Source organism: Tachypleus tridentatus, unplaced genomic scaffold, assembly GCF_004210375.1.
Source record: "Tachypleus tridentatus isolate NWPU-2018 unplaced genomic scaffold, ASM421037v1 Hic_cluster_2, whole genome shotgun sequence".
Classification (NCBI taxonomy): domain Eukaryota; kingdom Metazoa; phylum Arthropoda; class Merostomata; order Xiphosura; family Limulidae; genus Tachypleus; species Tachypleus tridentatus.
The window spans coordinates 22,666,565-22,738,653 of NW_027467782.1; the positions used below are offsets into that span (position 1 = coordinate 22,666,565).

A 72,089-nucleotide genomic window follows, 5' to 3' on the forward strand; every position below is an offset into this window, starting at 1 on the left:
TCATGTTTTATTTTCTCAATCATTAAATAACTTTTCGTAACTATTTCTGTATTTAATTAATTGAACCACCAGAAATTTAAACAAAGTTCATAAAAAGACTGACGTAAAACAACTTACCATGAAAACATAAAGAGGAATGTATGTCTTTGGCATTTTGTAAACTCTCATTATACGTTATAAGTATTAGTGCTGACAGTTAAATTGAACTAAAAAAGATATGTATTGTGTACTATCTGTTGTCTTGATTTCTGTGATAAAAAGATTTACCTACAAAGCAACTTTTACTTTGCGTGTAACACTCTTGAGTAATACAAAAACTAAATTTGATAAAATAGCAGAAATATATTAAACCTATAGTTTGGAAGCGTGTGTCTACGACATTTGAGAACATTGATCAAGCTCCTTCAAACTATGAAATCTACACTCTTGTCTAGAAAGCATGAACAATGCATTCCCAATGCGTAATCGCACAGTTAAGTGCCCCAAATCAAAATTACATTTTGCCTCGAGGGCAGTTCAGGGTGTAAGTTCGGCCTTTCCTTTTGATATAGGTTAGCAAAATTAGGAAGAAGACTGTCTCGTGGTTTATGACGCTTCCATATATGTCACTGCATAAAGATTTTGGTCAGCAGTGTAATATTGAAGATGTATATTTTTGGTAAATCCAATATCAAGAATTAATTTGGTGATATTTTCTGATCTTACTATTTATTTTAAGCACATGGAGTGCATATCTGTATCTATGTGTCCGAAATAATAAATACATTGTGTCACTACCTATTTATTGGCACAAACAAAAATCTATAAAAAAAAATTCCCACTTTGGTATCCTAAATTCAGACAATTATAAAAATAACTACGATACGTACGACAAACATTTGTTTATCAAAGAACAGAATTTTGAAGTACTGTCTTTGTTGCAAGAACTCGACTTTCACTGGTACTAAATCTGAACGTTTGATGAAATCTTTATTGATGTAATAAGTATATTATTTAAGTATATTTATAAAATATACTTTTGAGGAATGCAGTTAAAAAATCTGTTGATTTTTAAATAAACGGTACCATACTTAATAGATCAAAAATAGTATTTGTGTTATCACAATCAGAGCAGTTTTCCTCTCCATTAATTACCGTAAAAAAGAATATTTTTCTCTTGGAAAATAGTGCCTTTTCCTATTTTTTAGTACAACGCTTTTTAAAACGGTAGTTAGTTTACAGTAACTGCCTCGCCTCTCACAGGTTGCAGAGTAAAGTGAATATTTCTTTCTAGTTGTCTGACTTTTTTTCTTCTCATTTAAAGAACTTAATTCATTTTTATAAAATGACCTTATGTGAATATACAATTAAAATATTTAAACAAAACTTTATACCTACAAATTGGACTAGTCGAAATACCCGTGAAATGCGAGGTGAGTAATTATTTGCTGTCACATTTTGTTCTTTCTTCTCAAAGTTCGGCCGCTTAATTTAATATCTCGTCTCTATAGTTACTATGTACAAATATTCAGTAATATTATGGTTCCATTTTATTGTTGTCTTTCTTCACATTGGTTGGAGTGTAACAATACTCTTGACTAAATTGTTGTAATGAAATAAGGCCCAGCATGGGCAAGCGTGTTAAGGCGTGCGACTCGTAATCTGAGGGTCGCGGGTTCGCATCCCCGTCGCGCCAAACATGCTCGCCCTTTCAGCCGTGGGGGCGTTATAATGTAACGATCAATCCCACTTTTCGTTGGTAAAAGAGTAGCGCAAGAGTTGGCGGTGGGTGGTAATGACTAGCTGCCTTCCGTCTAGTCTTGCACTCCTAAATTAGGGACGGCTAGCACAGATAGCCCTAGAGTAGCTTTGTGCGAAATTCCAAAAAAAACAAACAAACATCAACAGTGGTGTCACTGGTTGCTTGTAGATATAGCACCTTCTCAAGATCGTATAGATAGCTTAGTAATTTTCGTATGAACCATCGGTAAAACCCTGGGTAGTGATGACAAGTGTCTTTTAAAAGCCAGATCTGGATAAGCGGCTAAATCTCGAAGAAAATGAAACAAAATGAAGCATGACGTCATAGCTGAAACTGTTCCAAATTTGAAACTTTGTGATGCAATTAGATGCAGTATCAGTTGTTTCAATTTCAATGTATGTTTATATGAAGTATAATTATATTCGTAACAATTGGTAATTGTTATGTTAGGTTAGATTTGTTGTAGTTTAATAAGATAAGCATGGTACCAATGAGCTATGTGACATCATACAAGTGTATGACGTCATGTTTTATTTCGTTCAAGAGTTAGACGCAGATATAATAATTGTGTTAACCGTAACGGAGGATACATTTTAAGTAGTTTAAATATTAATGAGGCAGTTTTCAAAATAAGATATTGTATTTGTAACTGTATACGTTATTTTTTTATTTTTTAGTCATCAGCTGTACATCACTGGTTAGAATGTGCTCTCTTGAAGGCGTGGAAGTGAAAGATGGTACAGAAAATGTTTGGTATGCTTTTCAATAGGCAGTCAGTGCTGTAGGCCTCTATGTTACCCAAAGTGATATCATCTGGGAAGTGTACAAGGAGTTTGATGATACCTTTCTTGGTACTCTACAAGTAAGTGTATAAATTTTGTACACAAAAGATCTAGTATTATAAAGAGTTTATTACAATCATTATTGCTTGCTTAAATGCTACAAAGCTGTCCAGGATGGTAAGAAAAACAATATCACATTGGGTTAACATTGCCATAACTTCTTGCCAGTTGAGATGTGTAATAATTAATTATGAATTTTACACACAACTTTGCAGAATATGTTGACTTCTGACAGTGTTAATTTCTGAGTTGTAAATATGTTCTTATAAACAGTTTTATGTTTGTATAATTACAGTTGTATCATTCTTTAGTTTCTTTAATATTTGAAATTATTCATTCTAATTTTTATTTTAGGTAAGCTTTATAGTTATGCAATGAACCCACATGTGTGTATAGTCTTTATTTACATTAGAAAATGAAAAGTAATTTATTATGTAACATTAACAATTATTTAAACAAGTATTCAAACATCTCAATATCTCTATACCATAGTTGTATCTGTAGGGCTGTCAAATGATAACTTTTTGTGAACAGTATTGTCAGTGGATATTTATACTAACTATTAATTGTAATGGGATATGAATAATGAGTAAAATTTTTGTGAAAACTGTAATCAGGGTTTTTAAATGATTAGGTTTTATTCCATTGATACTATATAGATATGAAAGTAAGACAGTTTTATGTGCCTGTTAATCAAACACAGTGTAAAATACACTGAATACATCATAAAAATATATCAATAAATAACTTTATTAAATTCATTCAGAAATAGATTTTAGATTAATCAATTCAACACACTTGGTACTTATTTTCAGCTAACACTGATTACATAGTTTAGTGTACAGGAAGAATTAAAAAAATAGATAGTACAAGTAATTACAGTAGAACTATAACATAATATTATCATGATTCATTGTAACTGTTCTGTGTTTTAAGAAAAGTATCTGAAACTTAAAGATTTAGTTGTAAATAGTAATAATATATATACATGTGTAATGTATTAGAATTGAATGTGATTGTATTATATACAAAATACTGGTCCTCTAGAACACAAGAAAAATAGTTGCACTTATTAAAAGTCAGTTATATACTATTTTATATCAGCTGTGGTTGTACAATATGCACTGATTTGTGTATTAAAAATTACTGCACTGTAACATAGGCAACACTTTGGATGTTTAACTAAGTTGGAAACTTATAATCCGTTAAACTACTCAACACTTTGTGTTATATTACTTTCATTGTTTAATTTACCTGTAACTACACTGCTAGTAACTTTAATAACAAAATGAATTAAATCGGCTACAGAATTCTTACGAGTAGATCGTATGAGTTATGATCAAGTGATTTCAAAGACTGTCCTTATTACTAGTAAGGTGATTTATATAAAAAATAACAGTTAATGATAAACATTTAAAATTTTGTAATTAAAATTCTCTGTTACATATGTATACATATATATATCTTATCTGTGGTAATAGAGGGTAAAAGGGATCCTGGATAATACAAAACAAAGAAAACTTGTATATCTGTGTATTTCTTAGCAAGATGAAAGTACTAGAAATGTAGTTTGACCTGATATTCAGTCTGACAGATTTCACAATATTCATTTAAATTATCCTTTTGTTTTATTTGAGTTTTTTGAATGGTAGAACACAGAATGTAAAAACTAGTTCTGAAGTTTTGTATAACAACTTGTGAGATTCTCAGGATTCTTTTAAAAGATAAACTGGATAATTTGTCCATGGATGACTGAGTTAACTATAGCTTCTTGTAAAAAGATAATACTTAACCATATTGAAATCTCTTTTTTTTCTTGTTTGTCTGTAGGACACCCAGTTGAAAATCCCTTCCATTTCTTTCTCTACTCATGAACAAGTTATCTGAAACTGTCTGTGGTCTGTCATCTTGTGGATCAACTATATTTTAGCCTTAGAACAGTGGAAACAACCTTATTGTAAGGTCAAAGGTCAGTATATATATATATATATATAAAAGTTATAAGCTAATAAGTTTTACATGAAAAAGTAGAATAAATGTTGTAAGATTCAGCAAAAAATTAAAAAATGTACCTTATATAATTTTCTATGGATAATAACATCATATGTTTTATATGTGTCAGAATACAGTGTATCTTGGAATGTTTTTAATGTATTACTCTTCCCTGGAAATGCATCACTCATTGTGTCTTCATATTTGATAACTTAATGTTCTGGTAATCTTTACTTTTTTGTGGTTTACCTTTAATTGCATGACAGAGTTAAATATTGCTGGTATTGATTAAAATAAACTGAGTTAGCTACTATAATGCTTAAAACTCTGTGATGTTGAGAAAACCCACTTGTTGAGAAATATATATGCAAAAACAGCTCATTTGGGTTGAGAAAATATTTTATGTAGAAGAGCGAACAACCTTTCGACCTTCTACGTAAGATATTTTCGCAACCCAAACAAGCCGTTTTTGCATATATAATGCCTAAAACTGTACACTTTATTTATGAAAGACTCATGTATGTTAACAAATGATGTATCATATACAGTTTATAACACAAAATATACCAGAAAGTAATTGAGCCTTTCAGGCTGGTTTCATCTAAGAAGAGGAGTTCAGATAGCTGTGTCTTACTCTGGATTATTTATGGAGAAGGTTAGACTAGAATAATAGTAAGTGTATAAAAAGTTTTTATATACTGTACTTCTGATTATACTTTCCTGTTTGTTTGAGGTGATGTGATATCCTTTGGTATAAATATTGTTAGTTTTGTGAGATATACAGAAACTTTTTTGAACAAATAAATGACTGTAATATTGTCTGCTAGAATGAACAAGCACTAGAACATTGTTCAAAATGTATATAAACAAACATAATGTTACAAATTAACTTCAGAGTTTACTATCACTTAATAATTTAAAAAAGCAATTATTTAGTATACATATCATTTTTATATTATTTATAAAAAAGCTGATTGCTACTTTTATTGTTCATTCTTAGTTTGGCCTTGTTTAATTATATATCCTTGCAATAATTGGGTAATGAGGTTTGTCACATTGACATGTAATTTGTTTTGTAAACGTCAATGATTTATGTTGATTTAAATGTTGTTTGATAAAACAGTAGTTAAAAAAGGAAGTTTAAAACAATAAAGTGTTGAAATTACATCTTCAGATCCCACATGTCTACTGACTGATACAGGTATCATGATAGTCATGTCAGTTTTTATAACTCAACAATAAAAATTTACTTATCACACAGTTTGTTATTAAGGCTCTTTTTAACTGCATTTGTATCAGGTCATCTCATAAGTACTGTCCGAAAATTTAATGCAGAAAGTGCATCATCATTTCTGTCTCTGTAGGATGCTTTAATGACTGAGATTATGTAGTAGGACATGTATAAAATTCTTCAGACAAATAAAAGAAATTAATTTAACTCTACTTTTTCAGAGCATTAATCAAATAAACCTTCATGAAGATGGATGTGTCTGAGGAGCACATTAGGCATATAATACTTTATGAGTTTAAAAAATCAATAGTGCAGCAGAAACTACATGGAAACATTCAAGGTGTTTATGGTGTGGAGTCTCTCAATGAAAGAAAATGTCGAAGGTGGTTTCAGAAGTTCATATCGGGTGACTAAAGTGATGGTCCATGTTCAAGTCATCCTGTTGAGTTTAATGGTGACTTGCTGCTGGCAGCAACTTATGAAGATTGTGCTGTAACAGTTGAAGAACTAGAACAGAAGCTTAATTCAAACCATTTGACAGTTCACCATCATCTGTAACAGCTTGGAACGGTGTCAAAACTTGGAAAATGGGTTCCACATGATTTGACAGTAGCCAACCTTGGAGCAAGAGTGGACATTTGCACTTCTCTCCATGAACATACCTTGCTTTTTTTTGGACAGTTTAGTAACTGGAGATGAAAAATGTACATGTTATAAAAATGTTAAGTGTCTCAGACAATGGCTCAGTGTAGGTAAACTGGCTAAAGCACAGCCCATAATGGACCTCCACCTTAGGAAAGCCTTGTTAAGCATTTGGTAGGATATCTTTGGTGTGATCCACTTTGAGTTGCTGCCACTCAATCTAAAGATTACATCAGACTTCTGTTGTCAACAGTTAGAGCATTTGAATGTTGCACTGAAAAGAAAGAGGCCTGCTTTGGTCAGTCGTATATGTATTGTGTTACACCAGGATAATGCATGGCCCCATACAGCAAGGATCACATTTATAAAGATTGAAGAGATAGACTGGGAGAAACTTCCACATCCTCCTTATTTTCCAGTCCTTGCACCATCTGATTATCATCTGTACTGGATTAGTATGAGCTGAGAATTTGTCTCCAGTATATAAAATGGAACTTGTTGGTTTAAATAATAAGGAAGTTTTCATTGTTACTTAACACTGTGATGTGTGTGTTATTTTTGCTTATTTTAATCTTATATGGAAATACTTTTTGCCAGCAATCAGAACATAGAAACAAAACTGACAAGGAATAGTAGAGCCTTAGCAATATATGTAAACATCTGTAATGAATGTTTTGAACTACACATATTTCATCTTCAACAAAAATCAATAAAATTAATTAATTAAACAATCTTTAGTATAAATATTAATATAATAATACAATGAACAGTGTTATACATATTAATATAAACATACAGTGTTTAGGAAGTTATAAAACTTTCAATTTACAAAGAAACAAATGTATGTGGGAGTGGGTTTGAATATCTACTGAGGTTTCAACTTTCATTTATAATATATATACTTTCTTTTATTATCAGTTTGTTATCATTACATCCATAAGTTATTACTAAAAAAATTTTATTAAGAAATGGGATATGATGATGACGTTTAATTGTAGAATATATAGGAAAGTTAAGTGTAGTTAGAATATTAACTACAGTTCTGTTAGAAACTTTCATGTGTTTCAAGGTATGTATTAATAAGTGATGGGAAGTTTTGTCTACGTAGGGAATCTTACAGTTACCATCTTAGTTGTTTATGATAAATAGGATTTTAGTGAATCAAGCAATAAAATACATTGTTTGTATAACCTTATTGTTACTGACTAATCATACAAATCACAGGCAGTTGAGAACCGCGAGTGATTTAGTAATTAATTTTATGTTACTGCAGAATATTTCAACTTGTATCATCTTTATGGTAACAGATACCCTGTTACCTTAAAGTTCAAAACACGACAAAATAAACGTTTAGTGGAATTAAAATATTTATAAAAATATAAGGTTTTATATAGAAAGTTTAATAACTTATACATTTTGTTTTAAAAATGGCAGACATTTATAATAGTTTTGTAAAATTTAGTTTTGTGAAAATAAAATAGTGTTTTCTTGGAACTGATATACAAATATATAATAAACACGTACACACAAACACTTGCTAGCACGCTGTTTGGCAACCTTTATCTCTAGACATCAATGTTTATATAGTAGTGGACATAGTAACAATAGAACAAACTTTTATATGAAAAATAAAAATAGCAAGTTAAAAAATGAATTTTAAATTCTGGAAAACTTATTTCACTTTAACAAAACTGGGAAGTCAGTTCATAGAATTTCTTATATCCTGAGACTGGTTATTTCCAGTTAGTATATTAACATTTAGATACTTTTCATGTTATGGTAATTATAAGAACGCATAACTGAAAGCAAAGGAGAATATGTTATATGTTAGGCACATTACATATGTCATCTCAGGCGTTGAAGAGGCCTCTCGTCAAACACTAGCAATATAGTTAATACCTCAAAAGGTTTCTGATGTATTAACCAGTCAGTGATACCCCAGCGGTATATCTACGGACTCACACCACTAAACGCAAACTATAACATCATACTTTAGACGAAACTTTGTATAAATCCAACCAAATATAAAAGAGAAACAAAAACGGAAGAGATAAATAAAACCAAATCACAAACCGCAGACGATATCCTGAGGAATTCCGATGTTTGTTTCATCGAGTTCTCTAAATGTATTAACAACTTTCTCAGTTAGCGAATAAACAGTTAAACTGTTTCGATATATTTCACTGTAATTGTTTGTTTTGAATTTCGCGCAAAGTTACATGAGGGCTATCTGCACTAGCCGCCCCTAATTTAGCAGCGTAATTTGATAATGTAGGCCCGTAAACGTTTAGTTAAACCACCAAGGAACAAAGAGTGTAGTGTTCACTTATAGGAATAAAATAATCAGCCTTATCTTTCTCTACTTATGTGCTATACCTATTGTTGAGACAGTGTAATATTATTTTATATGTATCTACAAAACTAGTTTAGAATTAACGAACTTTCTTCTACAAGTACTAAATAAACTTTTATTTTACAATTGAAGAAAACATCATTTTTGGGAAAGTACAAGACCTCTAGCAATAGAAAAGATAGATTGGCCTAAAACAACGAATTAAATACCTACTAATGCATTTTATTTTAAACTGAAGTCCATGTTTAAGAGAGTTGTCGTTATTTAAAACTTTTAAATATAATTTTTACAATTTTGCGAAAAGTAAAACTTATTAATATATTTTAATTTCAAATGTTACGTATAAATAAATCCCTTTTGCAAAAGAAAGCTGTACCAGATACACCCACTCAAGTAGGTTCATGAGGCACTAGACACTACTCTTACCTGAGGGGCTGATGATAATGTGGAAGCTGTGTCAGATCCACCCACTCAAGTAGGTTCGTAAGGTACTACACACTTAACGTGCACGATATCTTTTTTTCACTGTAAGCTCGACGAGGATGTCGAAAGTTTTGTAGATGTATTAAATGAAGTTGTTAGAATATCTGGTTGGACGGACGCACAGAAATCAGACATTTTGAGACTAAGAACAGCAGGAAAAGCAAAACGTTTCATTGAGGCATTGCGTGAAACTGTAGATTTTAAGTTTGTAACACGTATGCTGACAGAGGAATATGGTAAACGAGAAAGGCCAAGCACAATCATGGCACAATTACGAAATATGAATCAAGAAAAAGGTGAGTCTGTTCGAGTGTTTGGACATAAGCTACAAGAGCAAGGTAATAGATTACGTAGAACTTAGATTAGATGATGATCCAAGATACACTAAAGTCTGAGTATGAGCGAAGGTCGCTTAGCGATAGAACTCTGAATGATGTTAATGAATCCAATACCCCACGAGCAACCTTATTAGATTAATCAAGGAAACAAGAGAGCAACAGATATACAGGCACAAGCAGTCTGTAATAAGTATGATAAGTAAGAGTACAAATGAAACAGTAAACTGGCGAGACGGACAAAATAAGTGCGATGAATTGTAGTGTTTTAAATGGGGTAAGGTTGGCCACATAACAAAAAAATTGTTTTATAAAACAAAATAAAAATGAGCCTGTAAGTTGTTTTGCGTGTTGTATTTTACGTTTAGTGAGGATTTTACAGGAAGGATTAATTCAGAAGTATAAGATTTTAGTTAGACGATATCTTGTTGAGATAGAAGATTTGTTATTAGGATTAAAGGATATTAAAGATAGCGTTTAGATTTCAGATCTGACTCAACAGAAACGTGAGCCAGGTGGAAATGTCCTGAAAGTTTTGTTATGAACTGCAACCACAGATGATTTACGTGAATTAAACAAGAAAGTATGACATCAAAGACAAGTATCCAGAGAAATGATTCATTTAATAGGTGAACAGATGACTATAATGAATTCATTAAACCAGACACTTTAATTACATGAACAGGAAATTAAAAGCGTATCTATATAGAGCAGGGATTCCCAACCTTTTGGCACTCGCGACCCCTTACCTAAAAGTTTGAAACCCATGTGACCCCCCTACTTAGGGCTTACTATCAGCAGCTTAATTTTTCTTTTATTTTCTGTGAAGGAGAGGGAAAGAAACATCTAAAAAAATATTTTAAAATTCTGTAATTATTTATTAGCAAATTAAATCTCATTGGTCCAACCTGAATTCACAAAAAGAACATATATTTCTTAAAATAATATTAACATAGGTTTGAACAGCTATCCAACCCAGCTAGTGAGATGCCTGATGTTGCATTTCAGCAGCAAGCTTTGAAATTCGTGGCCGAGCGTTTCTTAGAGCCAGTCTCATGTCATCTCCAACATCCAATCTGTTCCTATTGTTTGTTTTTTATATTGACAAGAGTGGAAAATCCTGTCTCACACAAGTAGGTAGAAGCAAATGGAACAAGGACACGTAAAGCTATCATGCTGACTTTGGAGTATGACTGATACATAGCGCACCAGAACTGAGTCACGGATTTCACCTTGAAGAGATCACGAGCTGAAGAGTCGTTCTTTAGATTCAGAAATTTATCTTGGATATCATCTGGGATGCTGGATACATCAAGTTCAGTACAAAGTGGGTTCCTTACCAGGGCCTCCTGTTCCTGTGATAGCTCAGGGAAGTAACGCTCGACTTCCTTTTCTAGAGACTGAAGATGTTCGGTTATCTCATCCTTGAGGAACTGATCCAGTTGGATCTGAGACTCATCCGTCACTCCACAAAGTTTTTCAAACATAGCAATATTTCCAAGATTGGTTTTCCGACACAAGTTCTACAGTTTGGAAACAAAGGCCTGAAGACTATCTTGAAAAAGGAGAACATGTGTTTCCCTTCCTTGAAGCTTCAAATTGAGCTTGCTCACCTGGTCAAAAATGTCGGCTAGTTACGCAACCCTTTTGTTCCATGCTTCATCTTCGAAGTGAGCTACAAGATCTTTCCTTTCTTGAGTCTCCAGGAATAGCTTTATTTCATCTTTCATTTCAAAGACACGATTAATAACGTTTCCTTTCGACAACCAATGTACTGCTGTGTAGAAGAGAAGGACTTCGTGGTCAGCATTCATGTCTTTGCATAGTTCTTTGAATAGGCGAGTGTTGAGTGCTTGAGTCTTCACATAATTTACAATTTTGATTACAGATTCAAGCACTTCCTGCAGAGAGGCAGGGAGAGTCTTAATGGCGAGAGCATATCGGTGAATCATGCAGTGGATGCCCTTTGCTTGAGGTGCTAGCTTCTTCACTCTAGACTGGAATCCTGATTTCGATCCCAGCATAGCCGGTGCCCCATCCGTACAAACCCCACACACGTTTTCCTATTGAAGATCTTCGTCTTGAAAAAAAAAGTTGAAACTTTTCCATGACATCATCAGCTTTTGTTGTTGTTTCAAGTGCACTGCAGAATAAGAATTCGTCTTTGATGTCACCTGAATTAATGTATCTCACGAAGACAAGCAACTGAGAACATGAACTTACATCTGTTGACTCGTTGAGCTGAAAATAGAACAAAGGGGAACCCTTGATTTCAGTCAAAACCTGTTCCTTCACATCCATAGACATTTTAGAAATGCGCCTCTGTATAGTATTATTTGACAGAGATACTTGCTGCATCTTCTTTGCACTGGCTTCTCCAAGAATAATATTTACTGCTTTCATCATGCAGGGTTTAAGAAGTGTTTCTCCAATCGTGTGAGGCTTTTTTTGTTTAGCAATTTCGAATGCAATCTCATATGAAGCTTCCACTACGGCTGCACTCTGCTGCTGAAACGACCCACTTCTATCGATTCTTTGGCTTTTAAGACACCGTTCACGCCGTTTGAAGAAATCCAAACCTTTCTTTGCGTGTTCTGGATGTTTCATCTCGAGATGACGCTTGAGTTTTGATGGTTTCATTGACTCTGCACTCAGGACAGCATGGCACAAAACACACTGTGGTTTCTCGATGCCGTCGTTGGCGAGCACAGTGGTGAAGCCAATGTTGAGGTAGCATTCTGAGTATCTGCGCCGTTTAGCCATGGACACAACTCACATCTACTGCTTACTTATCTCCTTGTTAAAATAAAATAAAAGTGTTGAATAATGAACGCTTTGGCAACTGTAGATCTTACACTGACTACTTGTGGGGGGGTGGAGGTAGAGTAGTGATGGGGTAAGTATTGGGAGGGAAGGGAGCGTGGCCAGTCGCGCGATTCGTCATCCACCAATCAGCAACGGACATGTGACTCACGTGTCGACAGCGAGTACACACACACTTAATCACAGCTAAACAGACACACAAGCATACGTACATGCGCGTACACTCACATACTCGCTACTCACTAGTACACACATACATACAGTTGCAGACACATACACATTCACTCACAGGCACGCATACATACACCCATAATATCACCTTATGACATTGAACTAACGTAGCATACGTTTTGCTTTGCACCGAAACAAAAAAAAATGTAAGAGCATGAAAATGTTATTGATGAAATAAAATTAATGTTATCCCAAGCTACTTCTAACAAGGCTACGCGACTCCCCTGCCAAAGCTTCGCGAACCCCCTGGGGGTTCGCGACCCACCGGTTGGGAAGCCCTGATATAGAGCATTAGTAAATATTACTAACAGTTTGATACATACTAGAATAAGACAAACTGAGTTTCATAAGGCAGGAATTAAAATGTTAGTTTTCAATTGTAGAATTCATACTGATTTACAACAATTATCATTTACAGTTGGAAATAGTGGAACTAAGTTAGCTAAGTCAGTACAAGCATTGTATGCAGCTGCAGACAGAAAGTTGAGTAAATACTTTATCGCTCCAAGTTAATTAGAAAAAAGTATTAGACGGTATTGAAAGTGAGTTACCTCCGTACTTACAATCTGTAATTCCTACACATAGAAAAGAAATTTACATGTATTATAGATAGGCTGATGTAAAAACAGCCGCAGTAAAGGATACGCAAAGAATGTTCATAGAGATACCTTTGAAATCAAACGATAGAATGTTTAAATTATATAAAATCATACCCTAATCATTAGCATTAAGCCATTCATTATCTATAAGTATAGAAATTAACAACCAATATCTTGCAGTGTCAAGTGATCAACGTACTTATGTGGAAATAACAGAATATATGCTAAACTGTTTAGAAGGGCCCATTAGAGTATGTGACCCAATTTCAGTAATTTATTCAGTACTCATTATGACTTGAAGTTATGCAATATTAACTAGACTTTCCAAGGATGGAGGTTCATTTTGGGTTGTGCTTTAGCCAGTTTACCTGACCTGAGTCATTGTGTACGGCTCTTAACATTTTTATAATATATCTATTTTTCATCTCCAGCCACTAACCTGTCCAAAAAAGGTGAGTTACGTTCACAAGAGTGCAGAGAAGTGCAAATGTTCATTCATGCTCTGAGGTTGGCTTTCGAGTTGTTGCGGATGACAGTGAACTGTTGAGTTAAGCTTCTGTGCTAGTTCTTCAAATGCAACAGCACAGTCTTCATCAAGTGTAGCCAGCAGCAAGTCATTATTAAACTTAAGCTGTAGTCACCTGATATAAACTTCTGAAACTACGTTCGACGTTTACTTTCATTGAGAGAATTCGCACCATAAACACCTTGAATGTTTTTTTGTGGTTTCTGCTGTACTATTGCCTTTTTAAACTCATAAAGCATTATATGCCTAATGTGCTCTTCAGACACATTCATCTTCATAATGGTTTATTTGATAAATGATCTGAAAAAGTGGAGTTGTGATAGTTTATTTTATTTGTCTGAAGATTTTTATACACGTCCTACTACATATTTTAGTCATTAAAGCCTTCTACAAAGACAGAAATGATGATGCACTTTCTGTATTGAAATTTCGAACATCACTTATGGGATGACCTGATAAATTATGAAAAAATTTAGTTCGTAATAAATAACAAACAATATTTAAATCATGTAGGATTACTTTAAATCAAAGATTTAGCTGACTGCATACAAGATAAAAAGTTCTTCCGTTAGATAAAAAGAGTCCACTGTGAACAAAATCAAACAAATAATTATTAAAACGATACAAAACACTGTTGTTCTGTATAGTGAAACAATCATTAAGAAACTCTTACTTTACTTGACTTAACATATATAAATATATGGACACATAACCTGTTAGTTGATTTGTTATCACGAGATACTGATATATATATGCATTTGGCATTCAATTGAAACTTCAAAGTATAAACAAGTGTGATGTAGTGTGTGGTTCAGTTCTTTATTTATTCAATAAAGTTTATTCCTGAAGTTGATATGTATATCATTATACATACTTTAATACGAAATTTATGTTGTTGCTACAGAGTTATGTATTAATGCACAGTTGGTACAATGTGTACAAGGAGGTTGACATCTCAAAAGAGACGCCCATTCGTCTACAGTTCCTGTTATTAAAACTTCCACAGTGCAGAATGAAAAACAAAAACTGACCAATATGAGTACACATGTTGTCATAACATACAGATTAAAGTAACTTAATAACATAGTTAGACAGACCTATATAAATTTTATATGTACACTGCTGGCCAAAATCTTGAGGCCAATGAACAAAAAGAGAAAATATGTATTTTGCGTTGTTAGACTCAACCACTTATTTGGGTAGAGCTTCGAAAAATGAAAATGAGAAAATGGAAAATAAAAAAGAACTTTTTGGGCATTTAATAGGGAAAATAAGAACACTATGAAATTAGCCTAAATACTAGCTGGTGAAAGGTTTAAGACCATACTAAAACGAAGCGTTAATCGGTAAACACGTAATGAAATTTAGTCATTTGTGTTCAAGCATTAGCATTGTCAACATTTCCCACTCACATCTCCTGTGTCACACATTGGGTACCAAACATGGCAAAGGTGAAAAAGTTGGCAGAGTCTGAACGTGGCAGCATTGTCGAGCTGCAAAATTAAGGTATCTCTCAACATGCCATCGCTGGTGAGACTGGGCGCAGTAAAACTGCTGTTGCAAGTTTCTTAAAAGATCCTGAGGGATACGGAACGAGAATTTTGAGTAGTCAGCCCAAGAACATTTCGCCGGCGTTGAGCAGGAGGATTCGATGGGTTGTCCGGCAAGACAATAGCCGATCGTCGAACCAGATTAAGATCCTTACGGACAGAGAATGCAGCTCAAGAACAATAAGACGGCATCTACGAGAGAAAGGCTTTAAAAATCGTAAACGTCTTCAAAGGCCACGCCTCCTTCCACACCACGAAACAGCTCGGTTACACTTTGCTGAAAAGCACCAAACACGAGACGTAGAAAAGTGGAAGAATGGTTTGTTTTTCTATGAGAAAAAAGTTAACCTGGATGGTCCAGATGGCTTCCAACGTTACTGGCACGATAAGGATATCACACCAGAGAAATTTTCTACACGACACAGTGGAGGAGGTTCCATCATGATCTGAGGTGCTTTCTTCTTCCATGGAACAATAGAGCTTCAGGTTATACAGGGGCGTCTAACAGCAGCTGGCTACATTGGCATGTTGGAGAGAGCATCCTTATTGACTGAAGGCCCCCGGTTGTGTGGAAATAACTGGGTCTTTCAGCAGAACAATGCTGCAATCCACAATGCCCGTGATTTTTTGGGACCATCCAGCGTGCTTGCCCGAACTGAATTCAAATTGAAAATGTTTGGGGGTAGATGACAAGGAAAATCTATAGAAATAGACGTCAATTTCAAACAGTGCATGATATTCGTAAAGCCATCTTCACCACTTGGAATAATATACCAGCCAGCTTTCTGCGAAATCTTATATCGACCATGCCAAAGCGAATGTTTGCAGTTATTCGCAATGATGGCCGTACAACTCACTAATGAGATCTCTTATTGGGCATTTCCTACCCTGTTTAGGACTTCTTTTTGGTATGGTCTTAAACTTTTGACCAGCTAGTATTTAGGTTAATTTCATAGTGTGTTCACATTTTCCCTATTAAATGCTAAAAGTTTTTATTTTAATTTCCCTTTTCTTATTTTCATCTTTTGTAGCTCTACTCAAATAAGTGGTTGAGTCTAAGAACGCAAAATGCATATTTTCTCCTGATGTTAATTGGCCTTAAGATTTTGGCCAGCAGTGTATATATATTTAGTGAATTAATGTTTTGTATAATAAAGTTTCAAACACACGTGTTATTATTTAGTTTGATAACGTAATACTTCATCTTGCGTGAGAGGACGTTTTAAGTTATAAGTTTCTGTGTGTTACACGCACACCAGGGAATAATATATGGGAGTCATGGAGTAAAACAGTTCGTAGCTTCTACCGTTAGCTCCTGTTACTACTCAGGTGTCAGTGCAATTAATGACAATGATATCCTTTCATTTCATCAACTACAAGTTTTACAAATTTCACGTACTAGCCTTACGTTCATTGAGGGATTGGCAGAATTTCTAAATCCCAAAAAAACAGTCGCAACTTGCTAATTGTTTTCCCCATACCTATCGGTTCTCTCGAAAATCTCTTGTTCTTCGTTGAAATGTGTAATTGGGTAAAATGTAACGGACGTACTAAATAACACCCGCACGTTAACATTACTCACGTTTTTATACTGCTGAAATTGTTTATTTCACTTCCAAGGAGATTCCATACGTTGAGCCACGCACAAGACGTTAAAACTCCCACCAAGCAAACGATAAGAGAAACGTATAAATTTGAAACAAAAACGAAAGACAGTGTTTAGTCTCTGAATATTTCACAATGTTGACGTACATTAACACACATCAACACATTATATGCTCACCTGGCTATCAAATAACACACATCAACATATTATATGCTCACCTGGCTATCAAATAACACACATCAACGTATTATATGCTCACCTGGCTATCAAATAACACACATCAACATATTATCTGCTCACCTGGCTATCAAATAACACACATCAACATATTATCTGCTCACCTGGCTGATAATTCCAAGAATTAACAGCATGAGGAAGGACACAATTGACCATAAAGGGGGAGGTGGCAACTGTAGAACAACCTCTGGATAAACAAGGAAAGCTAACGCTGGACCTGAAGAAAATACACCATGTTAGATTATATTTGAACAAAGACCGTGTTTGTACTCTGTAAAAAACACAGGAGGTCACTGTCTGATAATACTTAGTGTATATTAAGATGTTGATACACTGTAACTTACCAATAGACGTTTCATTTTAAATGTTTTAGAACCAAGATTCAAGAAAATATTAATAAAGTTTATTCTGAAATATTCTGTTACACGTTGATTTTGTACAGAAACAGAACTTTTACTGTTTATATAAACAACTGAAGCACAAGAAGACTGAATTATCTTACCGGACTTCACAACGTCAGCAACTTCAGTCCCGTCGCCTTTCATGTAGACCATGTTACCGAGGACGGAAAATATCACAGTACCAGCAAATATGCTGGTAGCAGGGTTAACAATATATAGAATATTTCCGTCTCTAAAAATAAAGATATAGAAACAATAATGAATGTGTTCAAAGTGTACAATAATATCCATGGAAACAGAAACACTGAAAGAATAACGAACACAGAGTAGAGTGAATTATTACATTGAACATTTTTGTGCGAATTATTGTTAAATAATCAAATCGAAAAAAAAATTCTTAAGTTTTTTTTGTTACCGGAAGAAGTTGTGGCTAAACTTGTTGTAGCTTCCAAGAGTTACGACGGAACCGAAACCAATACCAAAGGTGAAAAACACTTGTGTTCCTGCTGTCACCCAGACCTAATAACATTAATATAATAAATTAATACTGATTTCACAGAGTTCACTTCTAAGAAAATTTAAATTTAACACTAATTTAGTTTCGTTGCGTTTTGATTAAAGAATTATTAACTAGTATTAAAACTTGATAGCAAATAAACGAAAAAAAAAGTCGCTTGACAGTTACTGATTAACAATGACACTGTTTTCACTAAAGACGTAAACTACAGTTACATTAGATGGGAAGTTTTATTTGTTGCCCAGCATGGTTGTTAGTGTTTGTCTTCAGCGTCAGGGCATTAAAATGTACGGTTAATCCCACTATTCGTTGGTAAAAGAATATGCGATGGGTTCTGTCCAACAACCTTTAACATCTAACATTAATATTTACTAGTGTTTATATCGTATATGAATGTAATAATAATAACATTAGTATATTAATATAATAACAATAACATTTATATATCAATGTAATAACAATAACACATATATGAATATAATAACAAATACATTTATATATGAATGTAATAGCAATAACATTTATATATGAATATAATAACAATAATATTACTATATGCATGTAATAACAATAACATAAACGAATCTTGGGATCCAAAAGTTTGTTAAATTTTGGAGTAATGTAAAAAAGTAGTTCGTCTCCAGCGCCCTCTAACGTCACTCCACGAATAAGAAGAATGATTTGAATGACGTATGGAGTGACTGCTGACACCTTAATAATCTGTAAACAATAAACAAATAATGAAGTAAAACAGTCCAAAGAAATGAAATAATTAATGCTAGAAACATTAAAGATTATTGGATTAAATAAACGGTGATGTTTTCTTATGATTATTGTAATGGTGTTTTATGTCATTAGGTGATGTTTCCTTATGATTACTGTAATGGTGTTTTATGTCATTAGGTGATGTTTCCTTATGATTACTGTAATGGTGTTTTATGTCATTAGGTGATGTTTCCTTATGATTACTGTAATGGTGTTTTATGTCATTAGGTGATGTTTTCTTATGATTACTGTAATGGTGTTTTATGTCATTAGGTGATGTTTTCTTATGATTACTGTAATGGTGTTTTATGTCATCAGGTGATGTTTTCTTATGATTACTGTAATGGTGTTTTATGTCATTAGATGATGTTTTCTTATGATAACTGTAATGGTGTTTTATGTCATTAGGTGATGTTTTAACTGTAATGGTGTTTTATGTCATTAGGTGATGTTTTCTTATGATTACTGTAATGGTGTTTTATGTCATTAGGTGATGTTTTCTTATGATTACTGTAATGGTGTTTTATGTCATTAGGTGATGTTTTCTTATGATTACTGTAATGGTGTTTTATGTCATTAGGTGATGTTTTCTTATGATTACTGTAATGGTGTTTTATGTCATTAGGTGATGTTTTCTTATGATTACTGTAATGGTGTTTTATGTCATTAGGTGATGTTTTCTTATGATAACTGTAATGGTGTTTTATGTCATTAGGTGATGTTTTCTTATGATAACTGTAATGGTGTTTTATGTCATTAGGTGATGTTTTCTTATGATTACTGTAATGGTGTTTTATGTCATTAGGTGATGTTTTCTTATGATAACTGTAATGGTGTTTTATGTCATTAGGTGATGTTTTCTTATGATTACTGAAAGGGTATTTTTATGTCATTAGGTTATCTTTCCTTGTGATTATTGTAACACTGTTTTATACAATCCTTCCTTTTTCTTTTGTTTCCAAGTTTTATTTTAGTTTAAATCTCACCTTGCCACTACTCTGTAGTCCTTTCAAGATGACCAAATAAACCAGAAACCAGGCAAGTAACAAACACAAACTCAGTTCCATGTTCACACCTCCCAAGTCATGTATTCCTGAAGTAACTTGTAATGTTCAACACCTTCAAAAGAGTAATAAATATTGTATTATTGAAATATACTATTTAACCAACTTCAGTTAGGGTTTCATAATTTTTAATTTTTGAGTATTAAATGATAAAACTGTCTACTATGGTATTATAAGTACCTTTCAAGCCAATAAGAGAAACAAAGAAGGTTATTTAAAAACCAATTATACTTAGAAATATATGTCCTAAATTTTATCTTACTAGATTAACAATAACAAGTTTAACTGGGTAAAATTCTCACAAGGTACATGGTGCATCATAAACTGGCACATGAGGTGTCCATTATTATTACAGTCATTGTTAGTTAAGCCTATTCCTAGATGTAGCTACAGTAAGCATCATCTGTTTTGAACAGAATTCTACACACTGACACATACTGTACTGAAATCACTAATCTCATATTGTGAAAAGGAAGAGAAACAAAGGCAATGGTAGTTTGTGAGAATAGTGACTCACATGCAACATAATTTTGAAACACTATTTCTAAACTTCCCTAATTAAAACATGTGTACCTCTGGAGGAAGTGTGCTTCCTCTGGAACAATTACCTTTTTACGTATAATGACTTTGAATGATGTACTTGTATTTTTAACCAACTTCCACAAAATATATATATAACAAACATTATAACAGAATTAAAATTAAACAGTTATTTTGAATTATTAATCTTATTTCTCAACCATGAATCACAACAAATAATGTAAGTGGTCATTACATTATGTTATCAGATAAAATCCAGACACTGATGTCAGACTAGTCAGCAGGTATGTAAAATCATTTAAGGGTTAGAATTTGAGTGCTTACAAACGTAATATCTCAACTCCTACTGCCTTTCATACGGCTGCAGCCAATTGTGAGAAGGCAGTTATGCTTAATATTCAGATACAACCTCCACATGCAAAATAATCGTAGAAATAAAAGCATCCTAAAAATTCTAAAAGTTAAAATTTCCAACCTCCACTCTTTTATTTAAAAAATGATATTAAACAAAATTTAACATTAAACTTTTAATAGAAAGATGTTTAAATTCAAAATTTAACAATTATTTTACAAATATTTAAATTTTCTATCATTTATATAAAAAAAACTTCTATTATTATTAATTTTAGCTGTTAACATATCTGCTAAAAGAAGTATCTTACATTCTCATACAAATTATCTAAAGTAATCAATTTTTTTATATTTTTACCTTTAACTTTGTCATTGTTAAGCACAAAGATACACATTGAGATATCTGTTTCTTGCATTATCAGTCTGCGAACAAACCGTTATGCCACTAGGAAGCCACCTTTACTTCTTTTTTTTTTACTATTACAAGTATTTATTTCAATTGAAATTCTAATACAAATAATTTTATTTAAAGATTCAGCAGTTTTGTTTTGAAAATCATTGTATAATTCATAAGAATAAGGAGTTTTTTCTTCAAAATATTTTCCTCTTTTTATTAGTAGATTTATGTTGTATGATTTTCCAAGATAGTTATTTTGACATCAGTAAATGAATGTTTGTAAATGGGATCAATTTCAATACAATTGGGAAGATTTTTATTACACTGAGATCTTCCTAGATTGAAACTTAAATGTAAAGGATTAGTTATTTGTTCTACACACTTAAACCACATATATTATAAGTTAGTAAATAAATTATATTATCATTTTACATCGTGGTATATCTTAAAATAAATGTTGAAAATCCACTGTGGCTGGACAAGTTAAACATTTTGGACTATCGACAATATATTTTTCATAAATTAAAGTAGAAAAATATAAATTACTGGTAAACAGTTAACTGGACTAAAAAACCAGTGTACAAATGTGGAAAATGAATAAATAATAACATTATGTTGATAGAAAATAGTTATTTAATTGTACTCCCATTGTAATATATATATGTGTATATATACATAGAAAACAATATTTTGAGAACACTAGATCCAAATACGACTCATATCTATTGATCGAAAATAATAAATTCATCTGAAAAATAAAAAAATTAAACCTACTCCCAGAATTCGGTTACAGGTGATTTTGCTTCGGTGGCTGTAATATTGAGATTCGTGATGTTGATTCCCTCTTTCATACAGTATTTTGTGTTCCACCAATTACCACACGATTCCCAAGGCAGTGGTGACGTCATTGAGAACACGAAGTAGAATAAAGTCCAAGCTATTATCACCACGTGGTAGATATTATAAAGACAAACGATGGCCATTGAAGCAAAGCCAATTCCTAGTGAAAGTATAGATTACATAATATAAGAACTGTTAACATATTTGAGACACAAGTATGAGTTATATTTATCCGGAAAAGGTGAAAATACTAAGGCACTAGAAGTAAACAACAATAGCTACCTTTAAAGATAGGAACTAAATTCCAGACCCCGATACCACCAACGCTGAGGTACTGACCAATGGCCACTTCCAGGAAGAATAGAGGAGCAGCACACAAGACTAAACAGATGATGTAGGGAAACAAAAATGCCCCTAAATAACAAACAACAACATATAATCTATTAGAACCATCGATTTAACATTTAGTAAGGTAAAGGTTTCATGTATATTATGTTGGATTAAACCACAAGACACATACCTCCACCATTTTCATAACACAAGTATGGAAATCGCCATACGTTTCCAAGACCGACAGCGTAGTTTATAGAACTTAAAACAAAGTCCAGTTTTCCTTCCCATTCTCCACGTTCTGGTTCTTTCTCCTTATCTGGATTTGTTACCGACTGGTTCATTTCATCAGGTATTGTAATCATTTCCACTCCATTTTCTACACTGACGATTTCTGATGTTTCATTTTCAGAAGATACTTTATTCATGGACATAACTTTAACACAAACAAATGCTGTAGAAAACAAAATACACTGTCAAGACATATATGTATATATATATAGTTGAAAAAGCATACAGTTATATACATGTACAGTTGAAGCGATGAAGAAATAAACACACCTCAGAAAACCAGTAAAATAAATTTGTTTAAATGTTCTGTTTCATTTAATCCATTAGACACAACTTCTATGTGCACCCACACCCTAAATTGTTTCATTTAAAACCATTTTCATGTGCACATATACACAATAATTCATCTAGGGAGACATTAATTCCGTACAATCAAATACATTATGTAACTGTATGTTCCAAGAGATGTTACTTATGTATATTTACGTTTTATTCAAGTAGATCAATTTTTAAGTTTCGTTTGTTAAAATTTTATATTTTAAACTGCCACAATTTCTTCTTTGTTTATATAGTTTTCTAAATTTCTTAAACAAACTTTCAAGCATAAAATCTAGAAATGAAATTCAGAAAGATAATATTAAATCTGACAATATGTTTAACAAAATAATTCCAACATTGCAAAGTCGTTCTTATTCTTATGTACATTTATTAAAGCCAGGGTTGGTCAGAAATTAGGATTTTTCTTCGTTCTGCACTTTATTGGTTGATTTTGTTCACCCTTTGATTTAATAAAATTATGCTAGAGGCGCTTCCTACTGAATGGTTGATTGTTGACTTGCTGCCTCAAGCAGTAAGTAAAAACCATGAACAATAGAGTAGAAAGGTGTTTTCTGTTGTTTGTTGTTCGGTTGCTGTGTGAAGTTCATGTCCCGTGCTTCAAACGTCCACTCTTTTCCTAAGTTAGTTAATACAGTAGTCCTAATATATCCTTAAGTGAGTTTTGCCCCGTAGAAATTTTTATTTCCTTGACGTCATGACAGATCTGTTAAAGAAAAGTTCGAATATCAAAAACCTGAAGGTCGCTTTGTCGGTCAGTTCTGTTTGTGTCTCAATAAAACGTACATCACAAATCTCACTCCAGTTTCCTTATTTATATAAACATCAGTCACTTAAAAACCTCTTGGTGTTAAATGAAAAAATTAGTTACTTACGATGCGGTGGTGACTTCCTCATTTTAAAATGACAATATACAGTCGCCTAAGATGTAATGTTCACCTCCAACTGTTATAACAACAACAAAAAACATTTACTTATGATTCGATAGTACCTTCTATATGTTAGGATATCAATAGACAGTCGCTTAAGGTGTAGTGTTCACTTCTAACCGTTATAACAACAACAACAAAAGAACATTTACTTATGATTTGATTGTACCTTCCATATGTTAGAATATCAATAGGCAGTCGCTTAAGGTGTAATGTTGGCCTCCAGTTGTTTAGAGAACAAAAAACAGTAACCTGAGAAGTGATATTGGCTATGTGTAGAGATAAAATATTCATTCAGTGTTGAGTTTATCAACAAGTGCGAATAATGAATGACGTGTAGTGATTTGTTTATAAAAAATGCGACGATTTGTCCTGATTCCTTTGAGTATTACAATTTGAACAATTGTTAGTCAAGTCTTGCACTACGACACTTGCAAATGTGTTTACAGTTATGAAACTTGAAATAGTGGTTATAAAATAAATTGAAACACTTAAAGTAAGTACATGTACCTCTTTTACTGTTCTGTATGTTTTAGGTTAAGGTTAAAACATAGCCGGCTTCCTTTCGATACTAAATGTGAATCGTATTTGATTAACAGAGATATATAAAATAAACACGTCTTTCGCTTCATAACAAAACCTGTCAGGTCATCTAACACATGGCCTCAAATGAAAATCTGGTGGACAAAAAGAATGGTGTGTCTTACTGTTAGACATACATTAATACTAAAATGTCACTTTTTTCCAGCTGATGTAATTAATACCATTTCCTTTAGTTTTTAAAAAAAAGAACGACTCACTGAGCTATTTTCCAACTAAACAAAAAGCTGATTCATTAAATTTATTCCTATATAATGTAGAGAATAAACTTCGAAAATGTTAAACGACAAGATATCTAGAAAACAAAATTTGTCACAAGCAGGAAGGAAATGTTTGTTTATAGTTAACTTTGAAGGTACGTATCAGGTTAGCGGTTTCAGGCGTTTTAAGTCCCCAGCCATACCTATGAAGCCATAACTAGGAAGCCAAACGAAAGGCCTGACACTTCTTAACGCAAATCAAATATCTGTATCGATATTTGTTTATTTCAAATAAAATTACATAACGTTTCCACTTCCAACTTAAGTTGTATAATAGCATTTAAGGTAAGAATTAAAGAGAGACTTCACAGTAAGATGTAAATGGAAAGACTGGTTGTGAAGAGACAAACGAAATACAGCTTGATTTGTTTGTTTTGAATTTCTCGCAAAGCTATATGAGGGCTATCTGAGCTAGCCGCACTAATTTAGCAGTGTAACACTAGAGGGAAAACAGTTAATCATAACCACCCACCACCAACTCTTTAGGCTACTGTTTTACCAACAAATAGCGGGATTGACCGTAACTTTATTTCTCTCCCACGGCTAAAAGGGCATGTTTGGTGCGACGGGGATTCGAATCAGCGACGTTCAGATTACCAGTCCAGCGCCTTAACCACCTGGCCAATAGTAGAGAACACAGTGTTAACACTTGCATATCGTGTATAATAGTATAGAACACCGATATAACACTCGTGTGCTGTTTATAAATAGAAAATAAATATTTAAATTGTGTGTGTTGTGTGTAACACAAGACAACACGGGCTTAATACTTGTGTGTTATATAATATTCTAAAGGATGCTGACTGAACATTGTTTATTTCTTAAGTTATTAATATTGAATTGTATATCTATTTGATATTATTTCGTGATTTATATTTTTCTATATTATACTGCTATTAATTGATAATAAAACCTGAAAACTGATCTTTTAATTGAAGTAATTATTTATACTATTTACTCCGAAGGCCTTTGTAGATCACTGGACAATCTGTATTTTATTCTGATATTGTTGTCAATACTGACAGTTATTTATTATATTTACTCTGAAGGCCTCCTTGGTTCACTCGACAATCTATGTTCTAATATAATATTGTTGTTATTACTGATAGTTATTGATAATATTTACTCTGAAGGTTTCCTTGGTTCACTCGACAATCTATGTTTTAATACAGTATTGTTCTACTATACTACTGGTAGTTTTTAGTATAGGAACTGATTTCTGTTTGTGACAGAAGAAAATCAGACTGTGTTCACCGTGGGAAATCAAAACCCGAATTTTAGCTCCATAAGTTCGTAGACTTACCGCAGAACCTCCGGAGGACACTGGACCAGAAATCTACATTAAAGACTCATCGTAAGATTAGATTTATTGTGATTATTACCTGCACGTGTACGAAGTCAAATCACTCACCGTCAATTTCATCTGTATATGGAATCTGCATGGTAGTCTTTGCATTACATATACGGAGGATGAAATACACAAACACACAGTAGCTACAAATATTAATTTAGAAATAAACCATTCCATTGTTTATTAATATGCATAGAAGTATGCTCAGAAATATGAGGTTAGTACTTTCATATTTTGTGTTAGGGAACTACATTCTTGAATTGTAAATAAAACATAACATCTTTTATTACACATCTCGGCTTTTAAACGTAAATAAACTATTTATTTATTGTCCGTGTAAGGGTAAATTGCAATATCAGAAAATTATTAAATTTATCAAAGATCTTCATAAACGTGAAGTGTTCAGTAATTTAATATAATAAAGGGAAAATAATTGTATTTACATACTATTTATAAGGTTTGAAAATGTAAAAACAATATTCACTGAACACTAAATTACAAGTGTATGTTGATAACAAACATATTTACACAAAACAAATCGTGTTATTTCCGATATTTCAATATTTTCTTTTCTAATTATCACCTAACGTCTTAATTAAACTCAAAGTACAGAACCATTTGTTCAAAATATACAATCAAGTACATTGGAGTGTGAAATTAATATGACGAATAAATTATTTACTACATTTTGAAGGGAGTTTCAAATAATTCACTTTTATTTTACCTACTTTAATTGTTGGTTTTACTTGTAAACTAACTATCAATCATAACGACATAATATTTACAAATGTGCTAGAAAAAGGGTAAAATGATATACGTTACATCTGTTGTTGTTTATGGTAAACTAGAAACAAAACAAAACTGAACATAAACAATTGGATGCAGCTTGAGTAAGGCTTAATACACCTATGGCCAAAGGTATTGTATCATAACTATCATCTAGTTCATCTTTACGTGGTGTGAGTGAATTAGAGTCTCGTTTCCTCTATAATATAATATAAAACTTGCTTTTCTGATTTCATTGTCACCAATATCAAGTGCACAATAAAAACAGTTTTGGTGAGGTTTATACAGAAGTTTGATCATTTCAGTTTATGAGAGCTAAATATAATTAGTTTTATAATTTAACTCTTTTTTTTTTCTTTGGCTTGCATCACGAATTGTTATCAGATTTCTTAAAGTAACTTGGCATTGGCTCTTTATGAATATATATATACATCAGAATCAGAGTGTTCCGAGGACTAGAGTACATAGAAAAATTGAGAAAAGTAAGCTCCTGAAACATATTTAGATCCACAAGAAGATTTTGACTGTTGTTTAACTGAATTAGAAAGCCAGATGCAAGACAACAATAGAAGAACTTCTATGATCAGACGATTTTCTTCACTAATAAGAGACAGTGGAACTTGATTTATGTTTTCTTGTCCCGAATTTTCACAAACTTTACATAGATTTTATTTTAATTTTTTTATCGATGTGAAGTTTGTGAAAATTCGGGACAAGAAAACATAAATCGAGTTCCACTGTCTCTATCGCGTTAAAAAATCCATGTTTGTTTCAAAGAAAATGATTATTTATTACAGAAGCTTTATAAATTATAACTTCACTGTAGACACATAAGTTGGGGAAAGAATGATTTCAAATTGGTAATTAATATTTTTTGGATATACAAAACTGTTTAGTTTAAGAGTTATTATTCAATTTATTTGGTGAGTTAATATTTACTGATTTAAAAAACTCATAGCAAGAGTGTTGAAAGTTATTATTTAAGTTTGGTTGTATAACGTGGTAGGTTTGTTTGTTTGCCACGTTATACAACCAAACTTAAATAATCACTTTCAACACTCTTGCTATGATTTTTGATTGCCCTCAAGTAGCTTTGTGCTAGCCGTCCCTAATTTAGTAGTGTAAAACTAGAGGGAAGGCAGCTAGTTATCACCACCCACCGCCAACTCTTGGGCTACTCTTTTACCAACGAATAGTTGGATTGACCGTCACATTATAACACCCCCACGGCTGAAAGGCGAGCATGTTTGGCGCGACCTGGATGCGAAGCTGCGACACTCAGATTACGAGTCGCACGCCTTAACCCACCTGGCCATGTCGGGCCTGGACAATACAAATTGCAGCCATGCCGGGCCACATTATTTGGTTAATATCTTCACATTAATGTTTGTTTTAAATCATTAGTACGTTAGAAACAAACAAACTCTCCTGTGAATAACTTTGATTATATTAATACACTAAAGGTCAGTTTCTCAAATATCAGACGTTAAGAGAAGTTAACATTTTTTCTCACGTGTCTGCTCTTGATATATCAACGTGTTAGTGCTTGGTAGTTCTTTCATCGTACATTTTATAATGCGAATACCTTTAATTTCCTCTCGTTTACGCTTGATAATGTCAAACCTTTAATGCCTTCTTTCTTTGTAAAGAACATTAATAATATAAGCACATTAACGCCTGTTTACTATGCACTATGCTTTCGCAACGTCAGCGATTAGGTGTCTGTTTTATAAAATATTAACGATGACATGAGAGAGAATGACTGGAGGTTTTGTTTGATGAAACGTTACATTTGTAACCCACACTTGTACTGACTTACAGAAAACGTCAAACCTATTATTATCAGTTAATACGAGTTCTGAACTTGTATAGAGTCACTAGTTAGAATGGGGCCCTTAAGTAATGAACACAGTACGTTCACTCTTAGCTTTACTACATGTATTCTTAAGCCTAGTGTACAAACAATATTCATGCACTGTCTAATATCAGCTGCATTGTTATAATGGGTGTATTTACACTGTTCTTGTTGGACAAGAAAAACGAGCTTAGAGATAAAACTAGTACACTCTTAAGTTTAGTAAGCTATTACTTTTTTAAGTATTATATAAACAAGAATAACATGAGCCTAATCCCGAAAAGGTTGCTAACAGACACTTTAGAACGTTATACATGTATGTATATGGAAAATTATGTTTTCTTTCGGGCTTTAAGCTACAGCATTGGAAGTTATTTGTCACGAATTTTTAAACTTTGAAATTTTAACTATCCAAAGACAACTACAGTGAACTGTGTAAAACATAGAAACTTTAGTATCTTTATATAATAACATATATTTTTACAACTTATACACACATTCCATGTATCAGCTCTTACTGCAAGTTATTCTTATGAAAATATGTCACTGTATTCATGTTGTATTTGCGATGTTATAAGTTACATATGCCATGACACTTTCAAATTTTAACACTGTTTTTATCTTTGTAATGCAACCAGTTTAAAGCTAAACGTTTTCATCTCGATTTATTAGAACGCTATAATCCGAGATTCGGTGAGTCGCGGTGGTCAGAGCAGATTAAATGTAGTTTTATTTTATAATAATTTACGTCAATTATTTGGTTATTGTTTGTTTGTTTGTTTTTGAATTTCGCACAAAGCTACACGAGGGCTATCTATGCTAGCCATCCCTAATTTAGCAGTGTAAGACTAGAGGGAAGGCAGCTAGTCATCACCACCCACCGCCAACTCTTGGGCTACTCTTTTACCAACAAATAGTGGGATTGACCGTCACATTATTACGCCCCCACGGCTGAAAGGGCGAGCATATTTGACGCAACGGGGATGCGAACCCGCAACCCTCAGATTACGAGTCGCACGCCTTAACACGCTTGGCCATGCCGGGCCACACTGACGTGAAGGAAAGAACAGTTATGAAACATATACTTGTTTTGTAAGTCAGAAATATTGTTTATTAATGTTTATTTATCATATATTTCTACTAAACAGATGAAAGAGCTGTATTAGTAAATTATGGTTTGTATTCTTAATATAACACGAATAATAAAAGTACGCCCTCTAGTGGCACAGCGGTATGTCTATGGACTCACACCGTTAAAACCGGGTTTCGATACCTGTGGTGGGCAAAGCTCAGACAGCCCACTGTGTAGCTTTGTGATTAATTGCAAACAAATAAACCATGAAATAATTTTAAGTGTTTGCTTAGAGGTAGAAATTGCGAATCATATTTGTACATCATTCACCCTATAATAGTTTTTAAGCCTAATTTTGAATGAATTTTCTTCAAGACTTTTGGAAAATGAGAAACGTAACAAATTCATAATGATGACGTGTACACATTCTGTCAATAATTAGACCTACAACCAGTTACACGTTTTGAAAATAATTCGCACACAGAAGTCTTTAAAGCTCTGTTAATTAACTTTAACTTCTATTTTGAAAGTACGCTTAGGGACTGATTCATCATTCATCTACCACTCGATTCCGTCGAGGAACATAGGGCCGCAATCACTTGGAGTTTCATGAACAGGTATTTAAGTGAGTAGGTTGTTAGCCCACTGCACCGAGCCGTCCCTAATTTAGGAGTGTAAGACTAGAGGGAAGGCAGCTGGTCATCACCACCCACCGCCAACTCTTGGGCTATTCTTTTACCAATGAATAGTGGCATTGACCGTCACATTATAAGGCCCCGCGGCTGGGAGGGCGAGCATGTTTGGCGCGACTCGGGAGCGAACCCGCGACCCTCAGATTACGAAGCGCACGACTTAACGCGCTTGGCCATGCCAGGCCTTTTAGGGACTGATGCATCATGTAAACTCTAGCTATGGAACTCTAAGCCTAACAGTACCGTTTATTCGAAGAAATAACTTAAATATGATAATAATAAATTTAAAATTCCAGTGAAAGAATTAAACCTAATAATGAGTACAATTTATCCCCTTTAATGAAAAATGATTTTTCATATTTCGTTTAAAATCTTTATACATTTATTTAAACTTTGTTGTTAAGCTTGCGGAATTATTAGGCTACTTGGTCTTATATTATCCATTTAAACATCATAAACCTAAGAAGTATTATTGTTTTCACAAGGCCTTCTCAATAATAATAATAAATCTTTGTATGTGTGTTTTCTTATAGCAAAGCCACATCAGGCTATCTGCTGACCCCACCGAGGGGAATCGAACCCTTGATTTCAGCGTTGCTGTCGTTGTAAAATATTTATTAGTTCCTTGCAATGATTCTCCTGGTTTCTTCTTTTTTTTCGGGATGGGGTGGTGTGGGGTTGAGTGAAGTGTGGTGGTGGAAGAGATTTGGGATGGGGTGGGGTGAGGTTAGAATTTTTATGTGAAAAAACACTTGACATAAAACCTGAATTCAAAAGACAAACAAATCTACAAATTAAATGTCCAATTGTTAATTAATAATACTGGCTTACACTGAAAACATTTGAAAATCCCGCAATAAATGAAAAGAAATTAAATTGTCAAAAGTATTGGCTATTGAGTACAATAATACACGGATTAAAGGTAATGAATAATTAATTAACACCTCCAAAGAAAACAATAAAACACCATCTTCTAGAGTTAACCTGAGAATAATACAGCCCATTTTAGGGATAACTTGCATATAGTATAACAGTACGTTATTGAGTTAACTCGCAAATACCATCTTTAGGGCTAGCTTGTGTACAACAGATCCTCCCAGGATCAACGTACGTATAACACATCACCACATTTAACATAAAAATCTTACACCATAGAAATAAACAGATGTATTAGAAGTTGGAAGTGATGTATAAAACAATGGTCTATTTTACCAATGAAGGACATGCCATTTGAAACTTACCATAAACCCATGTAATAACTATAGTTTGAAAGAAAACAGTGAACAATAGAGTCATTCCACTGGCAGAATAATAATCCGTCAGTTGAAATATGTACATGCCCCCCCTGAAAAGTAAAATGATTATTTTAGTGAATAATACGATCAGTTTAACAAAATCCAGTCAGAATTAGTACTTAACAGTTTCGTTTTGATTAAATATATATTATTACAAGTTACAGTTTCCATATTCTAGATACAAGATAACACCATGGTAAAGCCACAGAAATAAACAGATATATTAGAAGTGGAACGTTACTGAATAAATATAATAGTATTGGGAGTTGTGCTTATGGTAAGTTTTATTTATTACGTCATTTTTACAGTAAATATGATTTGATTTTATGTATGTTTTGAAAACAAATCTTACTTACTGTAAAAGATGAAACGTGTAATAAAATATAATTATTACGATACTGGTAAAAATAATTCATCAACTGAAATGAATATAAGACCCCAAAATAAGAAACAAAAGAAAACAATAAAGGTAATTAGTTTTAACAATAAAACTAAAATAAAAAACAAATTCGGGTTATGAATAACTGAAATATTATTGGACAGTTCTGTCATCAGTAAATTCATGAACATATACCTTGACCACAACAAAGAAACTGTTATTGTCTTGATATTGGGTATTTTACTAATTAAAATTAATATATTGGTAATTGACACTTGCTTGGTTAAACATTGCTGTTGTCAAGTGTTCACATTCGTATCCTAGTTCATTTTATTGCCATGATATAAAAGACTGTCTAGTTTCGATAATAGTAATTTTGTTTAGTTTTCGAAAGAATGTTTTATGATTGTTTAGTTGTTTACTTTTAATTACTTTATAAGAGATTTAAAAATAGACGTGTATTGGGTGTTGTGTTTATAAATCATTGATGCAGAGAATATAATGAACAGACGATTTGGGAATAAATATACAAATAGTGTGAGATAAGCGAGAACAGTAGACAGACAAGAGGAGAGAGAGAAGTTGTCTGTTGTAAGAGGGGAAAGGCCGAACGGTTGCTATAGGCCTAACTATTAATGTGTTAGAGGAAAAATAATAGCAGAAGAAAGATAAAAATAATAGTTTATTTCAGTAAAGAGAATTCTAAAGTAAATGAATTAGTATCAGTAGACTCTGAGATCTAAACAAGCGATTCTTGGGAAATACGCAGGAAGAAGCGACAGTAGAAACGTTTAAACATGTAGGATACAACCGCGGTAAGTCTATGATAATTGTTTGTTTTTTTTTTAAATTTCGCACAAAGCTACTCGAGGGCTATCTGTGCTAGCCGTCCCTAATTTTAGTAGGGTAAGACGAGAGGGAAGGAGCTAATCATCACCACCCACTCTTTAACAACGAATAGTGGGATTGATCATAATATTATAACGCCCCCACGGCTGAAAGGCGAGCATGTTTGGCGCGACACGGATGCGAACCTGCGACATTCAGATTACGAGTCGCACGCCTTAACACGCTTGGCCATCCCGGCCCAAGTCAATGATAAAGTAAGTGAAGTATATTTAGATAGTAACAGAAGAAACTTCGTTTCGTCAACTGAAATTTTAAAGTAACTGAATAGGCCTAAGTGGACTTTTGACAAGAGGAAGATAACTATACATATATATATTTGTATGTGTGTAGTGTTTATAATATCTCTATAATGTGAAGAATTTGATGTACATTTAACTTGTTCCAAAAAATATTTTGAAAACAAGTGGCGTACGTGCTTTTCATGTACAAGGAAGTTGAGAATTTCTCAAATTAATTTTGGCGGTATCTATTGATAAATCGAATTAGCATTTTAATACACGTCTATAAACTATTAACTCAGCTGTAAGGGAAGTTGTAAACTAGGACTATTTAATGAAGGGTAAAGATAAACCAAATAAAACAAAACTAAAATGTACGGGAAAATTTAACATCGGAAATCAGTACAAGTTACAAGAGTAGGCTTAATTGTTATTATAGTAATGCTACAAGTTAAAGAAGTATAAGACTTTAGGGCACTGGTAGAAATAGAAGATTTAGAATAACTGAAACATGGTTAAATGTAGATGAGTTTGGAATACATGATTATAGGTAACTTAATAGGAATAGAGTATTAAAGAAAGGGGAAGGAGTGGCTGTCTATGTAAAGTGTGAGTTACATACTGTTGAAGTTGAGAATATTAAGGATAATAGCAAGGATATTGGGTTTCTGTTAGTGGATAGCAAGGGATAAAGCTTTCAGTAAGAATGTGTCACAAATCACCAGATGCAACTGATGAAATCAGGAAGAAACTTTGTAATAAGATGAAGATCTCAGTTGTTAACGAAATCATAATTAAGGGTAGTTCTAAGTGCAGATATAATGACTGGGAAATGAAAATACCTCAAAACATGAGGGAGAAACGTTTCTGAAAACTTTTCAAGATGGATTTCTTAACAATTGGTTAAGAAACCTACTGTAAATAATGCTATCTTAGATTTATTGTTAAATTCTAATATAGAAATGGTTAAGAGGGTGTAAACTAGGAAGCACCTAGGTACAAGTGATCATTGCTGTATTATATTTGATATTTAGCTGCATTTAGAAATTGGAAATAATGATATTTTGATTCCAAATTTAAAAAAAAGCAAATTTGAAAGAGATGTGTTCTGAATTGGACAGCTGAGTTATTTTGAGGCACTACTCAGTTGTGGAAAATGTTTAAAGATAATTTTTTAAAGATTCAAGATAAACATATTCCTTACAGAAACAAAATGGGATCTAAAGTAAAAAAACAGGTTGGTTCACAAAGGGAATAAGAGATAGAATCAAAGAAAAGTACCACACACTAAAGAAATTTAAATTGACTGGTATTGTAAAATATTATAGAAAATCAAGAAATTTGGTCAAAAAGAAATTATGATATCCAGAAAGATGTCTATAACAAAAATTTGGCTTAAAACATAAAATTAACAGTGAGAACTTTTAAAGTACATTATGAATAAACAAAATGTGAGGATGGAGATAGGACCCATGAGGAATGATGAAGGAAGGCTTGTATCTGATGATCATGAAATGCCTAGACTATTAGATTCTGATTTTGCTTCAGTTTTAACTAATGAAGACTTAAGCTGTTCACATCTTGAACAGTTGATAAATGGAAACGAGATCAAAGAAGATGGCTGCCTTAATTCTGAGCTGGTTAAAAAAATGGGATATTTAAAGAATGCTAAGGCTCCTGTAACAGATAATACTTCACCAAGGGTTTTAAACAAGGTCATGTGATCACTTGCAACAAGGTTTTAAGCCCTTGAATAATGTACAAGTACCAACTGATTGGAAATTGGTTAATCTGACTCCTATCTTCAAGAAAGGTAATAGAAGTTGTCCCAGTAATTAAAGGCCTGTCAGTCTTACCTCATTTGTGAGAAAAGATTTGGAATGTCTGATAAAAGATACTTTGCAAAGTCATTTAACAAGTTTAGAATTTTATTGGATAGCAACATAGTTTTACTAAGGAAAAATACTGCCTTACAAATCTTTTTGCATGTTTTAAAAATGTTACTGCACATGTAGATAAGGGTAAGGGTGTAGGTGTGATATATATGGATTTTCAAAAATCATTTTACAAAGTGCCATTCCCCACAGTGGGAAAGCAGCGTGTCTCTTGTCTCACACCACTATAAATTGGGTTTCAATGCCTGTGGTTGGCAGAACACAGATAGCCCGTTGTGTAGCTTTGTGCTTAATTCTAAACAAACAAAGTGCCACATAAAAGGTTTGTAAAGAAACTTATCTCTGCAGGAGCTTAGGATAAGTTAAGTAACTGTATAGAACTGTGGCTGAATTCAAAAGCAGAGGGTTGGTGTAAATGAAGTTCAGTTAAACTAGATTAATGTTGCAAGAGATGTACCTCAGGGATCAGTCTTAGAACCTTTACTCTTTTTGACTTACGTTAATAACATTGATAAAGAAAGTCAATAAATTACTTATGTTTGCAGGTGACACCGAGGTCTTGGGTGTTGCTGGCTGTGAAGAGGATGCTGCTACTTTATAATGAGTTGGGTGAATAAATGGCAGATGGGTTTTAATTATGATAAATGCAAAATATTATATGTGGGTGATAATAATTTGAATTATAAGAATAATTTGGATGGGAATAATTTTAACAATGTCATGAAAGAAAATGATCTTGTTGTAATGGCTGATCAGTCTCTTAAGCAATCCAAGCAGCGTGCTGTTGCTAATATTGGTAGGGCAAATAGTATTTTAATTTGTATTTACAGAAATATTGAATACAAGTATAAATATGTTATAATTTCATTGTGTAGGTCACTGGTTAGACTGCATTTGGAGTATTGTGTTCAGTCTTGGGCTTCTTACCCTAGGAAAGCAATGAAATTGTTGGAAATGATTCAGAAGAGGGTAACTAAAATGGTGCCTGGGATGGAGGGGTTGTCATTTGAGGAGAGATTAAGATCCTTAAAAGTTTCTCTCTCAAGAGTTAGAGGCGATCTGATTCAAATGTTTAAGATTGTAAAAGGATTTATAATGTTGATGTATCAACATTTTTCATACTTAATAGTGAGAAGTATAGAACTTGGTGACACAAATATAGATTTAGGAAATATAAAAAATGACAACTTTATTTTCCAGTGCATATGAAGATATGTTAGTAAATTTGAGTGAGTTTAAAAGAAACTTGATACATATATGAATGACATGTGATGACTAATTGTTTTTAATAGTATTAGTTTGGCTTAGAGGGTGGGACAGCTGAGATGGACCAATATATCCGTTGTTGTCCCTGAAACTTATGTTAACTTCTCATTATAACAACCATGCTGTTACAATTGTTATTACCAACTTCTTACTATAACAACCACACTGTAACAACTGTGGTTTTTCGTTTTACTCGTTTATTGATTTTTAATATTATGGAACATACCTCAGTGACCTAGAGTAAATAATTTCCTTCGTGGTCTCAATAGAGATGCCCATTCGTCCACAATTCCTGTTATCAGAGCTTCCACGGTGTAGAACTATGAAAAACAAAAACAGAAAAATATCAGTACACATGTTGTCATAACATAAGGTCAAAGTAACATAATAACATAGTTAGACAGATCTATATAAATTGTACACTATATATTTAATGAATTAATGTTTTATATAATAAAGTTTCAAACATACGTGTTATTATCTAGTTTGATAACCTAATACTTCATCTTGCGTAAGAGTACGTTTAAAGTATTGAGTTTTTTTATATAGAAGTTTATCTCTATGAATCACTGAAAAATGGTACTTTGAAATTACTTGTTTGTTTGTTTGTTTTTGAATTTCGCCCAAAGTTACTCGAGGGCTATCTGTGCTAGCCGTCCCTAATTTAGTAGTGAAAGACAAGAGGGAAGGCAGCTAATCATCACCATCCACCACCAACTCTTTGGCTACTCTTTTACCAACAAAAATTGGGATTGACCGTCATATTATAACACCCCCACGACTGATAGGGCGAGCATGTTTGGCGCGACGGGGATGCGAACCCGCGACCCTCGTATTACAAGTCAAACACCTTAACACGCTTGGCCATGCCGGGCCCTGTTGAAATTTCTTACATATTAAAATACTTAACCAGCGATAAACAGTTAAACAATATGTGGTTACGCACCCATTCTTTGATTTGTTATATATAAAATAGAACATAATAATGTAAGCTCAGGTGACACATGGAACACTTGTAGCATATAAACACATGTATCAAGTAACGGTTGATGGATACAACAATTTGAAGCTAGAACTACATTTATGTGGCAAACATACGTAGCAGGTATCAACCATATAATGCATTAGTGATTTATGACAAACAAATGTAGTACATTACAAAAAACGGCAGCATCTGTTAACTAGTTAGTTGGTTATTGCCATGAGTAACAGGTTACGCAAATGTAAAAGATTATAAAAATATTATTACTGATGTATGTAACAGGTATCGGAGAAAAGGAGCAGACAGCAACAAAGTAGCTGGTTGCCAGGATAGGCAGCATGCAAGAATAGCACTACTACGACGTGCAGAAAGCATGCAAGAGTCCCGAATAGTCTTTTACTGCGAAAAAAACATGCACGCGTGTCAACAACCATGTTGCCATGCGACACGTGGCTTGTGTCCTAACAGATAATAAAGCGAAAGTGGAAATAGAATCTCTGACAATAATGACATATCAGAAGGTTGTATTTTGTTGAGAATGGTTAACACCACACATTTTGAGGTTAACTAAACAAGAAATTAACCACTAACTGCGCGTCACATGATCATGCACATACGATTCTTAGATCAGAATTTTCCTTAGCTTCTGACACTGTTAACAGTATTGTTTCATAAGCCTCTGCCACTGCGCAGGTTTCGTTTGGTAAAACAATGAAGGTCAACACATTTAATAACAATGGACTGTATTATTTCTCCCATTACTAGTTCCACAGATTTCATGTACTAACCTTATATATACCAAAGACAGGTCTAATTTATAATAACACTAAACTGTCAGTTACTTGTTAATCTTTTTCTCATAGTGTTTCTCAAACTAATAAACTCATTAACTCAGTAATTAAGTGCAAACGTCACAGACTTATTAAATATTCAATTGTTGAAACAGTTAAAACGTGAAAACTCCCTCCAGACAAACAATAACACAAACGCGTAAATTAAAAAAAATATAGTCTACAAAAGTATTTTGAGCTCTGAAAATTTTCCCATTTTTAAAAGAATATTTATGTCATTAAATGAAAATGAGAATATAAAATATGTACCTGGCTGTCAAATAACACACATCAACATATTATATGCTCACCCGGCTGTCAAATAACACACATCAACATACTATATGCTCACCTGGCTATCAAATAACACACATCAACGTATTATATGCTCACCTGACTATCAAATAACACACGTCAACATATTATATGCTCACCTGGCTATCAAATAACACACATCAACATACTATATGCTCACCTGGCTATCAAATAACACACATCAACGTATTATATGCTCACCTGGCTATCAAATAAAACACGTCAACATATTATCTGAATTAACAGAATGAGGAAGAACACAATTGACCATAAAGGGGGAGGTGGCAACTGTAGAACAACTTCTGGATAAACAAGGAAAGCAAACCCTGGACCTGAAGAAAATACACCATGTTAGATTATATTTGAACAAAGACCGTGTTTGTACTCTGTAAAAAACACAGCAGGTCAGTGTCTGATAATACTTAGTTTATATTAAGATGTTGATACACTGTAACTTACCAATAAACGTTTCATTTTAAATGTTTTAGAACCAAGATTCAAGAAAATATTAATAAAGTTTGTTCTGAAATATTCTGTTATACGTTGATTTGGTAAGAAACAGAACTTTTAGTGTTTATATAAACAATTGAAGCACAAGAAGACTGAATTATCTCACCGGACTTCACAACGTCAGCAACTTCAGTCCCGTCGCCTTTCAAGTAGGTGATGTGACCGAGGACGGAAAATATCACAGTACCAGCAAATATGCTAGTAGCAGGGTTAACAATACATAGAATATTTCCGTCTCGAGAAATAAAGATGTAGAAACAATAATGAATGTGTTCAAAGTGTACAATAATATCTATTGAAAGAATAACGAATACAGAGTACAGAAAATTATTATATTGAACATTTTTGTGCGAATCATTGTTAAATAATCAAATAAAAAAATAAAAAATTATTTTGTTTTTTTGTTACCGGAAGAAGTTGTGGCTAAACTTGTTGTAGCTTCCAAGAGTTACGACGGAACCGAAACCAATACCAAAGGTGAAAAACACTTGCGTTCCTGCTGTCACCCAGACCTAATAACATTAATACAATAAATTAATACTGATTACAAAGAGTTAACTTCTTTAAATTTAACACTAATTTAGTTTCGTTACGTTTTGATTAAAGAATTATTAACTAGTATTAAAGCTTGATAGCAAATAAACGAAAAAAAAAGTCTTTTGACAGTTACTGATTAACAATGACACTGTTTTCACTGAAGACGTAAACTTTAGCTTCATTAGATGGGAAGTTTTATTTGTTGCCCAGCCTGGTTGTTAGTGTTTGTCTTCAGCGTCAGGGCATTAAAATGTACGGTTAATCCCACTATTCGTTGGTAAAAGAATATGCCATTGGTTCTGTCCAACAACCTGTAACATCTAACATTAATATTTACTAGTGTTTATATCGTATATGAATGTAATAATAATAACACTAGTATATTGATATAATAACAATAACATTTAAATCTGAATATAATGACAATAACATGTATATATGAATGTAATAACAATAACATTTATATATATTCATTGGTAAAAGAATATGTGATGGGCTCTGTACAACGACTACCTTCTGTCTTTTCAACAGATTAAAATCACTTACCTGATATATATAAACAAAAGCAGTTGTTCACCTCACGTGGAGAAAGGTCAGGAAAAACTGAAGATATGAGAAAAGTATTCAGGATTGGCTTTGCTTAGAATCCTAATTATTGTGTTCAAAGTTATCAAAACATTGCTGTAGTATAGTGTAATGCATAATTAGTAATTATGTAATAACCGGTTCTATCAAGTAGAAATGTTCATTATTATAGTATACTGTGCTATTAAATCGAAATGTTGTGTATTTTGCTTCAGTACTGCACCCAAAGTAATAAAAAGGCTTTTTTTAAATAACAGAATCGAGGAAAAGTAGTAGTAGTATCATCTACTGACAATTCTCGACACATCATTCTTGTTCTAAAAGTGGGATCTGACTGTCACTCTTATAACACACACACGGTACAAAAGCGTATAATGCGATTTATGATAACTTTGCGTGACTCAAAAGTCTCCGGTTTAACAGTTAGGCAAATTAACAACAAGGCCACTCTCGGCCATATGTAAAGTACTAAGGGCACATTAACCACAAAGCCACTCTCGGCCATATGTAAAGTACTAAGGGCACATTAACCACAAGGCCACTCTCGGCCACATGTAAAATACTATCAAATTAAATTGTTCTTAATTTAATTCAGTGTCCCCCAGTGTCTGTATGCTTATAACAGTTAATCCTAAACAAATGAGTAATTAAAACAGTTGACTAGAATCAGAGAAATACATTTAACATAATTACCGCACGATTCCCAAGGCAGTTGTGTCGTCATTGAGAACACGAAGTAGAATAAAGTCCAAGCTATTGTCACCACGTGGTGGATATTATAGAGACAAACGATGGTCATTGAAGCAAAGCCAATTCCTACTGAAAGTATAGATTACATAACATAAGAACTGTTGACATATTTGAGACACAAGTATGAGTTATATATATCCGGAAAAGGTGAAAAATACTAAGGCACTAGAAGTAAACAACAATAGCTACCTTTAAAGATAGGAATCAAATTCCAGACCCCGATACCACCAACGCTGAGGTACTGACCAATGGCCACTTCCAGGAAGAATAGAGTAACAGCACACAAGACTAAACAGATGAGATAGGGAAACAAAAATGCCCCTAAATAACAAACAACAACATGTAATCCATCAGAACCATCGATTTAACATTTAGTAAGGTAAAGGTTTCATGTATATTATGTTGGATTAAACCACAAGACACATACCTCCACCATTTTCATAACACAAGTATGGAAATCGCCATACGTTGCCAAGACTGACAGCGTAGCTTATGCAGCTGAAAATAAAGCCCAGTTTTCCTACCCATTCCCCACGTTCTGGTTCGTTCTTTTTATCTGACTTTCTTACCGACTGGTCATCAGGTGTTGTGATATTTTCACCCCTTTTTCTACACTGACGATTTCTGATTTTTCATTTTTGGGAGCCATTTCTTGAATAAAGTCACAAATTTTCTACATTTTAATAAAAATTGAAACTGTAAAAAAACAAGAACATAATAATGTATTGTATTTACTACAAAAAATATTACATGAAGATAAACGTAATTATTATAAGAAATAATTATTTAATAGGTTTCATTTGTATTGTCGTTAGTACTTAAGAATGCTAACATAGTATTGGTGATATTAAATATGTGTATATATATCATCAGAGAAATTACGTACAACTATACTGATGGAGGCGTTACTTAATATCATAAGAGGTATCTATGTTTTATCAGAAATATTACTTATGCAGAATTTTATATTATTATAAATATACGTAACTAATGCCAATAATAATGCAATAATTCACAGCCGTCGGCCAAGATACACCATTGATATACATTGTGTAATATTTATCAAAACATAAAAATATCAAAAAATCACGAAAAATGTGTGACGTAACTAAAACTAACATTTAGCCTAATAGATAACACTAAATTAACACCCTTTGGTATTTGCTACCCTACTCTGCATGGCAATTATAAGCGGTATACTTCCAAGATGTTTAACGTACGCTAATAGGTCGTACTGGCTTTGTCGCACCAATTAGTATTGACACAGTCACTGTGGTCAGCCACAGCTGTATCTTACGTAAATGACATCTTCTGTCACTGCGTTTTTAAAATTGCAGTAATTATATATTTGTAATTGATGAGATTCAAACACTTGTAAACTGAACACTATTTTTAATGATTCACTGAAGACTAGTTTATCTCTGGTAAATGCGTTACTGCTGTATATACCTCTATATCAGCAGATATAGGGAAGTCGGTTTTTTAAATTGATAATGATCAAATTTTTATTTCCTTTCATAGTGAGGTGTCGAAACAGAGGCATGGGTAGAAATAGGCACGTTTTCAGATTCTATTTGACCGTGCCCGTAATTCCTAGTTGGCGTCTTGAAAAATAAAAATTGAAAATCATGATCAACAAATTGAAATGTCAAAAATTTCTGAAGATACATATGGGTCCGTTCTAGAAATCTTCTAGACACCTAGTGATACCTGTCCAGTCTATCCATTAGTTAGTCTGATTAGTTAATATAAATGTCACAACCTAATTCATTATTGAGTCTGATCAGTTAATATAATAGTCCCATCCTATCTATTAGGGTCTGATTGATCAATATAATGACACAAACCTATCCAATTGTGAGTCTGATCAGTTAACATAATAGTCCTGATCTATTACTGAGTAATTAGTTACCATAACAGTCCTGATGTATTGCTAAGTATTTCTAATCAGTTAACATAATAGTTCTGATCTATCCCTAAATCAGCGGGAGCTTCACGCAATTGTACAGATTGCGTAATGTTGTCAAATATGCATATCATTTAGTAGATGGCGCGACCTGTAATACTAATCTTATTAGAATCGACGTGTTTTGTAACATCATGAAAATATGAAAGTTGTATGTTCATATTGTATGTTACGTCAGTTAAATGGCGCAAATAACCTGGTTATTTTATGATGAAACAGAAGTCTTATAAATGTATGGAAAATAAACAAGTACTTCGTAAGAAAGACCAAAGGTGGTGAGGTAAGAAAGAAACCTGCGAAGTACAAACTAACGATATCAAATCAGAGATCTAACTTGGAATGAATTCATAAAATACAAACGACTTTTGTATACTCTCGTGATATTATACCTCAGTGTCATATTCTTGTAATTAAACATTAGTGAACAATATTTGTATGTGAAATGATTGGTAAAACCGCAAACGTATTTCTAATTTTGAACAACTTTTTTATGCTGTGTTATGATTATGTTTAGAATTTTGAGAATAACTAGAGAGGTTGATACTTTATTTTAACAATAAAGGGGTGGTAGTTAGTGTTTATAAGGGTGAATCCAATTCTTAATGTATTAGTTCAAGCGCCGATATTTGAAAGTGTAAGAGCTTTGTTTGTTTGTTTTGTTTTTGAATTTCGCACAAAGCTATTAGAGGGCTATCTGTGCTAGCCGTCCCTAATTTAGCAGTGTAAGACTAGAGGGAAGGCAGCTAGTCATCACCACCCACCGCCAACTCTTGGGCTACTCTTTTACCAACAAATAGTGGGATTGACCGTCACATTATAACGCCCCCACAGCTGAAATGGCGAGCATGTTTGGCGCGACCTTCAGATTACGAGTCGCACGCCTTAACACGCTTGGCCATGCCGGGCCGTATAAGAGCAATGCTAACTTCTAACATATCACTGGATACATGTGACTTACTTTTGATAACGGTAAAGGTAACTCATAAATGAAAAGCTACGTTTAGGGTCGATAAAGATAAATCTGAATTTAAACGTAATGACGAGGCTAGCGAATTTTTGTAGTTAATCTGATCCTTGATGAAGACTTGGAGAAAACTGATATTTAGTGTTGATAGTGGTTAGATTGGTTTGTAACATACTAAGAGGTTGAGTTTGAAGGTTTATAAAGGAGGGAACTCATTTTTAATTTGTATAAGATGTCGTTTAACAATTTTACTAAGAGATAAGATGTTTCTTTAGGTGTTGATGGTACAACTAGAAGCTTTAGAAACTGAGACACTTAAAACAAAAACATACAGAATACTAGTAAAGAATTCAGGTTTCATAGTGAAGACGTAAGACATCCTTTTTACTGTTTTGAGCTACAGCACACGAACGATATTCACGTCACAAAAGTTCTCATGCCACGTGTGGCATTGAACTTTTCTTTCACGTGGAAACAGACTCAGCTAGTTCACAATTTACTGTACACATATGTGAAATCAGATAGACCGACGGATAACGCTGAGGAAGGTCTAAGAAAGCGTTTTAAGCCAAATAGTTAACTTTTATGCTCGAGGTAAACCGTCTGACGGTGGAAACAATAAACAAAAACAAACAAGTACACGAGAAGAGTTCAAGATAGAACTAAACATCGACCAACTGCTCGAAGCAACACAAATTGTTTGAACTCAACAATAATACTGTGAGCGAAACTAACAGCGAATCATTCAGATAACTATTAGCGCCTTCTAGTGATAAAGTCCGATTTTCTGTAAGTATTTATCTATGCACATTTCGAGAAGTTGCATTTATAATGGTTACTTTATATAACTGCTTTAAGGTATTCACGTACTTCGACAGAGTACAGTGCGATAATAATTATAAAAACTATGACAGTCCGTCTATGTCAATAAAAGATTTTTTTTTACTTTGTTATAAATTGGTCTTTTACAATACAGGAGTGTGTATGTGTTTTCCTATAGCAAAGCTACATCGTGCTATCTGCTGTGTCCACCTAGTGGAATCGAACCTCTTATTTTAGCGTTGTAAGTCTAAAGACTTACTGCTGTCCCAGATGGGGGATTATACATACATTATTCAGATACAAATGTAAGATAGATACAAAATTAAAATGTTTATTTTGTAGTAGAATGAACCATCCTCACACTTAGAGTTGAAAGTCAAGAATGGACATCACTCTTATTAATATTTAACAATTCATTGCGTAAACAGTGTACTGTATGTTAAGTAATTGTGTGCAACATACTGTAAGCCTTATTAGTATCAAATAATACATGATGTTAAAAGTGTATTATGCGTGAATTATTCTTGTCAAAGTATAAACCTTATTCATATCTAATAATACACGGTGTTAACAATGTGCTGTGTTAAGTAATCTTGTAAAAAATACTATAAACCTAGTAATATTTAATAATACATCGTGTTAACAGTGTGCTACGTGTTCACTATTCTTGTGAAACATGCTATAAATCTTTTTAATATATAGAAATAGATGCCGCTAAAAATGTGCTATCTAACCTATAAACAGAAATATTAAGTTATAAAAATACACGATTTAAATCTGTGATAGTTTATTAATTTTTAAGCAGTACTGTCAATGACGAAAGTATAAATTTGACTACAGAAGCTATGAATAAAACCAAACATGAAAGTCGTCAAGGGCAATATAAAGTACGCGTAAAAACGTTTAATCCAGTTTATTTTAGTAGAGTCAGACTGTACAGTTATTTCTGGTCAAATGCCAAGGACTGCTGGCCAAGATTAATTTATCGATTTTTTCCTTGGTACTCAGTGTCTTAAGGCCATTGACTACAGAGTTTAATAGTTTCTTGTCTATGACAAAAACTCGTTTAATTCGCATGATTTTCATTAAAAAGTGATTTTAAAGAGCTTTGGAAAAATGCTTTTTGATTAAAAATTATTAGAGAAAGATAGTTAGAAATATTATATCCTAACGATATTAAGTAAGGAATAATGTTATTAATATCATAATTATATATCGTTATCCTTGACCCTTCTCTTTCTGGGGCGAAGGTATTACAATCGGGTCCGTGTGTGTGTATCTGTATTTTTCTAAAACTAATAGAAAGATAAAACAAGCTGACAAATCAGTTTGGGACAGCCCCTCTTAAATTTAATCACATAAAAATCAAGATCAAGATTCTGGATAACTTCGAAGTTTTTTTTTTTTTAATAATTGGAAGATAGGATATTTTTGCAACTTGGGGTTAATAACTTTGTGAAGTGTGATCGAATTTGTATCAAATTTCATCAGTACATTATGGCTGAGAATCATCATCACACTACAAGTGATGCATGATTACGGATTTTAGAAGGATTTTCTGAGTTTTCAAAATCCCGGAAAGGGATGGGGGAGTGCAATTTCTTTAATTGCTATTCTTTTAATTTAGGCTCTACGCTAGTACAGCGGTATGTCTCCGGATTTACAACGCTAAAATCAGGTGTTCGTTTGCCGTCGGTGGGCTCAGCAGATCGCCCGATGTGATTTTGCTATAGGAAAACACACATTTTAATTTAGTTTACAAAAATACATTATAATATACCTTTAAATGTCTATAAATGCATTAGTTCTAACTGTTGTCTTTCCCCAAGTGACTCTGCGGTATGTCTGGTAGATTATAACGTAGAAAACCGAGGTTCGATATCCGCTTGGCCACTGTGTAGTTTTGTATGCTTAATAGCAAATAAATATAATTACTTGTAGATTTAGAATTTAGCTATCTGCAGGTCGTTACATGTATCTCATGTGCGTCATGACACAGTTACCTAATTCCCTGCGATGTTTGTCCACATTTTTATTCTTTATCAAAGAGGTATTGCATCTGCTAAAGTAGACTTACGTCTGGGTATAAACAATCTATCAGGCGAACTTAGTAATATCCCTGTTGGAAACTTTCTTTGTAGAGACGTAATAAAGAGAAGTAAGCTATCTTACAGGGACTAAATCTTCAGAACACAAGTACTTAAAAACCGAAAATTGGAATACGTGTGGAGCAACTTCCGAAATAATTTCTAAGAAAACCAATGTGATAAGTGGAATGGAAAAAAACAAATTTATTGTAGAATTAGAAGCACGTGATGATATTATACTTACAGCGATAATGATATGATCTGATATGCACGAGAACCTATGCATCACACTCTATTGATACTAAAGAACTGTTAATTTGTTTGTTTGTTTTGAATTTTGCGCAAAGCTACGCGAGGGCTATCTGTGCTAGCCGTTTCTAATTTAGCAGTGTAAGGCTAGAGGGAAAGCAACTAATCATCACCACCCACCGCTATCTCTTGGGCTACTCTTTAACAATGAATAGTGGGATTGACCGTCACATTATGACATATCCGCAGCTGAAAGGGCAAGCATGTTTGATGTCGACCGAGATTCGAACTCGTGACCCTCAGATTACGAGTCGAATGCCTTAACCATCTGGCTATGTCGGGCCGACTAACGAATCAGAAGAGGTGAAAAATGTATCAATAGAAAAAACACGTATTATCAAACAAATCAAAATAATTATTTTTTATTCGAGGATGGTCACGTAAAAAAACAGTATTTAAGAATATTTTGGATGTTCGCGCCCGCGTCGCGCTAAACATGCTCGCCCTCCCAACCGTGGGGGTGTATAATGTGACGGTCAATCCCACTATTCGTTGGTAAAAAAGTAGCCCAAGAGTTGGCGGTGGGTGGTGATGACTAGCTGCCTTCCCTCTAGTCTTACACTGCTAAATTAGGGACGGCTAGCACAGATAGCCCTCGAGTAGCTTTGTGCGAAATTCCAAAAACAAACAAACAAACAGAATATTTTGGTATGTTTCGGACTATAAACAATTTAAAATTGTAAGTCACAGTTTGAAATTGCATATACTATGACAGTTTCCTTAGGATATCTATTCCTTGCTCATAAGGCAAATAAATGAATAGGAAAACAAAACTCGGTCATAATATCCCTACGTATTTAGAAGTTAATTAAGTTAATGGCCATTTTGGCCAACTGACCACTGAACACAGATACATATATATATATACTAGCCACTGATGAATGTGTGTGTGTGTTTTAACATTCATCCCCCAGCGTATGTTAACTGCAATTCGCCCGACAGTATACATGGTTTGTATCAAATACAACAGCCCTGAAACAGGACACACTTTTAAGTTCATATGAATTTTCGTTTAATAAGTTAATATGAATAAACTTCTGTATACCAGAGACTATTATGTGTGTGTGTATATATATATTTATATATGTTTATGGCTTAAACATTTATGGTTATAATATATATATAGTTGTTTATACAAAAGGCTGCATACATATGTTTTTGTCTATACCACAAACCTTTTGGTCTTTATATATGCAAAAACGGCTCGTTTGGGTTCAGAAAATATTTTACATAAAAGAGCGAACAACATTTCGACCTCCTTCGGTCATCGTCAAGTTCACAAAGAAAGAGGTAACTGACCGGAAGCTGACCACATGTTTGGAAAGGGTTGTGTCACTGAGTGTCGGAATGTAGAGGGCGGTGTTAGATGTTTGAATATATAATTTTATTTATTTTATTATATTAATATAGGTATAAAGGCGTTCCTTTATATTGGTTTATTTTGGGTTTAAATTGTTGTATAAGTAAGGCTTCTTTAATTTTACGTTTGTTTATGTTTGTTTCTTTATTTAGTATTTGAGTGTTTTCTATGGTTATGTTGTGTTTATTTGACTTGCAGTGTTCGAAAACGTGTGAAGGCGACTATTTATGCCGCCATAAAACTATGCTCACCAGATAAAATTAACGACGAATTCGACAAAATAAAACAATACTTCATCAACATCAATAAGTTTCCTCCACAAACCGTAGAAAACATTATACGCACACACCTACACAGAAAGCAAAATCAACCAACTAAAGTAAATATATCTCACGAATCAAAAAATCACGAAACCATATACTGCTGTATACCATATGTTCCTGACATCAGCAAACAAATAACCAACATTTGGCAAAAATTAGTAACAAAATATGACATTCCAGTTAATACCAAATTTATTCAAAAACCCGGCACAAAACTGAGGTCTATACTATGTAAAAACTACACTGACAAACACCACACCAACATTATTTATAAAATACAATGTGATAACTGCCACGACTTCTATATTGGAGAAACAAGTAGAAAAATGGAAACCAGATTCAAAGAACATAAAAAAGTCACCTTCACACGTTTTCGAACACTGCAAGTCAAATAAACACAACATAACCATAGAAAACACTCAAATACTAAATAAAGAAACAAACATAAACAAACGTAAAATTAAAGAAGCCTTACTTATACAACAATTTAAACCCAAAATAAACCAATATAAAGGAACGCCTTTATACCTATATTAATATAATAAAATAAATAAAATTATATATTCAAACATCTAATACCGCCCTCTACATTTCGACACACAGTTACACAACCTCTTTCAAACATGTGGTCAGCTTCCGGTCAGTTACCTCTTTCTTTGTGAACCTGACGATGACCGAAGAAGGTCGGAACGTTGTTCGCTCTTCTATGTAAAATATTTTTTCAACCCAAATGGGTTATAGATTAGCAAAGGTTATCTGCTGCCATCTACCGGCAAATATGCAAATTTCCCGTGTTCACAACTTCATTCAGCTGTCTGTCACGTCACCCTAAGGATGAAGGTCGTTGTTTACGACATTGGTAACTACATTGACCATTTTCGTGTTCATTGATTCGTGTTCTCCTTGGTGTATTTAGTAAATCCCCAAACTAATATTGCTATAATACCAATGTAATTCATTTTTTTACAAATAATAGTATGCTAAGGAAATTTATGATGCGTTTATGTTCAAATAAATTGTTAATGTTATTGATTATTAAATAAATATAATTGTTACTGTACTTCATTCTGAGTTCTGTGACTTCAGTATCAGTTTGTAATATTTTTAGAAGTGTTCCTACTTTTTAATAGGGCCCGGCATGGCCAGGTGGTGGAGACACTCGACTCGTAATTCGAGGGGAGCGATTTCAAATCCCCTTCACACCAAACATGCTCGCCCTTTCAGACATGGGGGCGTTATAATGTGACGGTTTATTCCACTATTCGTTGGTAAAATAGTTGGTGGTGGGTGGTGATGACTAGTTGACTTCCATTTAGTCTTACACTGCTAAATTAGGAACGGTTAGCGCAGATAGCTTTCATGTGGCTTTGCGCGAAATTAAAAAAAAAACTACTTTTTGATTTATACCTCAAATTGATGTGATAGAAAAGTTTGTAGTCTGAAGAATAAAACCATACATGCGATAAACTCCAACATTTGCTATTAAAAACTAACTTAGAATAAACCTGAATCTAGTTTCAAACTATTCTAACTAAACGCTTCATAACTCGTGCATTCTATGAAACTTATTACTTCTTACGAAGGTTGGTAACATTATTCTGCCTTTCATTATTTTCTTCTCTTATAATAGCTTTTATACTCAGCGATATAATATTTACAAATCAGGGGTTCGATTCCCCTTGGTAGACTCAGCAGATAGCCCGATGTGGCTTTGCTATAAGGTAACACACACACAATATTTACAAAAGAGCGAACAAGAAGTAAATATTATATTAAATGTAACATCAGAAAAATAAGGAAAAGATTAAAATATGATAGTGCAAACAAGAATCTGCATAATGTTATTCATATTTAAAACAACTATAGACGAAAATAAGTTAAGTATCTGGTTAATCTTAAATCTTAATTAGAAATTAATAAAAGTGCCTTAGGCATCGGTTCACTTTACTTACCGTGATGTTATGGTTTTGAAATACTTCTCTTTCGCTGTTTTTTATATATAGATGTGGTATAAATATTTAAATACGCCAGCTTATAACCCTATGAAATATGTTTCGTAGATAACTTGGTTAGCTAGCTCAACTTAGACAAGGACCCGGCATGGCCAGGTGGCTAAGGCACTCGACTCGTATTCCGAAGGTCGCAGGTTTGAGTCCCCATCACATCTAACATGCTCGCCATTTTCAGCCGTGGGGGTGTTATATTGTGACGGTCAATCTCACTATTCGTTAGTAAAAGAGTAACCCAAGAGTTGGCAGTGGGTGGTAATGACTAGCTGCCTTCTTTCTACTCTTACACTACTAAATTGGGAGGGCCTGGCATGGCCTAGCGCGTAAGGCGTGCGACTCGTAATCCGAGGGTCGCGGGGTCGCGCCAAAACATGCTCGCCCTCCCAGCCGTGGGGGCGCTATAAAGTGACGGTCAATCCCATTATTCGTTGGTAAAAGAGTAGCCCAAGAGTTGGCGGTGGGTGGTGATGACTAGCTGCCTTCCCTGTAGTCTTACACTGGTAAATTATGGACGGCTAGCACAGATAGCCCTCGAGTAGCTTTGTGCGAAATTCCAAAACAAACTAGCTAAAGATAATTGTTAAAGAATCCAAAATTGTATAAAGGATATAAAATAAACAATCTCGCTCTTTCTTTTATTGTTATATTCCCAATGACCTCATTATTTTATAATCTGTTTTGTTAAACATAACAACAAATTAATTTAAATGATTAAGTACTTGTGTCTTTAAACTAAAAACTGAAAACCTATAAAAAAAACAGTGGAAATAAGTCCTATTTCAAGGTATGTTTTGTCTCTCTTCTTGATTCAAAATAACGAAGTAATACATTTTCTGACAATTCATGGTTACCATATAAACATCGAATGAACCAACACTATTGATGATTGTACACACCGACTCATACTGATCAAGCTTGAGTTCGATAAACGATTAAACCTTTTAAAAAATGTTCCAGATTTCGCTTTATTAAAGGCTCAAGAAGTTAATTTTGAAAAAAAGATTGTATCATTTCTTTCTGTGTAAATGTTACACAGCACTCTATATGTTTGCCTTAGGCCTGCACTCTTAACATTAACCATATTAACCACAAAAGATATTTCAACCCCTACATGAAAAGTATGATGAATTGTTGTTGTTTTTTTGACATACTGATCACATATGTTTACAAAATGGAACTATTTTCCATACAGTGAATGTTATGTAGCTGTAGTACTTATAAGACAGTGCAAGAAAGAAATATTACAAACAAAGTCTGGTGTTATACCACTGCAAGTTTCTTGTTGATGATAACCTATACTCTTCAAGTAAAATTTGAGTTTACCACAAAAACTTTGTTTTATTTATAAACATACATATATAAGTAGCGGTGGGTGGTGATGACTAGTTGCCTTCTCTCTAGTCTTACACTGCTAAATTAAGGACGGCCAGCACACATAGCCCTCGAGTAGCTTTGCGCGTAATTCAAAAAACAAACAAACAATCTAGCTGAGTATCCACAAGCGCAAATGACGTCGGATTCTAAACATTTATATTAGATACATACAAAATAGGCCCACTTTTGTATGCAAATTGTATTAAATAGGCTATGTTGATATTGAATTATACCAAATACGTTTGCTTGGGAAATACTTTGATATAATAAAATGTATTCATTGGGCATTTAATGCCCTGGAGGTTTCGGTGCTGGACTCTCAATCCGAAACGCTATGTCAATCAAAACTCACGCTATCAGCTTTGGGGTGTTACAAAATTATGGTCAACTCTGTCATTAGTCGGTAGGTAGCCTGTGAGTTGACCATAAGCATAAAACAGTTTGTTTTAACATTTGTAATTTTTACATTTGTTGAAAGACAAAAGTTCGATAATTTATTTATTATTCCAGCATTATCTGAAGAGGAGAAATCCAATAAATGTTTAAATATAACATAAAAGTTCATTTGTTAATATTTGTAGTACTATAACAAATGTTATGAAAATAATAAAACTGTACAGTGCTTATCAAACAAAAATAAATAATACATACTCGGCGATGGATTAATCCAAAAGAAAGAGAGAAACATTTAGGCTAATTTTAGGTCTAATTTACCCTTCAAATAATATTATTAACTCTTGAAACACACAAATTACCCTACAGTGTTTACGTTTTATCGAACGTTTCTCACATAACGTTATGGTTAAGGGGAAATGTGGGTTTTCATTTAGCAAAACCACTTGCGGCTATCTGTTAATTCTACCAAGTTGAATCGAACCCATGATTGTAGCGTTGGAAATCTGTAGACTTATCTCTGTACTAGCGAGAGACTGATGGTTAAGCTAATACTCGCTGATTGAATGCTGATCTTGGTGGAAGAAGCTTGCATTTTATAAATCTAACAACATATATTTATGGTATGAATGCGTTTTCCAAAACGTTTTCATTATAATATATTATTGTCATAATACATTAGTATTAGGCCTATTGTAGATTTTGTCACTTCACTATTTATCATGTCTCTTAAGGTTTGTAATATTATTATACACTATTCTTCAAAATCCCTAAGGTTCTAGGTTTTAAAAAAAATGTAGTTAATAATATAGTAGGCTTCCAGTTAATGTTTCATGATAAGAATAACTGAAGAAACATTTTTGTTTTTGACCAACGTCCCCAAGAAATATAGGAATTTGACTCTAAACCGTCAGAAGAGGCTTATCCCCACTCTTACGTTTTATGTAAGTCATTATCTGTTGTTGAATATTGTTATGTTGAAATTGAATATTTTCATTTTTATCATCATTCAAGCAGTTCTTATAAGACGGGATTGTTGGAAACCTTCGTTCAATGTCGACAACAACACCAACCTTGAGCAAATCTCCTGGTGATGTACAAGTATTTATACCCTGTTTTGAATATGTTTACTATTTATCTCTACCATAAATTCTTGGTGACATTTAATTAAACATTTGGAATGTACCAAGCTTACAAGAATAAATTTTGGATATTGAAATTTTATTTAATATTGCCTTGAGTGATAGAAAATTATTTTTAATCTATGTTGTTTAAATACCCTTAAACAAAGGGTTTTTATTTTAAAATCATGGTAACAATCTATATATCCGATCATCTTTTCTCAGTTTCGAGAATCCACGGCTGAAACGTAGAGAGTTGCAAGTGAAAATGACGTATAAAATTGACCCAGTCTTAGGTCCATAAAAACGAGAAAATTACCAACATTTCCTCAAAGCACGTGACCGAATGGAGAGGCTATATGTTCTACAGTAAGTGACACATATTCAATGAAAATGTGTATTGACAGCAAAGTTCACACCTTTCATCATTCTATTGCCGTTAATATGTTTAAGATTTGATATAAGTCGCAAACCTATGTTCTTGTAATATATGCTGGGTGAAAGTTACAGTGGTAATGATAAGGTACTATGTCTGTATGCACTGCATGCCAAATAAGGTATGATTTCACCAAGACAACACATTCAGCCCACGTTTAAATGAACACGAGAGGCCCTTTATAACATGTATTCACAAATTGAAATTAATTTGCAGACATCTTCCGTGAACTTCTGTATTAATGAACTGTTAAAATGAACTCTCGAAAGTCGTTATCTGTAGATGTTTGATAAATATTGAAAGAAAGATAAAGTGGAAAAGGGATAACTTTGTGTATTAGAAAGTGCGCTGCATAGAAACAGCGACTTATGAATGACACCACCAGTAGTTAAAGAAGAGGCAGTATCTAGACATTCATCCTTGTGTAGTTACCATAGATTGTGTATTACGTTTATACTCATATAAGAAATGAATATATATTTATTTCACGCCCTAACAACCAGAAACAGCCTCGAGGGAAAAATTGTACCACTGAATTAAAATAATGTGGAAAATAAACATTCATTTGTATTTCCAAACATTAAAACTTCATATTAATATCAATCAACATCTTTTAATTTATTCCATTTTGTACATCTAAATGAAAGTTATGAATTTTTATTTTAGTTTTAAAGTACAGTTCCAACGCAATTAGTAATGGTTGTGAATATATTTATTTATATGAGTGTTACATGGCACCCTTAGCCACAAAGCAGGAAAAGCACAATAATTTAAAATAAAATTGAAACAATTTGCTCTTCTAACTTGAGTAAAACGCATTTTATTGATTTTAGCCAATCGTTCTTTCACAATCTCGGTTACCGTGATGTATACCATTGCCACTACTTACCTTCCAAATGCCATAGTTTACTGATGAAAACGCGTCATGTAAGTTTTCAATTATTTCTAACTGTTTAAATCACAGAGGGGATTTATTTCAGTAAGGATATGATTTTAGGTATAAACTGAGAAGTACAAGCTCAACTGATGATACGATATTAGAAGAAAAGATGTTTGTGAACAATTTCTGTAGCAACTATAGAACTTTTTTAATTTTGAAAAGAATGATTTATCATTTTGTATGTTATTTGAATTACGAGGCTGAATTATGATAAGAGAATACATATTATTTTATGGAACAAGATAATGTATGGTTAGATAAGTCATTTCACTTTCGAACAAACGAAGTTTCTTATTGCCATCAAGGCCTTTCCTTTCTTAAAACCCTGTATGTCCTGAATAGCACAGTGCAGAGGCAAACCGTGTACTTCGTTTTTCGAATCAAAACAAAAACAAAATTTGTAGTTTGAAAAATATACAATAATCGGAACGTTTTTTAAAACGATTTAGGAATAAATAAAATCAGTATTTTAAATCTACAACAAAAACAAGCATATTTAATTGTTTCTTAAAATAAGTACAGTGAAATGTTTTGAAAATTTCATAGTTAAGAATCTATGTTAATATCACATATATACGTTGGTATAAAATTAAGGTAGAAGGTTTGCTTAAGTTAAATATCTTACAGAAAGTAATTATTTACAACATAACTATTATATTTAATAGTTTTTATAGAATTCAATAAACCACACAAGTACGTCTAATAGACACACCAGGGTCTTGAAGAAGTATATAAATAATTTAAGTAGTTAATTCTCCTTATCACAATCCAAAGATTATCTACAACTTCAACGAGGGGGAGGAAATTAACGCTCAGTGACTCCTCTTCGTCTCTTTAGATATACATAAACAGTTTTTATACATCTAATGTCTTTTGTCCATAATATTAAGAAGCGAAAACTCTCACGCCCACTGTTTTTTGTTGTACTATAATCCTATGTAAGTTAGGAAAACATCTGTGAGATTTACATTCATATATATATAAATTATGAGGTATCATCACAATAATTAAATTAATAAATGTTAATTTCTCTGGTAACTTGATAACTTCATGATTCGTGTTTGGAATAGTTTTGAAGTTTGCTTCTGTGGATATCATGCTAATATTATTGATAAAGGAATGTAGTGGTACATATAAGTGCACACAAAAATTTTACAGAAACAGGTGTGATACGCATATGTCAATAACTATACTTACCTTGTTACCTAAACTGCTAGTACCTTTCGCCTCAAAGTAATTATGACTTTGAGCAAACGTCTTAATTTCAATTTCACCAAAGAAAAAACTGAAAGGATCATGACGACCCAAGTATAAAGTCGAAACGTTGCATGGTCTTTTATATATATATATACGTATTCTTTAAATAATAACTATTTTGTATTTAATGGAAAAACTGTAAATGTTTGTCGAGATTATGGGAAGATTACGATGAGAAGGTTATATTACATTAATATATTAATTTAGTTATATTAGGCATTTTTACTTGAACCCGAGTCAGCAACTTCTTACTTGTAAAATTTAAGGTATATTTTTACCGGCTAATTCCTTCTAGAGAATTTTGTAAAATACAAATCATTTTGTTTTTACCTTCTTTATTAAGAAGTATTAATAAGATTTGTTTGTTTTGTGTTTACTTCCACTTAATTTAATATCGATAATTTCTTGTGTAAACTTTTCTCACTATTCGAATTATTGTTCTTTTTCGAATTTCCGTGACGTTGCAAGACAGAAACAAGCCTTATTAGTTAACGAGAAACTCATAAGGAACATTTTGAAACGAAACAATAATATATATGAACATAATGTAACGTTGACAGAGCAACAAGAAGTAACCAATGCCACAGTTTACACTGATGATGATAATGTTTTTATTAACGGTCAGGTTTGAGAAGTACTTGGTGTTGCTGACACAGTTGTAACTGTTTCATTATTTCAAGTACAAGAATACATAACGGAAAATCATATTAAGGACAAATTAATCGAACAAGGTTGCACTCTAAAACGCCCGATTGTGTGGAAACGTATTAATGGTATCTATACAGGTATGTACGCATTCAGTTACCAACAGGTGTATCATCTCTACGGTAGACAGACAGATCTAGGTAGGAATTTTGGTTAAATTATTATTTCGTTCTGGTCGAACGAAAAATAACCAGGGGCGGTCAGAAACTATTATTTCTCTTCACCACCGTAGGTTATCAAATAAGGCTTATAGATCCAGTTAAAAAGGCTGCATTCTATCAGATAAAACACAATGATCAGGTAAAAGTGTCTAATAGATGTATGGCCGATGATCATTTGTACAGCAGGTGTCCTAAACGTAAATATCAGAAATGTGGAGAGATCAGACATTTTTCGCGAGATTGCACTAACGATAATAATCAACTTACTAATATCGAAAAAGAAAAGCTTCCTGAATTCACCGACACCCCCATTGCGTCCGGAGTAGAAGTGGACTCGCCTGTTTTAATCACTCAAGTTACCAACGTACAATCGTATGTTGAGAACACCAGACAAGAAAAACCGTTGGAGAGTGTTCCCGCCACTGTTACAGAATCAGAAGATAATGTTATGAACTACGCGAATGCAACAAGAAAAAGGCTATCGACTGAGAAAAATGCCCACAAGAAAATACAAAATAAAACAGGTTCGTCTCAAGAATAGCTGGAAACATAATCAGAAAGATATTACTTACACAATGTAATTTTCCAATTAAAATTATGCACTGTTAATGTCAACGGGTTATCTGATATGTTTAAGCTAGAAAACGTTTTAACCTTTCTTAAAAAGAGAAAATGTGATATTATTTGTTTACAGGAAACATTTTGGTATGATACTTTTTTTGATCAAGTTAACTCACATTGGGGAGGGGATATTATCTCTGACCATACTGAATTACATAGAAAAGGTGTTGTGATTTTTATTCGCAGAGGTTTAGATATTAGTGATATTAATTATCATATTAGTGGAGTAGGTCGTAAGATAGTTTTATCTTTTACTTATAGGCCCGGCATGGCCAAGCGTGTTAAGGCGTGCGAGTCGTAATCTGAGGGTCGCGGGTTCGCATCCCGGTCGCGCCAAATATGCTCGCCCCTTTCAACCGTGGGGGCGTTATAATGTGACTGTCAATCCCACTACTCGTTGGTAAAAGAGTAGCCCAAGAGTTGGCGGTGGGTGGTGATGACTAGCTGCCTTCCCTCTACTCTTACACTGCAAAATTAGGGGCGGCTGGCACAGATAGCCCTCGAGTAGCCTTGTGCGAAATTCAAAAACAAAAAACAAACTAAAGTCAAAGTTACCTTCGTAGGGAGAACAATTACTTGTCGAGAGACGCTCAGTGTGATCCTAAGTAGGCCTATTACTTGGAACAGGGTCTCCAAACTTCTTTCACAGGGGCCAGATTACTGGGAATGAGAAACGCGGGCCGCATGATCATTATGTTCAACACTCATAAGCCAGAACGAAAGCTCTCTGTAAAAGACTTAACACTAAGTTTAGGATGCCACATTAACCACGTGGGAGTAGCATGCAATACACACATATAATAAAAAAACAAACAGAAACACAACCAACATTTTTATTTACCGAAAGGTTATCAAAGAAGGTGACATTAGCAAAAACAATTGTCACATTGCACATAGTGAGTACAAATCTGAATTTCACTAAGCCGCAAAAATGTTAGTGAGATTTATGAAATTGGCGTTTAGCTTTCGAAATATCTTCAATATTCGGTTTTTAATTGCTGCATCCAATCATTAGAATTGCTTTCAAATGTTCATCAGTCAACCTTGATCGATGTAGCGACTTCACGTACTTCATTTTTTGAAAATGCTTGTTCACAGACATAAGTTGTTCCGCACATTCATGCCATACCAGATGCGAACTGCTTCAGCTTTGGAAAATCATCATCAGGTATCCAGCTGTAAAATTCAATAAGTTGTCTCTCTCTGTGTTTTGCTTTCAACAAGTCGATGACCTCCAGCTGAAGTTCCACTGGCACGTCATCAATGACACAATCAAAATGATTCTGAAAAAGGAGAATGTCTCTTTCGATTCTGTCGAGATCCGAAAATCTCTCCAAAAATGCTTATTTAAATTACCAATAATCTTTTTCTGAAACTTCAGGTTGACATCTTCTGTGATTCCAGCATGAAACTCATTGAAACACTGAAAATTAGAAAGGTTTCCTCTTTCCAAATGTGCTTTAAACAATGACAGCTTTCTCCGAAATCCTTTAATGATTCTATAGAGATCACAGACAAGGTTATTTTTCCCCTGAAATTTCAAGTTCAATTCATTCATGTAAGATGTGATGTCAACCAAAGATGAAAACTTCGACAACCAGGTTGGATCCGACAGAAGTGGATCGGTTCTATATTTCTCGATAAGAAATATATATATTTCTCTTCTCAGCTTATAAAAACGAGACAAGACTTCACCGCAGCTGAGCCACCTCACTGCCGTGTGATAAGGCTATTCACGGAAAGGCCTTGAACTGGCGATGATTAAGTGCATGACTCCGAATGCAGTTCACTGCAGAAATGACTGGTTTCAGTATGCAAGAAATATCTAAGTCTTTTCCACAGAGTGCTTGCTGATGTATGATGCAGTGTATGAACAGAGCGCTTTGGAGTTGAAGATCTTCCAGTTGTTTCCTGATCAGTCCCACCAGACCCTTCTTTTCTCCAGCCATGTTTTTTCCTTCAACAACTGTTACACCTCTAAGGTGATTCCACTAAAGGTTATAGTCTTACAAAGTTTTATGCTTTTATGAAAATGTCTTTTCCAGTTCTTCTTCCGTGCATGCTGCAAACTGATGCCAACTCTTTCGTGATTTGAAAGTTCAAATTAACTCCACGAATGAACACGAGAAGTTGTGACATACTCGAGATATCAGTAGACTCATCCTGTGCCAGAGAATACCATAGGGAGTTTCTTGCTTTTGGCGTATCTGTAATGCGATGTTCTCTCCAAGTTCTTCTGCTCTCCGTACAACTGAAGTTGCTGAAAGGCAAATTGGCTTTTTCAGGACACAGCTCATTTGCTGCTTCCATCCTGCACTTTTTGATGAAGTTGCCGTCAGTAAAAGGTTTTCCTAGCTCTGCCATCCTATGCACTATTTTGTAACTTGTACGAGTGACAGATTCATTTTCAGCAAACTTTCTCGTGAGGAGAGTCTTTCGAGATTCAAAAACACGTTTCATGGATTCAGATGTCTCAGAATGGAAATTTACTGTACTTTTCAACTATGTTGATAGATGTTTTGTTTCATAGTGACGCCGAAGATTGTACTCTTTCAAAACGGCAACACTTTCTGTGCATATCACACAAGTAGCTTTCTGTTTTCTTGTTTCCACAAAGAAGTGCTTTTCTCCCCATTCATCATTGAAAGCATGACACTCAAAGTCCACTTTTCTTTTTTTAAAAGCAGTCATGAAAAAAAACAGGGTCTGAAAATGAAAACACAGAGCGCTGTGAGAAAAGTATTGTACTGGTCCAAGAACGCACAAACAAAATATATTGAAACGTACGTTTGCCACGACACTTACCTAAGAACGAGTTTCGAAAAGCGCATAACCCGAATACTAAGAGAAATGAGCTTGCTGAAGCGGTAACCCAAGGCCGCTGAATTTACAAGATAAGTCGATAGGACGAGGGTTAAGTCTGTTCTTGTTTTCGAAATCCTAATGCTTTCAAAGATACGTGCCTCGTTATGAATAAACGGCAACCACTGTTTCTCAATGTTTTTGTTCCCACTATGAGATTAAGCACATTCTATAATAAAAAATTTATTAGCGCGGGACTAATTTGCTTAAGGGTCTTCACTTACGAATTTGTCCCTCGATGGCTTCCCTTAAAAACTATTGTCAGGATGTATCAGAAAGTGTGATACTTGTTCAAGTCAGACAGTATTACAAAAAGTTATATGATGCTATTCCAGAAGAATGGAAAGACTTGGTTGAAAGAGAGATTCACACAATTAGAGGTGCGACAAAATTTATTTTTGAGATGTGTGATTCAGATGGTGAAAATGTTATCCACTGAAATGATCTTCCTGTTAAAAAACTGATTAAGTTAATATACCGGAACTCCATCCCCGCTACTGAAGAAATTACTGTATGGAAAGATATTTTAAGAGATACTAACTGGAAAAAATACATAAACATACTTATCACCTATTCAAAGGCTTGTTTTGTTGATGAGGATTAGTTATTTTATCACAATGCTTTAATGACGAACAATAAACTTGTTCATATGAAAACATGATACTGGCTTATGTACACTTTGTGGAAAAGAAACTGAAACAGTGAAACATTTATATTGCCTGTGTCCAATGGTTCAACCCTAATGGATATTAGTATTCGGCGCTATTTCCTTTATCATACAAAAATCAGTACCAATGAATCAGAAACGGAGAATTCTTGTACAGGGCTTCCTAGAAGGATTAAGAAAAGATGACAGCCTGCAGTGTAAGTTTTTATTACATTATTTAAATATTGCATTGTGACTGTTAGGAAAATTTGTTTAGCCAAAAATATCCATTTAAATCTGTTGTCATTTTCTAAAAGTCAGTTAAGAAAGAAAATAAGTTTTGATTATTCCAGATATGTTATTCATAATGATGTCAATTCTTTCTTTTAATTTTATTCTAAACTTGTTCGTCCTTGTTCATAACGTTACATTATTGTGTGTCCTTTAATATGAGCAATTACAGATAGTATTAGGTGCATTCAATTGTATATAACTGTGTATTTGATTTTTGTATTTGTTTTGTATGTAATATATATGATTATGAGGCCTCTTCAAGAGGTTTGTAACTTGAAAAAAAAGTTTGTTACGTACTACAATTTTATTTCGGACAACTCTCCGATTTGTCAACGACGGCACCATTTCAAGACATATTTTGTCCCAAGGTTTATTCCTGATACTGAAAAGTGTCATTGGCAATGATGACACTGTCCACCTTATAAATGTTTTTAGTGTTTTTCAGGTCATTGGCCTTTTTAACGCTATTTAAGTATTCACAAATTAGACTTGTTTTTAACATGGTGTCTTTTTACGATTTAAAGTAAAACTAGTTCGATACAAAATTAGAAAATGGCCGTGACGCCAATTACTCGAAACCAGGACTGGAAAAGCCAACTTCAGATGACTAAAACTGATGCTTGAACCTATCCGTTAGTCATCCTGGCGAGTAAAAATAATTAAAATTATGATATAGAGTTGTTATTTTGAATTAAGCACAAAGCTACACAATGGGCTATCTGTACTCTGCCCACCACGAATATCTAAACCTGGTTTTTAGCGTTGTAAGTCCGTAGATATACCGCTGAGCCACTGGGAGGCATGTTACAGTCTTTTAAAGCTTGTATTACTTTATTTTTCTCTTTCTGCTGTAAACTAAATTTAAAATGGATTTAATACAATTTAAGTTTTAATTCAAAATTAGGTTTTGTTTTGTTTAACATGATTCCGTTTACGAATTTTAACAATTTTATTTTCAGTTTTCCTACAGGTTGTTTGTCGCAGATAGCATAGCTGCTTTACGCCTTAAAACGCCAAATCAACCAACCTACCTCTCCGATTTATTATTATGTACGTCTCGTATTACTATCTGAAATAACAGGAAGTTCGATTTGTAATTCGTAGTTAATATGTATTAACTTTGTTATTTGTCAACAAGATTGATACACACAATTTCCATTTGTCTTTTCTTTATCTAAATATATTTTAATATACAAACACCAAAATTATACAATTTATAATTACGGTTATTACTAACAGTTATTACAAATGATGATTTATGTACGACAGTATTACAAACTTATAAGACAATACTGAGTCGTATATCTGGTTTAAAACAGAATATTTTATCGACGATCCAAGTCCACGCCGAAAACGTTTATTCTGAGTTGATACTGTTTAACCTCGCTTTATCTTACGCCGTCTTTTTTAACTGGTCTCGTACTCTTAATAATTCATTTCTTTCGTCGAAGATATTTAATGTCCCTGTAGAAATAATAACGTCTGAAGTTGAACGGTTGGTACGCTCGAAAACAATTAAGGTTCCTAATCCTATTCTGTAGTTTTCCGATTACTAGAAATTATTCTCTACTTATCAATAAAAGTGTTAATACCAATACCAGTTGTTTTGAGATACATGTTTTATTTCAAGTGGGTTTCTCATTATCAAGAAAGACGTAAAAGCTTCTTAGGCCTATAGAAAACTGATTGTATATCACCGACAATATTCTGTTTTCGTCTCTCAGCTTTTTATAAGAATCACACGCGTTTGTAGAAATTTTGACATTGCTCACGCGTGCCTTATTCCATCACATATTGTTGCTATTAACTTTAGATTTTAATGTAAAGGAAATCTTTTTCAAGATTAAGATATGCTCATATTAATTTTGGTGCAAGAGATGGCGCTAACGTAGCAGTTTGGATGAAAGTGTATAGCAAAACAAAAGCATTTTAATACATTTAATATTGAAATTTCAATAAATAATGGATTAGTTAAGTTTAAAAATATGTGATGGATATTGAAAAAATATATCTCAGAAAGAAATTCCTCTTAAAATAAAAAGGAGCCTTCGTTACATATAGTTAAATATCCTCGTCAATGGCCAGTTAAGACTTAACTAGGGTTTGCTTCTAATTTTAGACTATTCACCAGAGAGAGAGCAGTTCACCAGAATCTTCCGTTGTTACCAAATATTTGTTTGAGCCTTTGTCCGAATAATGGAATTAATTCACTTTTATAAAGTAACAGAGCACAGATAGACAATTGTTTAGCACTAAGAAGTCCAAGAATAAGCCAACATTCTAAATTTTACACGTATAACAATACTTTCTTTGTTATTCATGCAAAACATAAGTAAATCACACACTGGTTTATTAATGGGTTTAATCTGTAAGAAACGTTAAAATTTTATGTTTAACTTTAACATAAAAATGTTTTATTTGTGCTATGGTTTATGAAAAAATATCTTCAGAGTACTTAAAACGAAAAAGTGCATTTGCTCAATAGAATTGTTACAAAAATGCTTCGGGGACCATCGATGTATTAAAAGAGTAACAAAAGAAACAAGTAAGCCTAGAGTCTATTGGTTCGACAATAATGGCAACTATGTACCGATATCCCTTTTGTAACTTTATGAGAATTTCCAAACAAAGAAACAAAATAATATTTAGAGAAAAAAAGTCAAACATTTATATGTTTCTGGTGCGAGGTATGGATTTTCTATTAAAACCATAGTGTCTCTTGAAAGTTCTCTTGGCTCCTAGTGGCACAAAGATATGGCTGCGAATTTTCAACGCCAGAAACCGGGTTTAGATGCAAGTGGTGGGCAGAGCACGTATAGCCTATTATACTATTATATTATTAGCCTATTAAGCTTTGTGCTTAACTTCAAATAAACAAAACCTAGAACTTTTTTTTTATTATATGAAAAAAAATATATAATTCCCTTAAAACACAAAAAATCACACGGTCCTTTTCTATCCTTTCTGAACCTACTTCTGATAGTCAAAACAATCAAATGTAACAAAATATATAAAAAAGAAAGTTGTCAGAAGTGGTTGAGGTACACTCTGTTCACCTAAACTCAAGTAATTAACACATTTAAAATATGCCACCTTGCTTGTCGTTTACTCGTTGGATTTCTCAAAATGCCACATCAATACTATCTGCGCCAAATGTGAAGAGACAGGCTAGAGTGGAGGCAGGTAGCCCACATCGCCCACCCTATTCCATCTCTTGCCAAACACGTCTCCAATGTATTAAGTACAACTAGTTTGAGCGATAACAGAATGAATACCACAAAACACCAATTCTACACATCGTCACCTGAACTACTGTGGGTCACTTTATTACTTAGATCAAGGCGAATTAATTACCTTATCTTTTATGGAAGTAAAATAATATCCAAACGGCTGTTATATCAGCTTTAGGCTCTGCAATATAAACACATGTATATATACATAAATGTTCCTATAAAATAATCTTTATGACAAACTACATTATCAGAATAAATAAAAAACAAGAAAAAATAAACTAAGGAAAAAAAGCAACCAATAGAGTGTTCTAATCCGTCATATCATAATGTTGACGTACAAATTTTGGTTGACATTGGCTCAGTAGGCTACTTTGAGAAGTTAAGAGTGCAAACAAACATGAATTTTGTCATTATAAATATAGATTGAAAACATACACAAATATGCATTTATTGTGTTGAGTCAAAAACAAAAACAAACTTAAAACACCGTAAATATCATTAATTAGGAGATATTAAACCTTCATTTATCGATGTTTTAAGACACGTTATTTAATGGATAATTATCTAATCACTGCTTTATGTTGAACATCATTTTAACCACTGTCTGTGAAAAAACAAACAAGACATCTTTCACTCCCACTACTGGTGGGTGATGACACTGAAAACCAGGTTTCGATACTCGTGAGGTATTGAACACGACTATCCATTTATAGCTTTCATAACAATCAAATAAACACAGTTTTATATTTTATTAAAGGCTGATACTTTGTGTTTTAAGCTACCTATTTAAAATAAATCAAAATCATTTCAAATATTAATAACACATGTGCATAAAATAAGGTAAACTAGGTGTATTTTCTTTGGTATTTATAACTTTGTATACAATCCGTGTAACTCGTCTATATCTAACATCTTCTAACGCCTGGTTCAACATTGTTGTTTAATTACTAGTGTTATTCTACAGACAAAATCTACTGATAAACAAAACTTCTGATTGCTTTCGTTTATAGCTTGTCAGTTTTAAACACATCTAGTTTTAAATATCATTGTAGAAAAGTTTCCAGTACATTACTGTATTAGTTTGGTTTTCAATTGATTCGCAAAGAAACCTTGCTGCTAATATTGAGCCAACTTGTCATAAAAAGTAATTGAAATGCAAATCGAGAAACAGAACCAACAATATTAAATCACCTGGAGTAAATTAGTGAGGACCTGGTTACTGATGTCAAAAAACAAACAAGAGGTTAGACACATGATGGCATTAAGTGGTGGATTTGTGAATATGCCAGATAGAACATCGGAATTTGATCTGCAAGTTCATGACAGCTGTAACAGATTACAATACATCAAATAATAAAACAGCATTAACGTAACACACTTAAATTTCTTGCTTTCATCGTACCTTAGACTTAGCCAAGCAACAATGGGATTGCATTTCATAAATTTATGTTGACAGAAAATTGTAAAACATTTTGCAGAAAAACAAAACAGAGGACTTGAATATCTCTAATCATCACATGTTATATGATGAGCTTACATGAAAGACTTCTAGAACAACAGTAAACCATATGTGTAAATATTGTGAATGATAATAAAGCTGGTATCTTACACTAAAAAACACTGCCACTGCTATATTTGAAATAATACTCAGTGTTATACCAAATAAATACTTTTTATAGATGTGTTAATCATTACAACTACAACAAGCTATAGATTTTAAAGAACACAGAAAAAGGTCTCTTACTTATCTTTAATCTTTTTTTATAAACAAAAAAAAACTTTCAAAAACAACTGACATCTACTTCAGTTGTACAAAATTGTTCTTACTCTACAACATTCTTATATGATGTTGTGTCTATTCACGCAGCTGTACCATTATCCTTACATTCTACTGTGACTGGTTAATACGCTGTACAGTTAAACTTGTTCTGTCACTATAACATCCTTACCTACTAATGTGTTTGGTCAATAAGATATACCAGGGGTCACCAAACTACGGCTCTCGAGGTCATTTTGTCTGGCCCGCTAGCAGCTAGCCACTTGGAAATAAAATGTGGCATTTCATCAAATGTCCGACTGTCATAACAAAATAAATCACACCGATTGTCGCTTCAAGCTCGCAAACACAAGACGTTATGATAAAAAGAAACAAGGCTGTTACGCACATATTTAACCAATAGGAAAATTCTTCTTTCGTCCTTGCTGTCCGTTTATTCATATCGAGGCACATATCTGTGAGAGCATTAGGATTTCGAAAACAAGAACAGACTTAACCCTCGTCCTATCGACTCGTCTTGTAAATTCAGTAGCCGAGGGTTACCGCTTCAGCAAGCTCATATCTCTTATTCGTAACTCGTTCTTAGGTAAGTATCATGGCAAACGTACGTTTCAATATATTTTGTTTGTGCGTTCTTGGACCAGTACAAAACTTTTCTCACAGCGCTCTGTGTTTTTCATTTTCAGATCCTGTTTTTTTTCATCCATCGTTTTGACTGCTTTTGACTCTGAGTGTCATGCTTTCAATGATGAATGGGGAGAAAAGCACTTCTTTGTGGAAACAAGAAAACAGAAAGTTACTTGTGTGATATGCACAGAAAGTGTTGCCATTTTAAAAGAGTATAGTCTTCGACGTCACTATGAAACAAAACATCTATCAACATATTTGAACTTTTCAGGAAAGTTCCATTCTGAGAAATTTGAATCCATGAAACGTGTTTTTTGAATCTCAAAAGAATCTCTTCACGAGAAAGTTTGCTGAAAATGGTTTGGTTTTTGGAATTTCACACAAAGCTACTCGAGGGCTATCTGTGCTAGCCGTCCCTAATTTAGCAGTGTAAGACGAGAGGGAAGACAGCTAGTCATCACCACCCACTGCCATCTCTTGGGCAACTCTTTTACCAATGGATAATGGGATCGACCATCACATTATAATTTTCCCATGGCTGAAAGGGCGAGCATGTATGGTGTCACGGGAATTCGAATACGCAAACCTCAGATTACACATTAATTTTGGCTAACAACTCTGAACTATACGAGTATATTCATTATTCAGATTTGGCAAACTTGATTCTTCATTTTCAGTGGATCCATGGCGTCGTTTTACACGAACATTTTGATTTAATGAGTATAATTTAGTCATTATTAATTACTGTTGTGTAGTGTTATGTCTAATTATTGATTAATATTAAGTGTTTTCTGGTGTTACTTATCAGTATTAAGTGTCATTGATATTACCGTTGAGTTTCGCAACAGGTAATAATTGAGGTTGTTTGTAATAAAATAAAATAGTGGTACCTTTTCAAATGTGACTTCTGGCATTTTTGAGATGGGCATATACTTTTATGTTACATGATGATGAAGATGCATTTTGTTACTGACTGACATCCATGTTGATGTTTTCTCATCTGTTGCAAGATACTGCACGTTCTGTACCATGGGTGAGGGGCATGACTCTTTTCAGGTCTCTTTTTGGATGGTTTTGACGTTCCAAGTTGATCTGTACATGTATTCCTTTGTTTTACAATGTCAAAATTTTGTGTAGAAAAGGGTGTTAAATAATCTTTATAAATGTGACCATATTTTGGCAGCATTATTGTTCCAATGACGCCAAACAAGTTATAAATGTCCTTCACTTACATGCCTTTCAACTGCTATTTATATCTGCTATGGTTATTGCAACATTTCTTGAAGTAATTATTCAGAATTATCTTAGTAAAGTGTATTCAACCCTCTTTATACTCTAAATTTTTGTTTATAATGTACTGAACCCTCAGTTCACTCAGATGTTTGGTTTATAGTGTACCCAACTTTTTGCAACTAATGGATTTGATGACCCCCATTGGTAACTCTCAGATTAATTGTATAATCTCTGCATTTTAGTTTTATGGAAATATTTTTTTTTCTGGTTATGTGTAGAAATGACCATGCTCTTAATTTTACCTGAAAAGATGATCTGAGAAATTTTAAAACATAAATATTATTTGTCTTAATTCGAGGCTTTTTCTTATGTGGATGAGTTTGCGTTCCCAAATGTATTTGAAAACGTTATGAGAAAAGTAAATGTCATGAATAAAAACAAATGTACTTTCTTCTATAAGATTACACACACAGGTGCTGACTTTCACACACATGCAGTTATATCTAATATTTCATTGTTCACCAACAAAATTAGGTTCATGATAAAGTTTATTTAGAATTTGTGAAAGCAATTGGTGTATGACAATAGTTTAAAAAAAAAACATCAGTATAATTTGCAAAACGTTTTCCAATTTAAATCTTATAAATTGGATGGACTTTGCATGTTAATTCACGGGGATCATATAAATTATTTTTATAAATGTTACTCTACTACTAAATTTCACTTTAACATATATGAATAATTAAGTTGCAAACTGCATTATATCACAATAACAATGAATCAATTAGTGGTGAATACATTATTTTAAATTACATTATCCTCTATATATTTTCCTTGTTACAACAGTGCACATATTACTAAAAGTTGGAATTTCTTAATAAACCACATACATACACAAACAGAAGTTACATAAAAAGAAACAAATCTAATATGTAAGTGGTGCATATATATTGTACTATGATTAGCATTATATGAATAAGGGGAATTTTCAATTTCATATTATTTATTAATGGAGACATTATTACATCCAGGGTAGCTCTACTGTAAGAAGTAAAATCTAACACTGATAATTGTTCATTCAGTTTAACTACACTGGATACACTAATTCCACAGTCGTCATAACCTCTCACTAATTTATATAAGTTTGTTCATAAATTATTTGAAAAAAAAATCTCAGAACAGACATCTTTTGTGCTTTTAATTGATGTGCAAGAGCTTTTATCTTTCTTTGTCTGTTTGTATAAAGAAAATAAAACTATTATATATGTCATTGACAGTTTATTACTAGTTTCATTTATAACATACACAAACGAAAAAATATATAAAAAACTGTATGATGCTCTCACAACTCTGTAAATAACATTTTTCCATAAGTAAAAAAAAATAATTTTATAATAAAAAGAATATTGATCAGGGAATATATGTATATGATGTGATGGTAACAGGAGTGGAAAAGTGAAATACAAGGAAGATAATAATCACTTTAAAAAACATTTATTACTTCCATGTGGTGCAAAATTTAGTTAAATATAAGTTTATGTTCTTGGATTTTGCAATGATACTTTTTTGTGGGGATCATGTCATAATACCAGTACACTCATGTCACCAATGCCATTGTGATTTGGAAAGTTGAGGTGTTTGGGATCTGAGGGTTTTAGGGTGTCATTGCGTACAAGTCAGAGATGTTTACATCTAGTAAAGCAAATAAATAAATAATGCACTCTGATTTAAATTGGCCTTTTACATGAAAGGTAGAACTGGAGAGATTTGATAAGTTAGTGATATAATCACATCCAAGACAAATAGCTTGTCAACACAGACCAGTTCTGTCAGTTTGTACAAGTGAAGGTGATTGATTCTGTCCGTAACTTGGAATGTACTGGACAATCTTTGAAATTCCTTTTACATTTGGGAGAAACTTAAAATGTTGAGAGATGTGTTTTCTCTTGTCAGTAACGTAATGTTGCATTGGATAGTTCTACTACTCTGTCTAGTTGAAGGAAGGTATGTAAAGACTAAAGGATCTCTGTCACTATGTGGTTTGTCTTTAGACCAGAGACAGCTTGCAATGAAGAATGTGGCAAGTTTAGCCTTTTTATTGGTGTTGTTGGGATAATTCTGATGTGTAGAAATAACGAGTAATGTCGTTTGTAATGTCAGAGTATAGACATCTCAAATGTAGGAATTGACCCTGAAAGGTAGTGTTTGTACAAAGAAGGATAGAAATAATTAAAATGTATATAGAAAGAGCTCTCAGTGCATTTGTAATGTACGTTAGCAGCAAATGTAGATCTGGAAATGCCAGTAATGATGCCTAAAAAAAGATCTGTATATTTAAGAGACTGAGAAAAAACAAAATGAGATCATCTTTTACAAACCATTCAATGACGATCTCACTCTCTGTTTAAAGAAATTCAACACAAAGAGTATAGAAGAAATTAACAAATCTTGGTCACAACTTTTAATATGTGTTACTTGTGTTCAACAGGAAGCAATGCTTAGAAGTGGTGGCAACTGTGTGTCTCATGTTTGTTTAGGTTTTGAACCAGCTGTTTACTATGTCTGAATTTTGTTGAAAATAACTAACGTTTAGTTTTGGTATCAGTTGTTTAACTCCAAGATTGTATAACATGAACCAATGTTTAACCTTAAAAGAAACTGTTTAACATATTCCTAGACTTTTCAACAGACAACTGTTAATGTTACATCACTTTTAATCTTGATGATAACACAATTTCTGACTTGTTCAACAGGAACTGATATAGAAATATATAATTTTTAATCCTGTTAACAGATGGATAGGGTTATTTAGTTTGCTTCAACATAGTTTAACAGGAATTAACATAAGAATGCTAAGCTGTCGTTAACAAACAGTTACAGACACCATTATTTCTTTCGATATGACATACATACAGATTTCTTTTGATCTCTCGCCCATGTGTTTATTTTAGTATATGCTATTTCTGGTACATAAATTTGTAATACATATACAAATGTTCATTTTGTAGTATCTCCTAAGGTGCTTTATTTGTACATGTGTGTGCAGGTGCTTTTTTCTACATGTACATGCAGGTAATGGTTTGATTTATAGATGCATGCACATTTGGTTATTTTTGTACTTGCATACACAGGTATGTAATTTGATATATGTGAGCTTAGGTGTTTATTGTTACAAAGGCACACACAGATGTGTAAATTGGTACATGCACTCACAGGTAGTTATTTTATAGTTGTTTGCCCAGGTGTTTGTTTGTGCATGTTGGCACATGGACGTTTAAATGTTTATTCTAGCACATTTGCACACAGATATGCAAATTGGTTAATGCACGCACACGAACTTACCTTCGTAGACGCACGTGCAAGTGCATAATTTGTAAACGCGGGAACAGGTGCTTATTTTCATACGTGCCATTGCTAGTGTTTATTTTGTAGTTGTGCGTATAAATTATTTTATCAATTCTCGTGCAGATCCAGAAATTCGTAGAGGAACATGCAGGTGCTTATTTTGTTCATGTGCTTGTAGGTGTTGA

At 33.3% G+C, this 72,089-nt stretch overlaps 2 protein-coding genes and 2 long non-coding RNA genes across 4 annotated transcripts; 2 read left to right on the top strand and 2 right to left on the bottom strand.

Moving 5' to 3' along the window:
• Positions 1 to 2,272: 2,272 nt before the first annotated feature.
• On the top strand, positions 2,273 to 8,030 carry LOC143243399 (uncharacterized). Its single transcript, XR_013024466.1, has 4 exons — positions 2,273 to 2,603; positions 4,414 to 4,552; positions 5,124 to 5,247; positions 6,028 to 8,030. It is a non-coding gene; the product is annotated as an uncharacterized LOC143243399 (long non-coding RNA).
• An 8,405-nt stretch (positions 8,031 to 16,435) lies between these two features.
• Positions 16,436 to 18,143, bottom strand: LOC143243395 (sodium- and chloride-dependent GABA transporter 1-like). Its single transcript, XM_076487264.1, has 3 exons — positions 18,008 to 18,143; positions 17,694 to 17,824; positions 16,436 to 17,408 (listed from the first exon to the last, which is right to left on the bottom strand). The coding sequence occupies exons 2-3, from the start codon at positions 17,743 to 17,745 to the stop codon at positions 17,284 to 17,286; spliced, it is 177 nt and encodes a 58-aa protein (XP_076343379.1). The 5' UTR covers positions 17,746 to 17,824; positions 18,008 to 18,143; the 3' UTR covers positions 16,436 to 17,283.
• Positions 18,144 to 18,694: 551 nt separating this feature from the next.
• Positions 18,695 to 31,915, bottom strand: LOC143243391 (sodium- and chloride-dependent GABA transporter 2-like). The gene is made up of 7 exons (XM_076487253.1): positions 31,810 to 31,915; positions 23,899 to 23,968; positions 22,587 to 22,850; positions 22,349 to 22,480; positions 22,001 to 22,226; positions 19,861 to 19,993; positions 18,695 to 18,829 (listed from the first exon to the last, which is right to left on the bottom strand). Exons 2-6 carry the CDS (start codon positions 23,918 to 23,920, stop codon positions 19,987 to 19,989), a joined length of 651 nt encoding a protein of 216 aa, XP_076343368.1. The 5' UTR covers positions 23,921 to 23,968; positions 31,810 to 31,915; the 3' UTR covers positions 18,695 to 18,829; positions 19,861 to 19,986.
• A 21,744-nt stretch (positions 31,916 to 53,659) lies between these two features.
• Positions 53,660 to 55,153, top strand: LOC143243320 (uncharacterized). Its single transcript, XR_013024252.1, has 3 exons — positions 53,660 to 53,747; positions 53,993 to 54,136; positions 55,037 to 55,153. It is a non-coding gene; the product is annotated as an uncharacterized LOC143243320 (long non-coding RNA).
• The last annotated feature ends 16,936 nt before the right edge of the window (positions 55,154 to 72,089 follow it).

What these genes read in the sequence shown, in the direction of transcription:
- LOC143243391 (XM_076487253.1), bottom strand. Translation starts at nt 23,920, where the DNA reads ATGAGGAAGTCACCACCGCATC. An exon ending in GAGGAAGTCACCACCGCATC is followed by an intron (nt 22,851 to 23,898) that starts GTAAGTAACTAA and finishes TGTTTTCTACAG; the next exon opens with CATTTGTTTGTGTTAAAGTT. An exon ending in TTTAGTTCCTATCTTTAAAG is followed by an intron (nt 22,227 to 22,348) that starts GTAGCTATTGTT and finishes TACTTTCACTAG; the next exon opens with GAATTGGCTTTGCTTCAATG.
- LOC143243395 (XM_076487264.1), bottom strand. Translation starts at nt 17,745, where the DNA reads ATGGTCTACATGAAAGGCGACGGGACTGAAGTTGCTGACGTTGTGAAG. An exon ending in TGCTGACGTTGTGAAGTCCG is followed by an intron (nt 17,409 to 17,693) that starts GTAAGATAATTC and finishes TATTTTCTTCAG; the next exon opens with GTCCAGCGTTAGCTTTCCTT.